We start from the raw sequence: 58708 nt of genomic DNA, 5'->3' as shown, positions 1-58708 counted from the left end.
GGCATATTGCCAGGGCTTTATTGCATCCCCCTTGCCCTCCCAAAGGGCTCATCCCCATCCTCTTCCCACTCAGCTAAGCCCAAGATCACAGTGCTCCTGCAGGGATGGCTGCAGGAAGGATGCTAGGTTGTCTGAAGGGAATGTCACATCACTGGTGACCTCCCTGATGCCTGCTGGCGCCCTGCTGCAGGGCTGGTTTACTTGTAGACCACATCACTCCCCTCCTGGCCCCAGCACCATTCCTCAGTCAAACATATCATGAGGGTGGGTGGGCAGGAGGCCATGGAGAGGCCACGAAGAGCCCTCCTTCTGCCATCAGGAAAATCCTGACATTCCTGATGGATGCTGGGGCTGGACCTTGAAGTGCTAATCAAGAGCTGAAGCCTGGGAAAGCATCAACAAGCAGTAGAATTGCAGCTTTTGATGTTGTGTGGAGTGCTCAGGCTTGAGCAGATAAGAATTCTACTGGTTTTAAAAGCCCTGGAAGATGCACAAATCCTCCAAAGGTTGGTGAAGAAAACATCCAAAGCACCTGTGCATCCTGTTGGTCAGAGAAGTGTATGTTGAGGTGTGAAACACTGGAGGAAGTGGATTAAGAGAGAAGTGAAACAGTTACTGCTCTTCACATGCTGAAAGGAGAAACTAAGGTAGAGAGCAGCTGAGGGAACTGCAACTGAGCAGCACAGAAAATAATGTAACCTGAAGAGCTGAGGGCTGAAAGGCCAGGCAAGAGGAGCACAGGGATAACAGAAGCAGGTAATCGGATATGTGAGCCACAGAAAGGAGCACAGAAACACACTAAACAAGATGTAATAGATTATAAATTGCAAGCTGAAGGGAATTCAGTGAGGTAACTGGGTTGTGAATGCCATGGCTGCAGCCATCCCTCTTGCTTCGGGCACTGGTTTGTTCTAGTTGGCAGCAATCGAGGGATTGCCAGGCATCAGAGAGAGGGTGACTGTGACACTGGTTCACCAGCTCTGGTGAATGCACAGCTGGTCTGATATCATCTGGTAATTTGTTTTGGTAATCTGGTAAAGGAGTGCCCAGACTGACCCTACATCCCCTATGCACTGAGACTGACATAGCCAGATTGATCTTCTTGCTGCCCAGCTTGAAGTATTCCAGAGGGACACAGATAGTGCTTTGCTTGGGGAAGCTTTGTGCCCACCTTCACTTCTCAGGGGTGCATGAAACCCTTGGGCACTCCCTTGCTGATAAATCCATTTCCCTGTACCACAAGGTGCCCACAAAGATACATGACATGGAAAACAAAAGGAGAATGTATGAATGAGCTGTCATGGCATGTTGGACCTACCTGATCCAGGGACCAGACCATTGTCTTCTGCCTTCACCCTTCCAGCTCTATTCTGTTTACTGCCTTGGATGTAGCCCCATTACTGCCACATGCTGCTGGGCTGTTGGGACATTCCTTTCTATTTGATATAAATCACATGTATCAGACAGCCAGCTTGTTACAGACAGGGGTTTATTCTATCCATGTCTTCCAGCATAAATCCACTCCAGGCCTACAAATGATGGCAGAGAGCCAGATGAATGCACAAAACCAACTGGAAGCACTTAAGTTTCAGCATCACTTCCCTGGCACTGTAACCTGCACAAGTGACTCCATCACTCCTGGACCCCAACAGCAAGAGGCAGTGGCTGCAGCCTGGCAGCTTACGAGCACCCAGGAACAAGCAGGGGTTGGAGGCAATCACTGCTAATGCTGCAAAACAGTGTCTGTGTTTAATTAATGAGTCTGATGAGAGTTGTTGAGATGAGCAAAGCGTGGCTTTGCACACTGAACTGATTGCCTCCCGAGGGAGGCACATTGGGAAGCTGGCTGTGGAGATGTACGGCCTGGCTTCGTCTCTACTGCATCTTGGTCATTTATCAGTGACCATTTATCAATTTCTATTTATCAAAGGCAACTGCAAAGCGTTTGCTAAGGGAGCCCAAATGAAGGGTTTGAGATTGACCTGGGAGTCCCATGTTTGGCCCTCACCTCTGGTGGTGTGGATGCAGGAGCAGCAGAGATCTGAAAGCAGCACTCTCTATGATGAGGTTAGGTGATACAAGGGCACAGGTGCAACTGAGGGCAGCTTTGGGATAAGAAGCTTATCTCTGGCTACCCCTACAGAAGGCTGAAGTATTGTTAAGCCAAACAAAATAACTACACAGGGGAGATCACCCCATACTTGAGAGTCAAGATCTCCTTGACCCATGTGCACTCTCCCTTCTCCCTATCAGGATCAGCTGATCAACTTAAAGCAAGAAGGCAAATGACTTCTGAAAAGCCATATGTCAACTCGGACATGCAAACAGGTTTCCACTTGGCTGTCAGCAGGATCCAGCTCTTTGGGCACAGCCGGGTCCCACAGTCAGCCCTGAAAAGCTGAGAAAACACGATCTGTGGTCATTCTGGCAGGGAGGGTCCACTGCTGCTGCTTGCTTTTCAATTTAAGAGTTATGAGTGTTTGCCAGGTGGCAAAATGTTCCCAGTCCTCCCCTGTGTGCAGAACAAATGTACCCATCTTCCTCAAGCTGCCCCACAATGATCAGTCAAAAGAGATGCCCCTACCACAACAGAGGGCAAATTGCTGTAGCTGAAGCCCAGCAGAGCAGTGGTTACCCACCATATCACTGGGAGTGGATTGCACTGATTCTTAGCCACCACCAGGATTTTCCACTGCTTTGACCCCATTATTGCAGGGTTTGGCTGTGTGGTGTGAATGCCACCCGACAATCAGGCTGGCAGCAGACTGCACCCATCCTGCACAGAGATATGGCAGCAGGGAGCAGAGCACAGGGAAGAGGATGCTTCAAATGCAGGAGGCTGCCCTGGCCCAGATGTGCCGGTGGGTAGGAGAACCCTGAAAACTCCTAAGGAAAATGCTGGAGGAGGAGACAAAGTACTGAAGCACGGATGAGAATCAGAGATCAAGTGAAAGGTGTGCCACAGAGGATGATGAATCCAGGAGAAAGCGAGCCAGCACTTCAGTGCAACGGGACAGCTCAGCTCTGTGCTTGTGCAGGCAGCAGCGGGGCTCCAGAGCCCAAGGCCACTGCTTCAGTGTGCGTGCCATCTAGTGAACAAGAGACAGAAGAGCAAACATCACCCGTCCACCCCTTGCAAGCCTAGAAGCCAGGCCCAGGGGAGTGCCAGTGGGTGCTTGTGAGGGCAGGTGGGGTGACAGGGACACATGTCCCTGCTACCCAGCCCCATCCCACCCGGGAGAGCAGCAACAAACAACCCCATCAGCCGGGCAGAGCCCCCAGCCCCTGCAGAGGCACAGCTTGCTCGAGCCCTGGGTAGGTTGGCATTTGGAGAATTAAACCAGTGGTCAGGGCAGCAGAACACACACAACAGGATTTGTATGAACAGGGTGCAGATGACTTCTGGGGGACATGCCTATGGCAGTGCTCACCTCCAGCGGTCCTGCACTGAGGGAGAGCAGATGCAGCTGTAAGAGGAAGGAAGTTAAGTACAAGCCCCAACTCCATGACTCTCCCTGCTTTTTTTTTCTCCCAGTTTCACATTCTCTTCTTGCAGGAAGGCTGAAAAAGCCTTTGGGCAACCCAGAGGAGCTTGGCACCCAAATATCACAGGGCACACAGCACAGGAGGTAATGAGGAGAGCTGAGCGTGCTACAGCTGCAGCAGCACCAGGAACGTTTCAAGGATGTCATCTCCATTTTTTAAAATTAAGACAGATTTTTACCCTTGCTCCATTTCCAGCATTGCACCATTGCAGAATGGTAGGTAATTATTCTGGAATAGACAGTATTTTCAACATATATTTATAAATAAAAATATTCTCATGGTTGAAGCTCCCCTCAGGCACTGCCAAAAGCATGCAGGTGAAGTTAAATACTCCCATGAGATCCTCTGCTTTACTAGGATACCTTGACAGAGGCCATTTTTGACCAGTGCATCCCAGGAGACAGTGCAGTCCTGCTACATGTAAATGAAGGAGATGGCTAATTATGTGTCTTCACCGTACTTCAATTCTTACTATCTCATGGAGCAAGGAGACAGCATCCTCATGCTTTGCTCTTGTCCTTCTCCCACCATTGTGCTGCCCATTTAAAACCCCACCAGCAACAACTTGCCATACCAGCTCCCTCTCCTTTCAGCACCTCATATCTGAGCTCACAGCCCACAATATTAGTTAATCAGGGTGGAGACAGGTAGCAAGGTCACTTCCAGCATGAAACCCAAGGTAGAACTTGGCAGGCTCCAAAGCATACTTCCAACAATGAGGGTAAAACCACACCAGCTCCATGGGCTCATGTCAAAGGTGCAGTGTATCTTTGCTGGGTGTAGGGCATGTGGATTAAAGAAATCATAATTAAATCAGCAGGTAAAAGTTTCTGCACAGAAAACAAAGACCACACATGGTTGGTTACAGAAGTGATGGGAGCTTTTCTAACGAACCTAAGGGAGCAAGCAGAGATCTTCTACCGCACTTACAGGGGAAGATGAAGTTAATCTTGGCCCCATGACACATACCCCAAATCCAAGTGCTCCTCAGCCAAAGACAGAGGGAGGCATCTCTACGCCGTCCGTACCCCACCAGAGCAAGGGAGCTGAGGCATTTGTTCAGTATCTTCTGTTAAAGCAAGGCAGGCTAATTAAAAAGGAAGGAAAAGCCATGCGTAAGTGGTTTGCACCCTTCAGATGACAGGATGCAATACTCCCTCTTCACCAAGCAGGGTCAGCCGAGCACTATTTTAACACACAACGAAGTCATTGAGAGAATAACTGCTTCACCCAAGGTCTACTGGAGTTCAGGTTCACAGCAAAGATGTTATTGACACCGAACTGCAGCAGAAGTGCTTCTGAAGCAGGCAGCTCCCTTTTAAAGAACTGAAAGTTCAGCCTTGCACGGTTCACACGCCAGAACTCGTTCTAGAGATTTCTGTCAGTCAGCAAAACCTAGAAACAAAGCTGGTCTGAGGCCACAGCCGGTGACCAGGCAGGAAATCAGACACTCGCCCAGGTTTCTCAGTCTGTTACTTTATTAGAAGGGTCTTTACATCATAGTGGTGGCCCCACTGGAGGCACTTTAAAAAAATATTAAGAAAACCTTTTTATTCAAAGCCATATGTTTTAAATGGCATCCATCCCCTCTCAGAAATCACCTGGGTTTATTTATTCATGGTTCCTTCTGCAGAGGAAACAACAAAAACATCCTCTTTTTAAAGGGGGGAAAATATAACCACCCTGTAAACATGACAATCAGAAGATGTGCTCCCCTGCCCTCTTCTGGGAGAGACATGATGCTAGGGCCCTGGCACACCCCATGAGGGAACAGAGAGTAGGGATAGGGCAGGAGACAAAACCATTCCCACCCTCTGTGACAATAAAGCAAAACTGTAGCTAGCTCCAGGCTGCAGATAAGGGGGACTGGAGAAACAGACAACTGGTTCACCACATCAGCTCTTTAAAAGTCCCCCCCCCCCCCAGTAGTTCTGTTCCTTATGGCTGCACAACACCCAGAGAGAGCCGACACTCCCTGGGCTGCTGGAGGCAGTCAGATCACATGAAGAACAGGCACAGAGTACTGATTTCTGTGACAACAACCATTTCATAGAACAGCTCCAGCCTGACCTCAACGGGACCACAAACAAAACCACTGGGGCTGCTACAATGCATTCCTAATGCAACTAAAAGGCCTAAAGCGGCACATGTCCTGGGTCAGGAACAATCCTCTGCATTTGTAAATTTTACATCAGTTCCTACTTTATTTATCGAAAAGGCACAGTCAATGTTTCTGGAGATGGCACAGGCAGTCTTTCTAGGAGGACAGGCTAGTTCCTGAAAAGCTGCTATGCAGTCTCATTGCAAAGTGTCCCAGATATTAGATGTCCATGTAGGCTATGCTTATTAATAGACTTTAATGGTGTGGATTCAGAGGAAACTTGGAATGGCCCAAATAGATATAATCTTGGTAGTTTGCAAGAAACTTATAAATATGTGTTATCAACTCTAAATGGGTAGCGAACACATTGCTCAGATAAAGAGGTGTTAAAAGACCTGGGGGCTGACTCCTTCAGCTAGGCACCTAGATAGCACATCACATACCACCTTCTCCTGAAATGCCAGTGTGTATCTAAATCAACATATGAGGCTTGAAAATAACAACTTCATTTTTTCTTTATTTTTTTCCCCCTTTTTAAAGAAAGAAACATTTTTTCTTGCTAGGGAAGCAAACCTAAACCAAAGTTGTCCAAAGATCAACAGAGAGAAAAGCTTAAGTGCTACCACACAACTTTTGGTGGTGTAAAGAAGGTGCTGTCCCAAGAGGTCTCTGTCCCCCCACCCAGGTCTGTGTTCTGGGTCATACCTAAAAGCTCAGCCAAGTACTGCCTTGTGCAGGTGGAGGACAGCAGTTCAACAGAGACACACCACCATGGAGCAGAAAGGACAGAGGGCTGGACCTGCCGCCGCTTTGCCAAGTAACTTTAAGCTGAAAACCAGGGAAATCATCTGAGAAACTGCAGCACATCTTAAAGAGATGAGACAGCAGTGGAGAAGGTGATGCTGAGAGCAAATGAGCCACCATGACCTGTCTTTGCATCTCCTCTTCCTTTGTACACCTTGCTTCAGGACTCATTTATTCCTTCCAAATGATGCTTTGCAGCCCATAACCCTGACTGCAGAGTGGCCAGGCTGGCTGACCCATATGGCCCACACATGCAGAGCACTTTAAGTATCTCAAGCACATGTGTGACAATGGATTCTGGCAATAACAGCCCTTGGCCCCTCACTTGTCCTTACCAGAAGACACATGACTGTGGCCAATACCTCACTGTGTCACTGCAGGACTGAACACCGTTACAAACCTCCCCCTCTGTACATACGCATATACTTCTTTAAGAGACAAAAGCCTGCAGCCAGCTGAACAGTTTAATTATGCCATAGTCCAGCCTCCAATAAGATAGTGTTAGCTAGATGCCAGAGGGACTATGGTGCTAGTAATTATAGCAAATGAAGAAGCAGAAGCGTCTTTGGAAGGATGTCCAGATGGTCCCCGTTCTGCACAGTCTGTACAGGGAGGAAGAGGAAAGAAAAAACCCAAACCTCCCTCCTCAAAGGCAAAAAAATATCCACATCACTGCCTCTCTCTTGAGCAAAAAAAGGGCCACAGTAGATAGAAATAGTTCTAAGGCAGGCGTTGGGGGATCACAAGGCCAAGGTTAGCCTAAGACAATGCCAAAGCTGCACTGCCCCAGACCAGTCCTTACAGAAGAGTGGGAGGAGGAGCAGCCACAGTGGAGAGAGGCTGATAACCCCTGTGCAGAGGTCAGGAGCCATCTCCCATTTCTCCTGTTCAGAGTAGTTATTGCTTCAGTCTGAGCTGACAAACCCAGTGAGCACCAGGCTCACGTGAGAGGTGACGCATCCAGTTAACAGTGCAAATACAGACACAGAAAGGGTCCTGCATGGCTTCCCAGACTGGAGCCACCAAAACTTCCAGTCAGCATCCCCAGTGAGGGACAGAGGCCATGTTTATCCCAGACAGAGTGAGAAGACAGGACGGTGCTCTTGTAAGAAGCTGCTGAGGGGATGGATCTTCCAAGTCCAAGTTGCCCCTCTGCAGCCCAGGAGGACACAGCAAGTACCAGCTGGTGGCCTGCCAGCTGCAGGGTGTTACAAGCTCTCTGCAGAGCTGAATGGGACGAACTTGGCATGTTTAGTTGGGGATGCTGGCGTCTGTCCATTTGCCTCCTCACTCAGCTTGAAGAACATCTCCTGCTCACGCTTCTTCTGGTTCAGCTCATCCTCCAGGGCCTTAAGCAGAAGGGAACACACATAAGAGCCATGTTTGAGATTGTACTGGAGCTACAGACACTGTCCCCTCCAACCAGCCAAGTAGGACACCCTGCTCATGCCAAAGAGGCACTACCTTCTTCCGTGGCCTCAGCTTGTCTCGCCACTCCTTCATGTGCTGGTTGTGGTTCTCATCCAGGGACTTAAGCTTCTGGGTTTCGTGCTCAATCAAGAGGTGACACTTTTCATTCTAAACACAGATCAAAAAGCAAAACACCCATTAAGCATCTAGCAGTTCTAGACTGTAAATCCTGTGGTCAAACAGGACTTGCATCAGTCAAAGGCATTCAGAGCTCTGAGCTCCAGGACACATTTAGGCACGGCCACAAAAACCTCTCAAGGCAGAGCAAAGGGATATCAGTTAGTTCATTGACTGTCCTCTGCTGCCACTTCTTATGACCCACTGCCTGTGCTGGAGCAGACACAGCACACAGGCAGCTCAGAGAAACGGAGCCATGATGGACAGTACCTGCAGCTGCTGGAGCTCGTTCATGTTGCTCTCACACTGGGCCTGCATGTCCTTCATCTGTGTCTCATGCTTCTGCTGCTGGTGCAGCCTCTCCGCTTTTTGCCTCTTCTCTTCCTGCTGAGCAAACTGGAAGAGAGAAAAGCAGGTGCCTGTGTAGGCAGCATTGCTCTCATCTCCAAAGCTGGATAAGAGACTGGCCAGCTTGCGCTGTTACATGGGAAAGAAAGAGCAACCCCAAGGATGCTTCCCAACAGTGAGCATAAGAGAAGCAGTGCTGAACACCACACCTGATGCCACAAAAGAAAAGGCCTCCAAAAATCCCTGCAGTGGGTTAGAAATTCAGGACCAGTTGCCTTTTTCCACCTCCCCTTTGCCAGGAGGCCAGCAAAGTGCTTCACCCCAAGCCAAGCCTCAACTTGGTGCCCTTTGCAAGACCTGACCTGTTTTATCTTCTCCCTCTGCTCAGATGCACTTCCACTGGAGTGGATGTGAAGGCTCTTCTTGTACATGGCCATGCGCGTCTTCCCTTCGCTCCGCTGGATTTTGGGGAGCCGGGCTTTCTCCTGCTGCTGCCGAACTTTCAGCTGCTCAAACATGCGTTGGTTGTATCGCTGCATTTGCTCCCTTTCCTGCAGTGGCAGATGGATGGGTATCAGAGGAGGAGGGATACCTTGGGCCAGCCAGAAAGTGCTGAGGACACCAAAGGGAGCTTGGGATCACATCTGGAATTGCACAGTGGTTGCTGGTGACAGACAAGAGATAAAGGGCAGCTACTGAACATGCTATGAAAGCAGAGAAGGGGCTGGAAGGGAGCAGAAATGATTGAGAGGTGCCAATCTTCACTTGCTGTTCTGAGAATCCATCATCCCACATACTGGACAGTGACAGATTTCCAGAAAAGACCCCAAATTCACAACTGCTTCTTGTACATTAAACGCATGCAGCACAGAATATGTGTCCCAAGCAAGTAGGCTGAGCCGGGAATTATTCTAGTCCCTTTTTACTTATAATGACCAAGCCCCTTAACTCCTAACCCACCCTTACCTACGTACAGCCTAGAAAGGAAACATCGCTTTCTGGGGACACCCAGGCACCCTGCTGACCAGCACTGGCATAGGAAGGTGCTAACTCTTCACCTTCTCATGCTTCCGCAGCAGTTCATGCCTCTGAAGGAAATACTGGTCCTTTAGCTGCTGCTTGATGAGCTGGTGTTTCTCCTGTTGCTGAAACTCTTCGAGATCCCAGATGCACGCCTCTCGGTCTGAGGAAGGGAAAAGGGTCAGGAATCCACCCTGGCCCCTCAGCTTGGTCACACAGAGCATCCTAAGCACAAAGCAATCCCTTATACACAGGAGCAGTGCAGCAGATGTAGGGGGGTGATTGTTCACCTCCTGTTTTCCAAGAGAAATTGGTGGCAAACCATATTGGGGAATCACTTCTTGCAATTATGATGTCTAATTGGTTCATATTTGTAAAGCTCTTTGAAGATTAAAGCACTAAGTATTATTATTGTTAAAACATTTAGACAGGATCTGGCAAGGCTGGTTTATCCAAATCCCATCCTGCCAGCTTGCAACTCTGTCACAGCATCTGCTGCGTGGGAAGGACCAGCGTTGGATAAACCCATCATTACAGCCTTTGCCACCCACCTCTCATGAGCTGCTGCTTTTTGTTCAGGCACTCGCGTTCCTTGTCGCAGATCTCTCTCTTGTTCTGGGCAGTTATATTCTTCATGGCTAACTCCAGGTCCTCCTTCTGCTTGGCCAAAAACTCCTGTTCCTGGAAGAAAACAGCAGTAGCACCATGAGCCCTCCTTCTGCTGCAACTTGACAAGCATTTGGTGGTGTTTTAAAAACTGCTAGTCCCTAAAAGAAGGATGTTTCTGTCTATTGTGCACTTCCCAATCTTGGAGTCATGGCAATCTTCCCTCAGCCTTACCATGGTTTGTTTTTTCTGGGCAAAGTCATCCATCTTCACCTTCATGTTCCCTTTGCGCTGCTGACGTGGCAGCTTCTCAACCTCATTCTTGACCTTTGGGAAGGGAAATGAGATTATCAGCGGGTAACTTTAGGGCAAGGACAACCCCGCCAAATGTTGCTAAACAGCTGGATGTCAGGCAGCACCCAAAGAAAAGCAAGAGCTTCCTGCTAAAACACCAACTGCTTCCCTCTCAAGTTCTGCTATGGGGAAATGCTGAGCCTGGAAGAAAGAGATGCAGGAAACCAGCTTTCCTCCCTCCTCCTACCCCCATTTTTACCTCCTTCTTCATCTGCTTCAGCTGTTCCAGGAATTTGACATGGTCCCGCTCCTGCTCCAGGCGAATGCGCTTGGCCTCCTCTCTCCGGCGCAGCGAGTGATCTTGTTCCATCTTCTCAATCTGCTGCTTCTGCTGCCGTTCGAGGTTCTCCAGTTCAGTGTCATAGAATTTCTTCTTTGCCTGTATGGGAAGGGAACAAAGGTCAACCTCAGCCTCCTCGTCTCTTCCTTCCAAGCAGTCTGTGACTTTTTTGTGGTTTTATTTGTTTTAAAAGAAGATAAAATAAGGGGGTAGGGGCTTTGCATGGATTGAGCCTCTTTACTAAACACAGAGGAAAGAAATTTCCATATAGCACCCCATGCAGCCCACAAGGCAATGCCAGTGCTAGTGTGAGCAGGAAGTGCTTCTGAATTTGTTCTAGTGCTGAAGCACTTAAAGACTTCTGCTTATGTCCTGATTGGCAACATTTCATTGGGACCCATAGCCCTGGGTGAGCATCAGGCAGTGAAGCTCATGCAGAACAGTTCTTTCACTGCAGACAAGGATTTCCAAGGTTGAGGGCACTGTGCTCCAACAGCACCTTTGGGAGCGATCCCTCCCTGTGAGCTGCAGGGATGGAGCACCCAGGTTGCAAATTGCCCCAGGGAACGGGTAAAGAAAGCAGGTTTGGGGCTTTTGCACACTGTGCTATAAGGTGAACAGATCTCACAAACAAGAAGTGACTTGCTGAGATGGGAATTCACAGACGTAGCATGTCAAGACTGTAGAAATACAACAGAGCACATGAATGAGCGATGGCTCCCAGCCTGCTGCGAGAGGCTGGGGTTACCAGGCACACGTGAGGTGAATTAATAAAAGGGTATTTAAAAGATGGCTCGTGAAAGTGTTAAAGGGGCTTAGCTACAGAATTACTTTATTTCAATGGAAGCTGCCCATGCAGGGACTAAATATGTAAGCCCAGTTTATTCAATTTACACTCAGAGGCTTGCCAGATTTCCTGCTGTCGCATGCTGGCCACATTGCTTTCTTAAGGGGTTTCTCTGTGAAATACAACAGCTCTAGAAACTGTTTCTCACAGTAGCTATAACAGATGTACAAGAAAAGATCATTAAAGAGGGAAACTCCAGAACAACCCTTCCCCTGCTACATCCTGCCAGCAGAAGCACTTGGTGCTTCCCAAGCTGAGGGTTGCATATGCTTAATGCCCACAAAAGCCTCTGTCCTCCACAGACACATCCCATGCCTCAAATCCCTGAGGGGTTCCTCAGCAGTCCAGTTCCTCTGGACATGATGCCCTAGGACTGCTGCAACTCAGAGAGCATCACCCTGCACTAGGGTTTGCAAGGCACCTGTAGAGGAAAAGTCAAATGAGCTGATCCCCAGGAGCTTCCTCCTACCACATACCACCATTTCTTGCTCAAAGCGCCTGAGCATCTGCTCCAGCTGCAGCTGGTGTTTGCTGTTGAGCTGGGCCTGGTTCCGGTGTTCCTCCTTCTGAAGGAGACGCAGCTCCCGCAGCTCCTGGCGCCTTTTGAGGGTTAAAATGAAGAAGGAGAGAGAAGCAGAGAGTCAGACAAGGTCAGGGGCATGTGCCTGAGTGGAGATGGCAGAATCAATAACCAGAGCACTTCAGGGGGAATGAGAGCTGAGCAGCCATCCTGTAGCATCCTGCCACTTGCACTCAGCACAGGCAGGAGGTAAATGCCAACTGACTGATGTGCTCTCAGGCTCTGTGACACTGCGAGGAAGCAGGATGCTAATTACAAACTGCTGGCAAACCATCAACTTGCACAGGTAAGGCCTGTTAGCATTCACTGTGTGTGAAACAAGCCCTGTCAAAGCTCCTAAGGTAGTTCTGCAGGTACTGCTCCCCCAGCCAGCACCCAAAACACACATTCTGCCAGCTGGGTTAGTGCACACTGGTCTTCAAAACACAGCTCAGGCCAAGCTGGTGCTGCTCTGGCCTGGCCCTGGTGCTCTGCATCCATTCTTGTTCACACCCAGGTGGCAGGAGAGGCAGATTTCCAGAATTCAGATCTGTCACAACACTGCATCACTCCCCTCATCCAGCAGAAAGCATCCTCTGCTCAGACAGTTGCATTTAAGCCTGACAGGTTTGTGCCTGGTTGAGCTGGAATATACTGATGTACAAAAGGAACAGCAGCAGCTTCCCCATGCAGAATCCCCACCGTGACCTCTGCTGCCATGCATTAGCCTTACACATCAAGTACAACTCTCCCTGGGGGCCCTCCTGGGAAAAGCACTTTGGAACAATTTCTTCTTTCAAAACAAACTCAAGTCCCATTAAATCAGCTGGCACAGTGTGATGTGCTCTCATCTGATCTGGCCTTCAAATCAAAACCTTGCCATGTTCCAAGAAACCAGAAACAAGCCCCCTAAGTGCAAATCAAGATGCCAAGAGAGTTGATTGTGCCCACTAGATAGCACCAGGGGAATAACTGCTCCTCCTAAAAGGTGTTCAGGGACTTGATGCTCTCCAACCAAAGCCTCTGTGTCTCTTCACCCACCTCACAGATGGAGAAGGCATGACTTAAAGAGAGACCTCTTTCCAGGGATGTCACCATAGGTCGGAGTGGACTAGGAGAAAGCAGCTGTGCCTGGAAATTCCCTCTATGCTAGTATGCACGCTCTCTGTGTTTGGGGTTATATGCACTTCTCACACAAGACTGAGTAGCTAATGAGCTTCTGTATAGATCTGACATTAGGGCCTATGAATATGGTTGCCAGAAGGACACACAGTGCTTAGGATGAATTGTATTCTCAGAGGGTCCATCAAAACAGCATGAGGGAACCTAGATTAGGGCATCAAGCAAAACAGTTTGTATTTTAATTAAGAGCCTTTTCATTTCAATGCTGCTACTGATAGTAACCAAGCTAGAAACAGCAGTTTCTCTTCCTGAGAACAGGTCATGGAGGTTTGAAAGCTGTAAGATCCACAAAGGAATCCACTGAAGCAAGGCAGGTTGGATGAAGCCTTGGGTGACATGGTTTAGTGTGAGGTGTCCCTGCCCATGGCAGGGGGGTTGGAACTGGATGATCTTAAGGTCCTTTCCAACCCTAACTATTCTATGATTCTATGATACATTCATGAACATTAAGTGATGCTCAAGGAGTTTACAACTCTGTTGGACTTTCTGTTAATGATTTCTGAGGAGATACAAGAACAAAAGGAAGAGGAGCATCTTGAGAACATTTCTGTGCTTATTTCCATTGAGCCAGATCATCTACAGCCCTGGAGGCACATTCAGTCATCCCCAGAGGACAGAGTGAGCTCTAGCACAAGCTTCTCTCTTGTCAGAGCTTTGCTGCACCTTACCCCCAAACTGCACCCCTCATTTCCTTTCATGAAAACAGAGCTCAGCTTAGTCAGTACATCAAGGCCTCTGCCAGTCAAGGAAAGGCCAAAAGAAGTTATGTCCACACTGGACAGCTGTCCTGCCCAAGTGGGATCAAGACAGAAAATAAGAGGACATTAGGTCGCTCCTGGATTTGTTTGCAGAGAGCATCCTGTCCCTGCTGGTGCCCTGCCCTCCCTGCACCCCAGTGACCCACTTGCCTGAGAAACCTCATCTCTTCATCCTTCTTCTCATCCTCACTGATGATTTTCGAGGTGGTGACGCTCACCTCCACTCCATCCACCACAAACTTGCGGGTGCGCTTCAACGTCTTCTTGTGCATCTGGGAATCCTGAGTTCAGCAGAGGAGGGAAAGAAGAAACTATGCAGCAGAGCTCCCCTGCTTGTTGCATGGGGTGCAGAGCTGGAAGCTTCAGAGCAATTTTGATGCCAGTGTTAATTAGGAACATAAGCAGGGAAACCACATCAAGCAAAAAAAAGCAGCAGATTTGGAGCTGCCCTTCACACCACTCAGCCTTGCTATGATGCCACAGTACAGTGCGATTGCTACCCTGCAGAAACCTGACCTGGAGAAGAGGCAGCTTACCATGTGAAAACCCTTCCTTGCCATGTCCAACTAAAGAAAAACCTGATAAGGAACACTGGGATCCTTCCTTAACTGCAGTGCTGAAAAATCCACACAGCAGAAAGCTTGCAATGGTTCATTTAAAGGCTCCTGCACCATCTGACCCAGAAGTACCCACCATGTCCTTGCAGATGTGAGGCAGGTGAGGTCCTCACATCAGGCTGTGCTTGCAGACAAAGGCAGGGAAACAAGCTAGCCCTGCCCAAAGGCTCAGCACTCACATCCCTCTCATCCTCATTACAATACTCCACTAATCACAACCAGCTCTGAGCCTCTCACCATGACTTCCACAAAGCACAGCCCAGGCCCACTTACATTAGCATTGGCAGGGACAAGTGAAAAGAGCACCCGTCCTCTCCCAGCAATGCCACAGCAGGTCAGCATCTCCCTGCAGGGTCAGAAGCCCAAGCCTGGCTGAAGGACTGTGACCAGGGACTCGGTTTCTTTGGCAAAAAAACCCAAGGATATGAATGACTTGAATCATGCAGCCCTACAGGAAAGCACAATGGTGTGATGAGCAAAGGCTCCCTGAAGTCCTCTTGCTCTTGCAGTGATAGCCATTAGAGATATAGAAGATGTCAGAAGAGCTTCCTGTGAGCCTGCAAGGCCCACAGCAAGCCCCTGGAAAGCTTACTGCAACAGAGGAGTCAGACAAGCTCTGATGGCATGCAGCCTGCCCACTGTGTAACAACAGACCACCATAGCAGTGGCTGAACCAACAGACAAATCGGTGCAAAAAGGTTTGTATGAGACCAGCCTAGGTCACAAAGGCTCTTCCTGCCCCAAATGGAATTAAAACAGCTGGCTAAAACTCCTGCATTGTCCAAATGAGAAAATGCCACTGTTGAGCTGTCTGTACCAACCCCTGTGCCCAATAACACCCTCGCTCACTGCCTGAGCCCAGTGACCTGGGGATGTGGCAGCCCACCTGGTGCTTGGTCTCCGAGTGGTCCCCAGGTTCTTCCCCACTGTTGAACAAGCAACTCCCTGTCTTAGTCATGGAGCTACTCAAATATGGATATTAAAACAGAAATAGTCATTTTCTCCTGGTCTTTTCTGTTGCCCCTTGGGTAGGAGGCCAGCATCCTCCCCTGAACACAAGAAAACGTATTTTCAAACATCCCTGTAATGTAAATTTCTCTCCAGAGAACAATCTGATAAACTGTGGTCATATGGGATGCTGACTTTGAGTGCTCACACTTCACAGTGCACATCCCAGTGCACTTCCTCCAGCTCCCAAGGGTGTCAGCCAAAGCCGTGAACTCCCAGCACACACACAGGTCAGACCTCAGGAAGTCAAGCTAGGTACTCAAAAGGAGTTTCCTCCAGAAACAGGTGTATCTGAGAAAGCTTGGGTTACCTCTTCAAAACCCTATCCATCTCCTTTGGCCTATGTCTGACCATTTTTTCCTGCCAGCTGCAGCCTCCCAGACTCACCTGTAGATTTCCTATTCCTAATCTTCCTAAGAAAAAAAAAAAAGAAAAAAAGACCTGGATACTTTTTACCAAAGGTTTGGGTTTTGTTTTTTTCTGGACTAAACTATAAGCAACTGGAAAAAAGTCTGGTAATAAAAGGGTCACTTTAACTTTGCAGTTTAGCCTGTGATAAATGCATGTAATAGTCAATGTTTACAGTCAGAAATGGTTTAATTCTTTGCTGCTCCTTCTCTTGCTGTAACCTGCCTGGCACCCTGGGCACAGAACCCAGCAGCACCAGGAACATGAGCATGGGCAGAGCAGGGGAGTTTAACCCCATGAAGCTAAGGCTGGGCAAGGAGCCTGGGTAAGGAGGGAGCAGCACAGCCTGGTGGCCCCCATGCACTCACAGCTCATTGTACAAAGCAGAGGCTTTAGCAGAACATCTTTCCCAGAGCCCTCTAGAAGCATCACTTCTCCAGAACAGCTCTACTTAGATGCTTAAATCCTTGAATGCTTGGAGAAAAGCCATTTGCTTTATTCTGAGCAATACCTCTGACTGGGGCAACTCAAACCGTGACCTAACATGACCATCTCTTTGAGACTTACTCCCTGTAAAACCCAAGAATCCCTTTCCCTTTCTAGGGGAGCAGCTGGGGAGAGCAATTACACGTGTGGCATCATATTCATTTTGGCTGGCCTCAAGGAGACCAGGTAACATGGGAAAGGCAGTGATGAGGGATAAACAGCTAAGCAAGAACATCACACTTCCCTCATTAAGGATCCACATTAATTGCAGGCTCCTGCAGGGGATGCTGGCTCTCATGCTCACAGCAGGAGACAGAAGGGGAGGAAATTTTTGCCAAGAATGGTTTTCTCAGCACGTTTCTATGCCGGGAAGCTATCACTCATGCAGGCAATTGGATAAAGATCTTGTGCAACACGTCACTTTGCCCCCTCAAGTCACACATATTTCTTCTTCTGAAGCTCAGCAAATACCATTCCAGTTATTTTGCCTCTTTCTCCAAGCCATGCTGACCTGGCCAGCTCTGGCTCACAAACATTCTCAGCCTCAAGAAAGCTTCAGCAAAAGCCAAGAAGCCTGGGAAGTCTTCATGCAAGTTACTGCTGACACAAACCAGGCCAGATGTATGGCAGGTTGGAAAAACTAAGAGAGGCAGTAGCCCAGATAAGCTTTCTGCTAGGGCTAGGAGAGCAACAGAGTGATGGGCAATGGATAGCTTAGGAAATCACGTTTTGGGTTTCATACTTGTCCTTGCTCCAGCTGTGTATGACTGCACACATCAGCTGTATGGCACAGTTACTTCATGCTTCTCAAGGACCCAAAATAACTATAGAGCATCAGACTTCAGTGGCCTGAGACAGCAGAGGACACATCCACCTGCAGCAGCTCCACAAAGAGCTTCTCCTTCACTTGAGAACACACCACGTGCCCATGGCATAATTTAACCCAGCAGTATGTGCTGTGCCAGCTGGTGCCCAGCTGGGACAGGCATCCCACAGACAAAGAAAACAAACTGTCAAAGGCTTTCCCTAAAGATGGGCTTCCTCCCTCCTTTCTGCCCCTGTTTGTTTGCAGAGCTCCAAGCCTGGACACTCAAACTGCAAGCATCACTTCCAGCCTTCCCAGCTCTCTGGAATGTAGGCGCATAGGTGTTCTTTAGCATCATGCTAAAGCAAGATTCCCAGACCCTCTGTCCTCTATCAGCCTCTGTCCTCGCCTACTTTACCTGTTCCCCACTTTCAAGCACAGGTCACACATGGGGCAAGTCACTTTCTCCTCCTGTAGTCAAAGCTCAACCCCAAGTAGAGCACAGCATGCTGCTTTCTCAGGAAGGAGTTTAAGGGGCTATGGATGAAGTGTGCATGTGCACAGCCTCTCAAGGGAAGGATCTGGATTTCAGATCTGAATTGTAGGACTTGGCTGAAAAGAGAACCTCAGCACTTTTTAACAGGGGGTTGCTGCTCTTCCTTCTTCACACCCTCTGCCCTCCACACCACTCACCTTCAGGGAGATAGAGCCACTCTCCCTGTTGAGGGACAGGTCAGCAGACAGGGAGATGGTGAGGTCCATACTTTCAGAGGCTGAAGTGCTGCCAGAATCTGAATCCCCTTTGGATCGGCTACCAGGGAACGGAGCTGAAGAATCCAAGTTCCCATTGGCAAGCTTCTCCTCCATTAATGTCTCCAGGTGGCTGCTCTCCGGTCGCTCCACGATGCTCTTCCGCTCCTTGCTGCCTGGCCCGGGCTGCTTCTCCCCTTCCATTGAGTTACTGAGCCGGCCAGGCTGCAAGATGATGTCTGGCTTGCCCTGGGTGGCCGAGGTGGCAGAGCTGGCAAGGGCTTTTGTGGAGTGGTTGCTCTCCAGCTTGTCATTGTCACCGTTTATCCTTTCACAGGAGAGTTTATCGCTTTGTCCATCTGAGCTCTCCTTGCCTGTCCCCACAGGCCCGTTCACTGCCTTGGGCAAGGGAGAATCTGGAGGCTTCTCCCCATCAAAACTCAGCTGACTTGCCTCGGAGGGGTCCCGCTTGTGCTTACCAGGGGGCTGGAAAGACAGCAAAGATATCTGGTGTTGGGTTTTGCACCACTGCTCTAACACAACTGCAAGAGCTGCAAGTCCCCACACTTCAGAGCAAAGTCACAGCTAAAGAGTTACTGGGAGGGATTTTTCCCTTTCAGGACACCTGCCCTGGGATATCTTCCTCCAGGTTTGTGGTCCCAAGGACTGTGGGCACTGGCCAGAAGGAAAGAGCAGACTAGGGAAGCTGCAAAACCTGCAACTTATTAAGAAGCATCCTAGGAGCTTGCTCATCAAACACTTTTTCCTGTAGCTAACTCCACCACGGATTAATCACTGGCCTTTGGTACAGAGGGAGAAGGTTGAAGCATGGCCCCCAACAAAGCTGCCCAGGCAGCCACCAAAAAAGAGCCCCTTTGTGGCCAAGAAACTGCTCCCCCCAGCTCCACCTGATGGGGCCCTCTAAATCAGCTTTTTGGAGCCTAGAGAAGCTGCTGGGCTCTTTCCCTCACCACAGACACAAACTTGCCAGCACGATGCTGGGAGCGCTCACCAAGGCAGACTCCAATGAGTCATCTTCTTCCGCTTCATCCCGACTGTCCTCGATCTCTTCCATCACCTCAGCCTTGGCCTCGGCCACCAGCTCACGCAAGGCACGGTTGCTGGTCACCTTGCTGACGAAGGGATGCTGGAAAGCCAAGCACAACGCACATGTGTGAGGTGGCCACAAAGCAGACTTTGTGAGCTTGCAGCCAAGTGAGCACATGGAGACAGCAATGGCAAGGATCACTTCCTGCTTAGAACAATTGCACAGTCCTAAAGATAAAATTCTTGCCAGTGTCACTATGCTTAACCCCCAGATGAATCAACAGATACATGCTGCAGGTATGAGGCAGAACAAGAACAAGCACAATGCCAAGGTTAAACACCAGCTCTGCACACAGATGCTTAAAGCATGGTGCTCTGTGAAGCTGCTTTATATCAGTGTAACCCAAACAAAAGCACCAGCTGCATTTAAACAAGAGATGTCTCCCCTCTCTGCAAGCAGGCTGAACTCCAGGGTGCAGGTCCAAACCCATAGTGCCACCAGCAACGGGAAAAGAGCCACTCAGGGGGGCAAAGAGAGGGAAAGGTTTGATTGAAATGGAGCTCAAATTCCTCAGCACACACAGTGAAGTGTTTGTGTTGAGCTTCAGCAAAAGGCTGGGGAGTCCCTTGGGTTTGCAGGGACTGTTGCATGCTTCCTCCTGCCAACCACAGCCACTGGGGAAAAGCATCTTCCAGACTCTTGCTATTGTTCTGGAAGTGGACAGGAGGAAAGGAGCTGAATTTGAATCTGGGATCACCAGGTATAATCCAAGCTGGCTGCCACAGGGGTATTTTCAGGCAGTGGGAACCATTTTTATTCTGGCTTTTGGACACAGGGACTCTGCAGTTAGCTCCAAATGGAAAAAACATTGTTGTTGTTTTTTGGAGCATTTCCATGGCTGAAAAGTGCTATGAAATTTCTAAACAAAACAAAAACAACCTGAAACCAGCCTGGGGCCCATCAGCATGTTAGTGGGGTGTTTTAGCTCTCCTCAAGGAGAATGAGGCTGCACACACAAAGGACACTCACAAACCAGGGCAGACACAGACAACAGACACAGACCCAGCCCTGGTTCCCATGCTAGTCCCTACCTCCAGCAGCTGGGCAGCACTGGGCCGGGTCTCTGGGTTCTTGTCCAGCGCCTTCTTTAGGAAGTCTCTGAACTCCAGGGACCTTAAAACACAGTTGTTGGTAAGAAGCTCAGAGAGGGAAAGGCCCTGAACACCACAGGGGTCTGCTCCATCCCTGTGCAGCTTCTGTCCCAGTTTGCAACTGGTAAGAATCATCGTTTCACTCCCAGTGTGGGAAACCCTGTGCTTGGCTATTCTGATTATTTGTAGGAGAATCAGCAGTGTGGCCAAGTGAGGGACTAGATTTTGCCTTACCTATGATGGCAATGGACAGAGGGGCTGAGCATGGGCTCTGTGCCCCGGGGCCAAGGCATAGTTAGGAAAGGACACCAGCAGTTATCCTCAAAAGGGAGCCCAGGGGTGGAGCTGCTTGGACAAGGATGCTCCATAACCCATCCCCACAGCTTCCAGTGCAAAAGGATGGCTGCGAAGGACCAGGAACCCCATAGGAGGGCACCCTCAGCCTGCAAAGCACAGCTCTAATATACAGAGCATGTCCCTGATATTCTCTGCTGCCTGTTCCTGCTGGGTTTTGGTGCTGGGATCCTGCCTGCTACCTGGACTGCTGTAACAATGCTTGCGACTCCAGTTCTCCCAGCACTAATTTACTACTGGCTATTATGCAGTGAGTTTTACCATGATTGAAAGAAAAATCTGCTGGTATGTTTTAAAGGGAGAAGAGACTTTCCAGACTCCAGGAAAGAAATTCTAGAGCTCTCGGCCATCTCCAGGTTTAGAGGAAAATCTGCCTTTCATACAAAACCAGGATGCTTTGAAAGCAGCCAGGACATCACCCTCATTTCAGCAGGGCTGTGGGTGAGCAGCAGCTCCCCCCTTGCTGCCTGCACATCATCACAGTGTCAGCACAGTCAAAGCACAGAACTCTGTTTCTGTATTGGTCCTCAAATTAGACAATACTGCTAGAAAAGACTGGGTTTTTCTCCCTTGAAGCACTGTGGAAGTTGGGAAGCACACACTCTGCTGCCCAAAACCCCTCACCATTTGGAAGGGCAGCTGAGCGTGGGGGGGTCAGACTTGGCAATCTTCAGCAGGACTCTCATGGGGTTGAGCTCATGATGGGGTGGCTCAATCTGGGCCATTTCAATCAGCGTGATTCCCAGAGACCAGATGTCTGCCTTGTAGTCATATGGAGTGTCCTTCATGGTCTCACACATCACCACCTCCGGGGCCATCCTGCAAGGGGCAGAGCAAGGAGCAGAGACGGGGAGGGATGACACCACTGACACAATGTGAGGCTTTGCCACAGCAATTAAATGCTTTAAATAATACACAGCATTCCATAAGATCAGCCTTTCCTCCTAGCTCTGGGATTTAGAAGCAGCAGCATCTTTTCTAAGGGGTCCAACTCCCTCCCTCTTCCGCAGACCAACCAAGACAGCCCATAGCAACCCCCAGGCCATTGACATCTGGCATGGATGTTGCTGCAGACAATAAATTAATCCTCGCTGATGCTGTTCCTTCAGCAAGTCGGGTGATTTAGAGATTGTGTTTCTGGAGCGAGGAGCTGTTCCCATGTGCTTGGAGCTGCTTCAAAGCCCACTCCACCCCCAGGGCCAGGGAGCACACACACGCAAGCACACGTGTGTCCTTCACTCCTCCAAGCCTGCAGCATGGTGGCCCCTCGATAGCTCAGGGCACTGCAACACTGGGCAATGCTCCCACACCACTGAGGCTGCTCACAGCTCCCTTCAGCAAGGGAAACCCTTGCACATGTGGACACTGGCCAAGACTCCTTGTTAAAATCCTCCCATCCGTGCTTGGTAAGGCACTATGGTCCATCACATCCCAAAGGCCATTCGCCCCCTGTTTCTGAGCGAGCCTGGTTTTCAGAAGAGTGAGGCTCCTCATGAACACAGGGTTTCTTAGCAAGCAGGTCACTCACCAGTAAGGGGTGCCAATGAAGGAGTCTCGCTTCTGCAAGGTTTTCATGTTTTTGGCAGACACTCCAAAGTCAGCTGCAAAGAGCAGTAACATTAGACGCTGCAGGAAAACTGAAAGACCCTTCTAAATCAGCACACTTGGCTGAAATGCAGGTTTGAAAGCAAATACACATTTAAAGCAAGAACATGATAAAAAGTGATGCTTCCTCTAAACAGAGCATCAGAAATTAGATTTGCTTTTGAACACATAAGCACCAGGGACCTTCCCCCTCCCATGTGCTGTAAGACAGGGGCATAACAAGTCACCCCTACTGTAACTCAAACCCTACACATCTAGAGGGAAGTTGAGCTCTTTTCCACAAGCAAACAAAAGCAGAGCTGTGGCAGATTACTTTCAGGGCTGCTATTTCAGGGCAAAAAGTCTCATTTTACACCAGAAAAACCAAAGTGCTGTTACATTCTTTCTTTTCCCTTCAGCCCCGCTCACAGCAGTCACTGCGTGATGCCTTTCAATGAGTATGTCCCTTCTATAGAGAGCTTCTGAAGCCAACCAGAACCAAATCAAACTGGTAAGACCTGCAAAGGGTACCAAGCCCACTTCAGGCTACTTTGCTCTCCACATTGCTCCTGATGACCTCTGGAGGAGCTGTTATCCATCTGCACCCTGTTCTTAGCAACATTTCTATCTTCCCAGGCTGACTCCTGGTCTCCATCAGCACCCACAGACACATCCCAAGAGCACCCACAGCTACCAGCACCCCTCATCAGAGTACAAAAGGAGATGTGCATCTTTCTGATCAGTCCCTACAGACAAAGCCACCTTCTCATCCTCCAGCAGGTAGTTGGATGTCAGTTTAACTCAAGTTGCTTGGCAAAGCAACCCTTTGGCAAAACTTCCCCTGTCACCACCAGACCTGCTCTGGAGATAAGATGAATTCTTCCAGCTCCCAGCCATGCCAACTGGCACCCTGCACAGGATGCTCAGCAGGCCAAAAAGCATAAAAGTTGAGTTCAAAGAAGGATTAAAATGTTCACAAAGGGAACATCCATGAAGAGCATGACCACAGCTGTGGCTCAGTGAGGCTTAGTACCCAGCCGGGAGCTAAGCACAGCACACAGATCAACAGCTGACTGAGCCTTGCACCTTCTGCCTCAGCTCATCAGCAGCGAAGTAGCTGATGTCCCATAGGCAGGGCAGAAGGCAGAGGGCATCCCTTGATCTGCCCCATGCTTGGGTATAACTGAACACTACCATCCAGCTCCCAGCAGCACATGGCTGTCATTAATGTAGCGTGAAATGGTCCCAAGCAGCTCTCCCATTGAACACTTGCTGTGCTCCTGTGCAGCCCAGCTCACCGAGCTTGATGTCCCCGTCCTGGGTGAGGAGCACGTTGCCTGCCTTCAGGTCACGGTGGATGATCTTCTTGCTGTGGAGGTAATGGAGGGCTTCCAACATCTGGCGGCAAATCACTTGAATCTGAGGTTCAGTCAGGCCCCGGTCCAGCTCTATGGGGAGGAGGGAGCTGTTAAACAGGGCAGGGATTGGAGCAAAGCTCCACACAAGCAGCAGGAAGGCACTTCCTACCCAGTAGACCATTTAAAAACCACTGTCCATGTGTCAAAGTCATGGGAGACCAATGCAAATCAGCTTGTTAAGGTAATCTATTCCCTAAGCCAGCACTCAGCGCAATGCCTGCCTGCCTGAGGCTGCTGGTTTATAGCTCCCTCCGAGGGATGCTTGGCTGAGGCGTCTGGCCCAGGAATAGCGGATAAGGAGCATGAGAGGGGCAGCCAGGCATGCCTGCAACAGGGGTCTGAACTGTAAGTACCCTGCCAATTTGGAAAACTGGTCCCTGCAGACAAGCTGGGTCATGCCCAATGTGGGGATGCTGCTGCTGGGAGGAGGGAGGTGAACTTGGCTGTGGGCAGCAGTAGGGCCAGACACAGGTGTGAAAAATCAGCAGCTTCATATGCAGCTGTGGTGTCATCCCCTAAGGAGCTACCCTTGCCATGGAGATGCAGCATATCTCCCTGTACATATGAGGGGCACGCTACTTCCCAAAGCAACAAGCAATGAGAGTCTTGTTCATATTATCCCTGTCCACTGCTTTGAGCTGGTTTTTCAGGTAGCACCAGACACCAGCCAGCAGTTTGTACCCTGCAGTCTGTCCCTATTTCTGAAGCCACTGGTGTGAGCTCCCTGCTGCGCTCTGCCCAGCTGCCTTCACCACCCAAGACTGCTTTCCAAAGTGACAGCCCTGCAAACCATCAAACTTCCAGATGGTTAGCATCATCTGAGCTTCCCTCCCTCCCTTTGCAGAGCAGATCCCTCCTCCAGCACAGCAGACCAAGCCTCAGACACTCCAGCCGCCCAAACTACACAGCCAGGATGAGGGCTGATGGATGGACCTTAGCAACTGGGACAGATGCTTAACCACAGGCTGGGGGATGCTGGGGCAGCCACTTTGTTCCTCCTCTTCCTAACCAAGATCTCCCTTGCTCTGGGGGAAGCTGCTGCTTTGCACTCTCCCTGGAGCATCTGGCACAAGTGAGGTGCAACAGGTTTTGTACAAAAGATTTCAAAGGCAAGCACCAGTTGCTGGTGGTGATGGGGAGGTGGAATAATGCTGGGAGCATTCTTGGGCTCCTTCTCAGAGCTCCTCCTGCTCCTCATTCAGAGGGTGACAGCACTACAGGCAGGTCACTTGCTCATGGTTTTCTTTCTTCCCCCTTCCCAGGTCCTCCAGAGACTGACTGCCCCAGACACAGCCCCATGGATGCTCAGGGGGATTTTCATGTCCCAAGAGGCAGGGCAGCCCTCCCGAGGTTTTCCAGGGAGAAAGCATCATTTCATCTAGCACTTCGTAACAGGTACTTTTTGATGCAGTGATTTGGGTCTGCTTTAAAGAATTTCCTAAAGGGTGCACTAAGTTTCAGGGCTGAATCAAAAATGACAAATTTTGTCCATACTTTCCCTGGAAATAAAAAGAAAGTGAGGACTTTGGAAATATCAGAGCTGAAAAGGAATAACCCCTGGGGAGAAGCAGCTCTGCCCCAGGGGCTCCAGGCAGGAAGATGTCAGAACACCACGTTCACCGTGTAGATGGGATGTCACTGCCCCTAGGGTCCATAACTGCCCTGGCACAGAGGGGCTGTGGCACCAGCCAGGGCTGCTCTGGGGAACAGTTGCACACTCCCAGTCCCAGGAGCTCTATGTGGAAGGGAGGAGTTAAAAATGGGAAGATTCCTGGAATTTCTGCACACTGCAGTTTATTCGGACACTGTTGCTTCACCAGATGACCGATGCCATATGGAGAAGTCAGCAAGGAGATCCTGGGAGATTCATCACAACAGATTAAACATCTCAGCCCTGCTGCTCTTCCCAGGAAGCTGTGGGAACAAGATCCCAAGACCCAGTGCCTCAGATACATATTTAAAGCCATCTTTCCCCTCCAGCCAGACTCTCCCTTCTCCCTATGCCTTGTGATCTGCTGATGCCAGCAGCATTTAAATCACAAAAGGACATCAAAGTAGCTCAAGAAACACTCCAGGGCTGCCACACCTTCTACACCAGGTATGAAAAATAGACAAGCTCATGGGAGAGAAACAGCTGGAGAAGCTGGGACACCCACATCCACCATCCATCCATCCACAGGTTGAAAGCATGTCAGAAGGCTGGAAATGCCTTCAGGGCATCCCCCAAGCACGGAAAGGAGCCCAGCAGGGCACACTGCACTCACCCAGCATGGTGGCATCCACCGCCCCGCCTGGGCAGAACTCAATCATGATCTGGGGAAACAAAGACAGAGGAATTAAACTCAGGTCCACATCTCTCTGAGCAAAGCTCACTGGGTAGGGAAGAGGAGACAAAAGCATTGGGTTTTTCTTTCCCACATGGCAAAGCTGCTCCTTTGCCCCACACAGGGATGCAGAGGCTTCTGTGCTCCTCAGGGTACATCCTCCCAGGCATCCCCAGCACCAACAATCACCCAAGCCCTGTGGCAGGATCCAGCACATTGCCCCCAGCAGCCGTCTTGGAGGGGCAAGACTGTCCCCATCACTGCAACACCCCCAGCACCATGCCTGGCCCTGTACCTGGACACGCACCCTGAGCAGTCAGCTTCAGCTTCACTTCCTCGCTGTTTACATCTCTTCCCATTGCATTTTGGAGCGAGGGCTGCTCCAGAGAGCAGCCTTGCCAACAGGATGAGATAGCTGTCATAGCTGGGAGCTGACGTGGCCGCGAGAAATCAGGCAGGGTTTTCTTTGGCAAATGAAACATGGGGAGGGCTGGCAAGTCTTAATTTTGTTTTAACTTTGTTTTTTTTCCTGCCCCCATTGCTCCATAGTTCATTGCTCTCCTGATTCTGAGCTATTTGAGGAGAAACTATGTCAATAAAGAGGTTGGGTACATTCGCCAGATTGATGCTGTTTCTCTCCCAGTGACATGCACAGAATCCTGGCAGTCCCGCCTGGTCCCTGCTGTCCCCCCACTGATCCTCTCTACCTTCACCTCTGCAAAAACTCAGCCAGAGCCCAGGTCGGGGCTCGGTACCATCCACAGCTCCCCACTGCCCTCAGGGCAGGCTGCTCAGATGAACAGATTAACATCTCAAGCAGCCAGTGTTACAAGATAGAAGAGATGCTTCACCTCCCCAACAAGCTCTTCTCCTTGTCGAGGTGACACAGGGCCATGTACCAGAGACATGAAATGCCAGAGTTTATTTTGAGGACAGCAACTGAGCAAACCAAAGGCAGTGTTTACCAGCACAGCTCTCTAAGCCCTTCAAGTGGAAGTCATGTGCAGTGCTAAGCACTGGACCAGGAGCCAAGGTTCAAGCTCCCTCTTTCCCATGGTGTAAGCCTACAACTCCAGGCAAAACACATCCCACCCTTTGGATCTGAAGTTCCTACACATGGACAAGAGAAATGCTACTATCAACTGGGACCACATTGCAAGACACAACTGCTTTGTTTTGGTGGAGAAGAGGGAGCACGACCAGGCAGAACTGCTCTACAAGAATTGGCCCAGGAACAAGAGTCAGAAGGGAGACAATGCTGAGAAACCCAGGCAGGTTGGGCAGCATGACAGAGGCACTGTTGGAGGAAGTGGGGAAGAATAAACCCAGAGGCCAGGGCTGGGGAAGCATTTGAAGCAGGCAGATGGAGAGAAGCAACTGGAAGACATTTAAACCATTGGCAAACCAGGACAACAAATCTGTGCTGACTCTGGTTTGCTGAGGCTGCAGAAAGACAGTGCAGATCTATCCCATGAAGTCTGACTGTCACACCTCTGCACTGCTCCAGCCAACAGAAAATCTGCCCTACAAATGATCCTGTCTCATCACTGAATCACAGTACAAGGGATTTTTCCATCTCACATGAGTAAACCTTTCCTGCTCCTGCCGATCCAGGCACCTCAGGAACTCACCTGCTCAAAGAGGATGCCCTCCAGATTCAAGCAACAACCAGTCAGTACAGAAAGCCCAAGGGAAAGCTTGGCTGTGCTACCAGGCTCAGCTCTCCAGCTTAAACAGACCCAAAACCTAACAAAACCCATCTCAAATCATCTGCTAAAGTGGCTTTAGGTGCTTTCAGTGATAATGCTCAGCAAGCAGCTTTACAGGCTCTGCCTGTGTCCCCCAGTTAAAGAAAGTCCCCTGGCACCTCACACAGCCCCTCCTGCACAGCCTCCAGACTGAGAACCGTGATTCTCATTCTGAGGGGTGAGACACACACAGAGCAGCCAGGTGGGGACAGCCACATCCACAGCCTCCCAGGAGCCTCCACGTGTAGATGCTGTGCCAAGGTCTCCTACCAGGGGCATGGCTGGCACAGCCCAATGTGCTCTGGTCAGACACACTGAGATTTGAAATGAGGAAGGGTCCACCACAAGCAGCCTGACTCTGAATCCGTGTGGGGTGAACTTCATCTCAAAGTTTCATTTGGGTTTGCAGTCTAGCAATGAGAAAATTAGGGAAATCAGTCCATCTGAACCAGCATGACTGTGTATGTTTATGCAGGCACAGCAGGCTGCAAGCCAGGCGCTGGGAATATGGGAAACATGGAAAACTTACAAATATGCATTTTCAACAAGGGCAGAGATGCCAAAGAATAATTACGGGTGCGGCCAGATTGTCTGAGCATCCAAAAACCTAATGGGCTGGTTTCAGCCCAGAAAACCTGATTTAAACAAATGCAACTGGCAATCCTGTAGCTCATACACCACAAACACACTTCCTTCCAGGAGCAAGGCCTGCCTGAAAAGCATTTTACCACTGGAGCAGGTAGGAAGGCAGCAGCAGCTCACAGAGCAGAGGCTGTGCAGCGGGCCTGACACCCTGGGGTGGGCAGCCTGCCACTCTGGCTGCGATGAGGAATGAGTTGGGAGGATCCGAGAACAGAGCTGTTGAACAAGAGCCTGTGCATCTGTGCAGTCAGGGCTTAAGACTGTTTCCATGTGCTTTGGTATATGGGCTGACTACTGGTGTCCCCAAACCACAGCAGGAGCAGTAACTGCTCTGGCGAGAGTCAATCTCAGCTCTGCACTCCACCTCTCTACACCTCACTGGGCTGCTGCCCATGTTGTAATCTGCTGTCCCCAGCAATCCCCCTGTGACCTGCAAGACCTGGGACCCAGCACAGGGCTAGCTGAGCCACAGCAGCACTGCAAAACAGAGGTTTCACACACCCAGGCCCAAAAAAGCTCCTGCAGCCTTGGGAACCAATATAGGAAAACCAGGGGTCTCTGCCCCACCGTTGACAGCCTGAAAATGCCTCCTTCAAAGCTAAGCTGGGGTAGCACCTACACCTCATCCTCCTCCTTCTGCTCGGGGTCCAGGCAAGGGGGGGTCTGAGCACGCTGCGGGGTCTGCAACGAGCAGCCTGGAACAGGGCTGGAGCAAACATCCTGTTTATAATGATTTCCTCTGCACAAGAAATCCAGGGACTTCCTTGCCGCAGGCTGCCCAGCTCCTCTGCTGCACTGGGCTGCTGCGGGGGGGACACACAGCAGCAACAGCAGTTCTCCCTCCTGCTGCCATCTCCAAGCTGTCATAACCCCAGGGATCAAGCACTGTCGGCATTCTAGTTTTCACAGTCCCTAGGCAGTTGTAACCGCACCTCGCAGGCACATCCGAATTCACCACTAGCTCCCATCACTGGGCTGTGTGAGCAGCACGACCCTCCACCACTGCCAGGTCCCCATGGTCTCAGCTCCAGCATCACAGCCAAAGAAACCCAGCCAGTATGCCGGGCTCATTCGCAGCTCCATAAGGATGCATGAGCTGCATGCATGGGAACAGATTTGGGCAGCTGGTTTATAGACAGAAAAAGGAATCCACTCCCACTACCTCTCAAAACCTTTGTGCCACAGTTTGGGAACTGATATATATATATTTTTAAATTTTATAAAGATATATTTAATTATATATTTTAATTATATATATATTTTAAAAGGACCCTTTTCTTCTATACCTTTAGTGAAACAGCTGAATAAAGAGGTCTGCAAGCAGAAGCCACATAATCTTTCCCTTTCAAGAAACTTTTGCATGGGTAAAATGAAACACAAGCTTAAATCTGAAAGCAAAAGTCCACTCGAGTTAAAAAGCTTTGCTGGTGACCTTGATTTTTCCCAGTGGCTCAACCTAATCCTGCCTTTAGGCACAGCAGGATCTGGAAGCATTTTGTAGCCAAAGTGGAAGCAGGGAATGCAGAGGGGGCTGGGGCTGTTTTCTGAGCTGCTCAAGTAATAAGTGACTGCCCGGGAGGAGAGGAAGCAGGGTCCAGTGAGCCTAGGGCTGCCCAGAACAAATAGACATACATATGTATGAAACAGCTAAATTAAGGGCTCTTAAAGATACAGGTCTTCACGTTGTACCTGAGGGAGGGAGCACCATGTATTATGAGAAAGCATTAGAGGACCTTGCAGCTCAAGACAGCAGATTGGACACTGTGCCAGGAGAAACCCTCCAGCACCTCAGAGGAGGCAAGGGCTGGAGGGACACCAACCCTGAAAACAAGCTTAGTATGGATTACAGCCCAGGGCAGCTTCTGGGGCTGACAAACCAAAAGCAGCATCTCCTGCCCAGGTACCAAAGGCCTCCCAGGTAGGTCTGAGATCCTGCTCCTCACTCCTGCTGCCCCGGGGAGGACCAGTCCTGTCCCCTGGGTGTGTCTGAACCCTTGGAACTTCCTATACTAAAAAAGGAATAAACAAATAATAATAATAATAAAAACCTTATCTTGAAAGGTATTTTTACCAAGCACTGCGCAGTTGCCAAGGGTGGAACAGCTGATGTCCCTGACCTGAGGTTTGCAATTGAAGCCCAATTAAGAGGAGAGGACCCACCCTCGGCCAGCTCTTACTCATCCAATTGGCATGTCAGAGGGCAGAGGCCCACGAACTGTTCCCTCTGCAGCAGCACTGGAGAAATGCCTCTTCCAGTCCAAAAGGGAGAGGAGGGGAGAAGAGGAAAAGCCATGAGCTGGGAAAGCTGCGGCTGCTCATCTCAGTGCTTGTGACCTTGGGCAGCCAGGCATTTCCCATGAGTGCAGCAGGCTGCCCAGGGAGGCCACCAGGTCCCATAGGATGGAGGAGCCCTTGGCTGGCAGCCCAGTTGCTCCCAAGTCACTGGAAGTGGTGGGTGCCTGCAGGCTTTTCCTGTGGCGGCTGCTGTTGCAGTTGCACACTGAACAGTCCAATTGCTCTGGAGGCATAGTGGTGCTCCAGAGCATCATGCCATTACTACACAGATGCACACCATGCTAAGCACTGTAATCATCCAGCAACCTCCCTTCTCACTGAGCCCTGAGCATCAGGTCCAGCGGGAACAGGAGGCTGCCTGTGTCCCCAGGATCTGCCTGCTGCCAGATCCACCCTCCTTGGCCCAAAACCTGCTTCAAAACTGAAGTACTTCAGCAATTTCCTCTTCTAATCTGCAGCACAGGGTTTCATTTTGCTTCTTCAAGCAGCTGCCTGCTATCGGGGAGAAAACAACCAGTAGCATCCTGCTGCGGTGGCAGCCTCCATCACTTACATACACCCTCATGGCCATGCCACGCTCATGGGGCAGCTTACAAGCATCCTTGTCACCCACAGTGGAAAGCGCCCTGCAGCACAGCCACAAGCTCTCCTGGCTTGTATCAGCACGGAGAGACTGGGGAGATAAGTAAATGTGGTGAAGTAAACTGTGCTCCATTTAGAGTAGCTGGTGAAGAGAAATGCTCTCCAGGTTGCGTCCTTGCCAGCATCACAAGTGCCAGTTCAGTGCAGTCATGGTGGGCTGCAGGAGAAAAAGGGGGGAAGAAACCCCCTTTAGATGAACTTTACAAAGCTGCTTTTTAGGCTACAGCAAGAGAACAGGCCCTGCTTTTCTGTAGGGGATTACCCAAAGGGGGAAGTTCAGGTCCTCCTCCCACCACAGCAGAACTGCGAGGTGAGAAGGCAGCGGAGGCATCACTGTGAGGCAGCACCACCGCTGGTGCAACCACAAGGCATGAACCGCTCCCGGCATTTCAACAAACGGCCACATTGAGTAACAGCTGTTGCCACTGCAGCTGCAGAGCCCTTCCCCTCTCCCTGCCAGCCCCAACAGTGGGACACAGGCAGGTCGGTCCCTACAGCAGAGCCCCGGGGGACAGCTCAACAGCCTCCCTGCACCATGGCCACTAAGGGCAAAGGCTTTGGCCACAAACTCCAGAGTCACCCTTCCATGGTTAGAAACAGACCCAGCACAGCAAACACACAGGCAGGGTCCTGGACACTGATGGCACAAGAGACCTCGCATCCCCTTCCCGGCACCATGGGACGAGCACTGCTGTGTGCTGCCCCAACCACCAGAACACTTCCTCACTTCCTAGTTTCATAGGGGCCAAAGCCTTCCTTCCCAGGTCAGGACCAGGAGTCCTGGAGGCCCCTCATGTATCCCACACTATGGCATCTGTAGCATAGGAAGACTCTCCTGGCATCACATGTAATGGGAGAAGCAGGAGAAGCATAAGGAAGCTGTCTAGACCTTCCAAGGACAGGGTATGGAGGAGTCACAGCAAGGCAGGTCTCTTTTCCCAGCATCTGAATCATACACTGTGGGTGAGACAGGCTCCTTCCCAAGCCCTGCAGGAGCAGCAGGAAGCTGAAAGCCCAGACAGTCTCCAAGGCCTTTGGTCTCAACTTAGAGGCAGCGCAGGTCCAGGAAAGCATCTTACTACAGCCCTGAGTTGTGGTTCTAGAACAGCAGAAAGTTTCCTGCCCTGTTACCTGCAGTGGGCATTCATCAGCTACTGAACACCAGCTTTCCCATCCTGTTCTTCAGTATCCAACTCACCCAGCAGCCTGCTGGTGGCTATCCCTCACTGCTGCTTAGCCCCGTAATACATATGGCATGGAAAATACTGACATAGACAACAACCAGCTCTGTTGTCAAACTCTGCATGTTACTGTAGCACCAAGAGGACTTGGATAAGGTCAGAAGCATCTGTAGCAGGGGCTGAGATTTACAAAAAGTCCATAGTGGGGACAGCCCTGGTCCAGCCATACTGGCTGCAGCAAAGATGAAGTGTTGCACAAAGAACACATATGGTCATTTATCCAAAAGCACACAGGCAAATGATGGATCCAGATCTCAAGCTCTACCCTAAGACCACTCTGTGCCAGAGTCACATAAGCAAAGCCCACTCCCACAGGCAAAGCAGGCACCTGGGATGCAGACAGCAACCTCCATGTGTACCCAGAGATCCCAGAACTGCCTCCACAGCCCAGTTACGGTTTGGACACATGGCAAGACCCCCATGAAAAGCTTGTATCCTGCCCCATTATCTGTCCAAGCTCCCACCTGCACCTAACCCCCAAGCACAGGGTGAAATATCAATAGCTCCATGACTTGTTCCTCCAAGCCCATCATGCCCCTTGGGCTGATGGGTTAAGCCCATCCTCATGCCTCCAACAAAATCTCTGTATGCATTTCTACCTCCCAGGGCTGAGAAAGGGGCTTCAGCTTCTGAGTGACACAAACCCCAGAGGACAGAGCTATTATTCGCTGGTGGGAAGAACACAGGGATATATTTAGGCACAGAAACCACATTTAGCCACGGTCAAGGGGCATGTCCTTTACTCCATCTGCTTGACATCTGAACCCGAGTTCTGGTGGTTAATGGTGAAGCTATGCTGTCCAGCTGGCTGCAAGAGGAGATAGGCAATACCATCAGCCCTCCCAGGAGAAACTCCCCTCTGTCCCCCATAGCATGGAGGCATGCAGGACCACAGGGGCTGGTTTTGGGGAGCACCTCCTTGGAATCAAGTGCTGTGCTGACCAGTGATGTTGTTTGCAAGCATGCTGAGCCCCCCGTTATCTTGGCCAGCCTGCCCTGCTCTGACTGAAGTCCAAGGAGCAAGTTTACATTACGGAGGAGAGGGAGGAGGTGGATCACATTCCTACACCTACGTAACTTGGCACTTTCCCCACCACCCTCCTGCCCAACACTTTTCGCCCATCACATGCAAAAGGGCTGTAAGAAAAGGGAGAACAGATTACACCAGTGTTGCTCATAAGACAAATGATGATTCAAAGCAAGGCTGAGCTGCTCTAGCTATTTGCTGGGGGCTGGCTGAAGATAGGGCAAGACACTACAGCAGTCTGCTATACACTGAGGACACACACAGCCCTTCCCAACCTCACTTCTAGAGCCCCATGAGGCCACCAACACAAGAGGGGCCAGTACCCAAGAACCATCGGCACTTGCAAAAGCCACCAGGTCCATGCTCCCCTCTGCTACAGCAGCCCTCAGCACACACTGGAGAGGCCATAAAACAATACAGAACTCACCAGAAGCCTCTGTGCTGCTACAGCAGAGCACAAATGTCAACAGCTTGCCTGACATGACAAGCATGCTGTAGGTGGAAGCGAAATAATTAGCTCTCTGTACGAGAGTGCTCCAAGCTTGCCAATTTTCCCTGCAGACAAGGGCACCATTCAAAGACTTCAAATATAATGAACTTTTTCTCCCCCCTTTTCTGAACAAAATAACCTACAGAGAAAAAAATATCTGAAATTTAAAAAAGGTCTGTCCCCATAACAAGTGGGGGAAAGAAGATGCAGGGCAGCAAGTGAGGAAAGCCAAGGCTTATGGGGTTTCAGAGCACAAAAGCTTTATCAAGAACAAAGTCAAACGACACTGTATATTCCTGTTTAAATGCAGAGCTCCCTGCTGATCACAGAGAGACTGGGGATGAGGTCTTCACATGAACATCATTCTGAGATGACAAAACATTTCCTTGAACTACCCCCTCAGGTTGGCAGAAATATTCCCATTCCTACCAAAATTTTGGCAGAACAAATCAAAATTCCTTTTAGCTTAACAAAATGGTTTTGACATTGCAAAAAGCATCCTTCCCTTGCTAGAATCACACAGGGCAATCCGCTTCTTTTGACAAAGGCTGATACCTGACCCTTTTGAATTCACCATCCAGACTCACTAACCAGCATCTCACGGGGAAGAGAATTCAAGTACACCCATGGCCAGGGAACATAAACAGCTACGAGCTGCAGAGCAGAGAGGGTCAGCACGGCTGTGACCAGTCAGTGGTGCCTGGATGCTGAGTGGTGCAGGAAGGGTTAATTACAACATGCTCAGGCTTCTTCATGAGCTCTCCTTTCAGTGCTTGGACTCAGCCTCATGCTCTATGGACCAGGACACAGGGACATTGGGAGGAAGGCCAGCAGTCTTGTTTGCTATAGAAACCAGAAAAACACCCAGGCAATGGCTCCCTGCCCGGGCATGGGGCAAAGCCTTTGCTGCTTGGAGGGCTTGGACTGGGATCTCCTTCTCTCACCAAGTTAATCAGCATTTAGAGGCCACTTGGTTCACACGAGCATTTGTTACTGGATGGACAGCAAAACATTGAAAATCCTTTCAAATCTAAATAGCTAAAAGGAACAAGTTGCTTCTCCAGTGGGAAGATTTACTAACCTCAAGTGTCCCAAGCTTGTGCCAGCATCTGAAATACATGATGCATTTCAGAGGGGCAGAGCTCACTGCTGGAGTCTGCTCCAGCTCAGAGCTGGAGTTTGACCCAGGACAAGTTTCCTGATGTCTTTTATTATTAACAGCCAGCAGTTCCAACACAGCCTCAAAGCCTCACCTGCCCACAAGGACAACTCATTGAAGGGGTGGCAAAGGACTTGATAAGTTTTCTACTCATGCCTGGTATCTCCTTAGAAACAACTATTTGTTCTGACCATCCCCAAATTCACAACACAAGTGGATGGATCCAGCACACAAGATGCTATTTAACTGTTTCAGTGAGGGCTTTGAAGTCAGTGGATATCACCCCAAGTCATGAATCTGAGCAAGGCCATCCATTCCTCCCAGATGACAGCTTTCAGGCTATATCTGAAATAAAGAACTTTAAGCCTGCAATCTATTGCGTATTCCAGGACATAGGCTGAAGCTAGGTTTCAAGGCTCTGTGTCTCTTAGATATAGGTAGTTCATAAGTATTCATCTATATGCAAACACCATTCCTCAGCATTTCCCTGGGTAAGCTGGCCAAGTGGGAACATGGCTTATTGCAATACATTTCTAACCAAAGTTTTAAAGTGTTTTGAAAGCTGATTTGCCTATGGGCTTCTTGTCTGCTGCCTTCTTTTCATAAAACTATAGCTTCATGGTTATAACCCCGGACTGGGATTCAGCACATAAGACTTATTCCCAAGTACCATTTACCTGCTGGGTAAACTTTAGGCAAATTCTTGTCTGTACCTCCACTCCCCCTTCTAAAAACCAGGATAATGACACCAGGTCTCTTTTATAAAACATTCCATGGAGTATAGATGACAAGGGTATGTAATCCCAAGGCATTATTATTGCTTCAATAACCTTGTCTTGTAACATTACCCTCTATAAAGGATGGTAGACAAAAGGCTTCTATTCTAGTCTGCATTGTCATGTTATTACCTGTAGAAGAAGTGCTCTTGAACTCGGCTGGGCTATGGTAATTTGCCTGCTGCATAAGTCATTCTTGATGGTTGATCAAAATCACTCCAATTCCACCATTGCTTTAAGGGAAAGCCCCAGTTTTACCCAGAAATAGCAGTTCCAGTGACTTGCCAGGGACCTGAATGCTAAAGCTCACGTTCACAAACCAAAGCAGATGTGTTGGTCTCATGCAACCTACTGCCCAACTTTACAGCAGAGAGGAGGGCAGAAGAAGACTTAGACCTCTGTGCTTATCCTGCAGCTGTCCATGGGTACCAGAGCACAGCCTGGCCAGCAACACAGCACTGTGTGCTCTCGGGGGCTCTCAGGATACAGCCAAACCTGGCATGGATTTAGGTTTCTGCAGCTGAGAGAAAGGAGGAATAGAACAGAAAGGGTTTCTCCTCCAGGACACTGGTTAGATGTTTAACAAAGCTCACTTTGTTTTGATGGGTCTCTCCTTCACTATGCTCAAGCACTACATGCAGCTTGACACTCGGAAACCGCAGAGGACCATTCAAACACTTCAGGGGGACATTTGGTACAAAGCTTCAGGAGCGTGAGGCCAAGCAGGAAGGGCCAGTTTAGACTGCAGCTCTCCTGCCAAGTTAAATTTTAAAGGGACCTGAATAGCCCTTGGATACCTTGGGGACAGATGACTGAGAAGCTTGGAGAGTCCTGGCTTGGAACAGCATTCATGTGAAGGGTCCCCTGTGGGCATCCAGCCCCAGCTCAGGCTGCTCTCCCTGCAACCTTCCTCTGCTAAGGAAAACCTTAGGGAACCTGACTGGGTTATCAGCTTTCTTTATTGTTTGTTTTAAAGAAAAGGTATTTCCAACTTGAGGATTAAAAGCTGCAGATGCTTTACATAGCCCAGCAGTCTAGTGCATGGGATAATGAACATTTCTTTACGATACAGGATTTTCAAGAATGCCCAAATCTCCAGTCAACATCCATATCAAAGGGGTAGCAATCCAAACCATCCCTGGCTGAACAGGTCAGAGCCTGCCCACAGAAAATGCAAAAGGCTTTTTTTTAAGGGAAGTACAAAGACTACCTACACAAAGCTGGTGTCTATCTGCAAGCTCTACGAGTTACATACCCACACAGTGGGCTGGTGAGAAGAAACTCTTAAGCTGATTAAATTAACCATCCCCAAAATGCTCTGGCAAGGCAGGGTTACCTGCATGGTGCAGTGGTTTTTGCTTTGATCTCCAGGAAATGTCTGTTTATTCAAAACCCATTTGCTATAGCAACCACAGTTTATAGAAAAGGAGGGAGGGGGAACAGAATTCCCCTGTGCTTTGCTAGGGAAGTTGTACCACCACTGACAGAGTCTTGTGGTTAAATACCTGGGGCCAACTGACATTACAACTAATTTCCAGAGCAACTTGCAAACCCAAGGAGCATTGACAGGATCCTGCAGGAGAAATCATGGGTTTTCTGTCTGTCCTGGGTTCAGCAGTAGCAGTCATTTTTTCTCCTTCTTAGTAGCTGGTGCAGTGCTGTGGTTTTCACTTTCGGCTTGGGAACAGCGCTGATAACACCAATGTTTTTAGTTACTGCTCAAATGTTTGGTTTGACCAATGACTTTCTGAGTCTCATGCTCTGCCAGGGAGGAGAGGAAGCCAGAAAGAAGCAGAGACAGAACACCTGACCCAAACTAGCCAAAGAGGTATTTGATACCACAGTGTCATGCCCAGGATGTAACTGAGAGTTACCTGGAAGGGCTAGCTCACTACTTGGTCAGGCTGGGTATCAATGGCTGGTATCATATTCTCTTCCCTTGTTATTTCCCTTATCATTACAATTATTGATGGTAGCAGTCATGGTTTGTGTTATACCTTAGTTACTGGGCTGTTCTTATCTCAACCCCTGGGAGTTACATTCTTTCAGTTCTCCGCCCTGTCCCTCTGGAATCTGGGGGATGGCAGGAAGAAAGTGGGTGAGTGAGCAAGAGGGCTGCGTGGCTGACACTGCCCCACTCATCAGTGTGTTGGCTGTCTGATGGAGACGTGCACCATCTCCCCAGAGCAGAGATCTCCCACAGGAAAGCTGGGGCTCATCACTCCAAAGGAGAACCTCATCCCCAGTCATCTTATTGTCTTACTGCTCCTGTGTCTGCAAGACGGGACACTTGGAAGCAGCAGAGATACTCAGAAGCAGGAGATCAAAAGTTCCTCCCTTCCTTTGAGGTCTCAGTCTTTGTGTTGTTTTGGAAGGGGGAAAAAAAACCAAACCAAAACAACCAACAAACCACACAGCCCTCAAGAGGGTCACAACACACAAGATCTGTTGTTTTTCTTTCTCACGTACTAATAATTATCAATGTAAATCCAGCACCACTGATTCCAAGCAACCAAACCCCATACCTTAGACACATTCATCAGTTACAAAATAGCTTTAAAAGGGTTCCTTTTTTACAGCTGCATGTATACTGGGTGAGGAGGGTTTGCCTTTGTGTTTCCACACTTCTTCAGAAAAAGGACTGTAAGATGTGGCCCAGCCACAGGACTCAAACCAGATTCTTTTTTGTTTAATAGCATGAGATTCTCAGCTTTCCTTTGCTGCCCCCATTTCCAGCAGCTGGGATTTATGCAAAACAACATCAAATGCCACAGGGCTTATAATAAAAATCAAATAAAATCATGAAAACTCCTGCCACTGCAGTTTTGCCATCCCTGGGCTGCTTTCAACCAGCACAAGACTGCTTGGCCTCTGCCGTGAGCAAAGAGAATATGAAGGGGGAACAGAATGAGACAGCATCTCTGACGTAAGGGCACAGCATATCTGCAGTGCATTTATATGCTGAGGAAGATCATGCTGGATGCTGTAATCTCACCAGTTATATCCCTGAGAACTCACTGGGTTCCTCCAAACCCTTGCCTGTGGTTCACACTAGGCTTCTGCTCTGCCCTGTGTGAGAGCTGAGGTTCTTCAGTTTGATGCTGACCAGGTATAAAAGCATAAGGAATTTGCTGGTTTGTGCTTTCATTTCAGTGCTACGGATTCCAAAGCAGCTGCTGTGGGTTAAGCAACTTCCCTTTGCACAGAAATGTTTTCTGCTCCATAAACACTGCATGTCACCTTCTGGTTACTGAAGCACAAAGCCAAACCCTGGCACAGTGGAGCTTCAAGGCCCCAACACAGCTCAGGGGGACAAGGACACTTCTGCAGCAGCAGCCACCACTGAAAAACAGGTTTCCTCACATATTTTCCTTGTTAGTTGAAGAGTCAGAGAACAGTCAACAAGGGCTGATTTAGCAACAGCCCTTCCCAGCGCTGAGCCCCTCTGTGCTGTTGGCTCAGACTGCTTGCGGCACAGACCAAGCTGTAAATTACTCAAAGCCAAAGAGCTCCTGCCATCCAGGAGACTGGGCACATCTGGACCCCTTGCCAGCCTGTCTGCATGATCCCACTCCTGCCCCTGTGTCACTTTGAACATTGTCTCTCCACACCAGGCTACAAGGACAAGGAAACCACAGGGAATTGCTGACCAGACACGCACTCACAGCACACACTCAAAGCCTGAGCCACATGAAGCCAAAAGTGCAGCACAGTCCATGCACCCATCAAATGGACCATTTGCAAACGGTCCTGGAAAACACTGGCTAAAGCAACCACACAAAGAAATGGGCATGGGATATGGACAAGACAAGGAAAGATGGTGTTACATTTGGATGTGAATTTTCCCCAGCAGTGCTGGTGACCAAGAAGAGGAAGACTTTGAGGGAAAACCTGCTGAAGACTAGAAGCCTTCTGGAAGTATAACGGCCTGATTTAATTACTTCCCTCAAAGCCAGTAAACCACTGGAGCATTAATGAGAACAGCCTGAGCAATGAAATGCAAATGCCACTCAAATAATTAAATAAAGAGAACGATCCTCCTCCCAAAACAATGGGCAGAGCTGTAACATCTACCCTCACGGAAAAGCCTCATACAGGAGGCTCTTGTTCCAGTCGCTTCAAAGAGGCTGTTTAATTTTAGTAGGTCGGCAAGCGTACGACATTACAAAGCACTCCTTAGACAAAAGCAGAGCTGAGGAGCCCTGCAATCCATTTTCCCTACAGGAAGGAAGGCAAAGCTTCCTTTAGCAGGGAGGAGGTGGAAGGGGAAAGGGGAGGGGGCTGACATTTAGATAGGATGAACAAGGCCAGTGTCGGCCAGGCACAGAGCAGGGAGGTGAAACCAGCAGAACAGAATGGAATACAGACCAGCCCCACCTCTCACCCAGGCTCTGCCTGTGTTTGCCTTTTTAATTTTGTTGAGATTAGTTTTGCTGCATTTGCAACCTGTCCAAACCGTGAGTCCCCTCCTAGGAGGGATGTTTGTCTTTCACTTCCTCAGAAGTGTACATATTTACTTCATTCTTTAACGCATTCAGGGCTCAGCATCACAAATACCTAGTCTCTAGGCAACTTGCAGCCCAGCTTCCTTGAAGCAAGATAATGCATGGGAGGAAGTGCTCAGTGCTGGCTATGGCAGCCCTCCGAGCAGGGTGTCACAAAGGAGCTGGGGCCTTTAGTGATGGATTTTTAAATAAGAAGGGACACCAATGCATGCTGACACTGCAAAAGGCAGTTGCTGAATACGCACGCATTGCCCAATAGAGCAGTACCTCTCCTGCATTGCTTAACCGAGGAATGAACTAGACATGGATTGCATTATTCCTGTGACAGCCCTGAGGCTCAGGCCTTGGCTCCTGCATAACAAGCAGAGACCCACAACTCTGACAGCTCAAGACACAAGTACAGTTCTCAAAAGCTGAGATCTTTTTAACTGTGGTAAGATTGCCCTGGGAGGCCATAAAGGTGCCTGGTTAAAAAGAAAAAGTAACAGAGCTGCTGAACTCACCCTTTGACACTCTCCTGACTGGACAATAGCTGTAACATGGAGAAGAGGACCTGGCCATGAAGATGGTTTTGAAACTGATAGCATGACAGAACGGTTTGGGGTGAAAGGGACCTTAAAGCTCATCCAGCTCCAACCCCTGCCACAGACAGACATGTGCAGCTGTACAGGTCACACACAGCAACAGCCTCTTACCCAGAGCTTGCCATCCCAATAAAAGGCTCCCAGCAGCTTGACGATGTGCCGGTGATCACAGGTCGCCAGTATTTCAATCTCCACCATGTAATCCTCCAGTTCATCTTCACTCTTTGTTTCAATGACTTTGGCAGCTGCTAAAGCACCGGTTTCCTTGTTCTTGGCCTGCAAGAAAAAAGCAGTGTGAGTACTACAAAGGCAAGAAGAGCCAGGAGCACACAGTACTTGAACAAGTCCTTCTCTTCCAGTTCATGCTCAGCTTGACTGGTACCAGCCACAAGCACAGAAACGTGCAAAGGCATTTCTGCTTCCTAAACCTGTCCGTAGCTTCGCAGAGAGGATAAATGCTGTGTCAGAGCCAAAGCATCCTCTTTCCAGCCTTCAGTGCCCACACCACTTCCCGTCATGGGGAGAAAGAAGCTTTTAGATAAGGAGATACATCCTATTGCTTGTAGCATCAGGATCTCCGATAGTATCATAGGTGACAGTTCCAATTATCAGCAGTCCTGAGTACACAGATAATCCAGCCAAATTGAAGACCTGTGTATTTTGATTTCCCAGGACTGCCCAGTATTCCTGATGGTGCATATTAGTGAGCTTTTCAGATCACAGTAAGAAAAATAGCACACATGCTTACTGAGCTTCCCCCTCCATTGCACATTGTCCCTTTAACAGCTTATTCACCAAATAACCAGAAAACCATCAAAACCTCCAAGTCCAGAGGTTGGAAAGCTTTTCCTGACTTTCTCTCCCCATTCCTCACACCACCACAGTTGTGTCCCAGCTTGCTGACCTCCTTCCTCTCAGACACCTCTCCCTAAGCAGCCATCTACCTAGGAAGGGGCTGCTCTGCTTGCAGGGGCCACACACCAGCAATAGGCCAGTAAGTCCAGCCTGGACTGGAAGCATTTCCAGACACGTTTCTTGTCACCCACTCCCCTCTTGTGTCCCATCCCACATGAGGAAAAGGCAACTGACAGAAAAAGGAAGCGTCTGTGGGCAGGGTTGGAGCTGCTCTCATAGAGGACTGTTTCAGCATCATCTGCCCAGCACTGTCCATGAGCTTCTCCCAGAATAGCCAGGGCAGGTTCACATTTCGCAAGTGCAATTTGTACAAATTGGTGCAAGAATCAGAAGTTTCCACAAAACACCAAAAGGGTGTTTGTGAGGCAATCTGTGCTCCGGGATGTGTCACATGCTGGTAGAGGGGGCCAGGCAGGAGCTGTTTACTCAGGAACACCCTGCCATTCCCAGCACCACATTGAATCACCAGATCAAGAGGCAGGATAAATCCCTATACCTCACCCATTCTGCTCCCCACGGATGCAGGCAAGCCCTTATGCCATGACTGCAGTTCATTACCTATTTTCCTCCCATCACACCCACTTTGGACTGCCTCTCCCCCAGGGAAAGAAGTCCCACTGCGGGTGCTGTTAGAGCAGGAGCTGGGCAAGCTCCGGTTGTGAACTTCCTTACTGCTCTGTAGTTTATGTATCTGTGTTTGGAAAACCTACAGAGGAGCTTACAGGATGATTAATTCCTTGTATAAACACTGCAAAGCCCCAGTGAACAGTTTTATGTAGCTTAGGTGATAGCATAACTGTGTACTGAGGAATAGGCTGGGAAGGGGGACAAGGAGTAAGGGGAAAACAACACCACACAGTCAGGAAAGTAAGGGACCCCTGAGTCTCTGCTGGGTTTTGAAGCCTTGCTGCATTCGCGTGAATTGGCATCGACAGCTCTGTCTTTACCACAGGGAACAAATCCATTTCCATCTGGGCTTGCTGCCCAATCTCAAGACAGAAGCTCATGCTGGTTTCTCTTGCTCCTGTGGTTTCTTACCATCTTACCCAGATGCTCAGAGGAGAGCACAGAGCAGGGCAGGGGGAGATGCGGAGCACAGTAAGCATTGGGAAAAGCAGAGTGCTTCCAAATTGGAGCAAGAGGTGCCCCACTCTGTTTGCTCTGCACTTATGGTGTTGGGAGAGGTCCAAGAAGGGGAAGTAAATATTGTGAGAAGAGGTGGGGCTTCCCTTGGAGGTCAGCCATCGCACGCTTCCCATTGGCAGGGTCCTGGCCAGCTCAGCCTTTCCAGGATGCTGGGGCCCTGCAGGCACCTAAAAAAGCCCAGGAGCAGAGCATGCCCCAGGTGCCCACAGCATCGTCACCTACTGAGAGGTCTGAACTGACTTGCTCTCACTCCCAAGCCTTGAGGGAGCCACTGCAGCAGCCACTCTGCCGCCTCTGATCCCCTTCTGGGCTTCCTAGAGGCAAAAGTGGAGGGATGCTGAGCTGGAGGACATGGGTTTGCAAACCAGGCTGCAAGCTATGGGTGAGGGAGTGACTGCAGCCCACACGTTCATTGTGGCAGACTGACTTCATTCATCATTACTAACGGGTGAGCAACCCAGCAACCCCCAGCAATCGCTTCCTGTCTAGGTACAAGCCCATGTACATTCTGCCTGATGTTCAGCCTTTAAAGACGTCCATAAGAGAATTAGCTGCTGCCTTTCTCCATCACATTGCACAGTCACAAATGAGAGTGTTTACCCATCCATTTCCTCATCCATTCTAGCAGGGGACACAGCTTGGGGATGGAAGGGAATCCCATGAGCTGCGTGAGGTAGGTTTTCACCCTAGGGGGAGAGGAGCACTGCACTGTCCCACATCCCCTCAGACCAGAGGGCACAGGGATGTCACACCACTTGGTCACACCAGCAGAAGCGACACCACCAAGGAGAAGTCGCCTCAGGACAACACAAACCCAGGAAGCAAGAACATGAACTGAAACAGCAAGCTCACAGGGGTAGGGGTGCTGCAGGCATGAGCCCTGTACTGTCCCTCTCCTGTGATAATGTCGTAGCTACAACTGAGCACACTCACAGCACTTCCCAGAAGGGACCAAAACCACCATTAGCCCTGCAGGACAGCAGGAGAAGGTGAAATAGGAAGGAGATCCTGGAAGATTAATCTCCTCTGGCATTGCCCACTGTAGTGTGGAGAGGAGACTGGTGGTCCCAGTCCTCTGAGAGGTACAACACTCATACATCTTGGACAGCTCATCCCCTCTCATGTTGTCAGAAGCTGACCTGAGCCCAAACCCAGTCTGTAGTATTTCTACCACACAAGACAGAGGGAGATCCCCACTGTATGGTGTGTGCACTCCTGAACAAAGCTCAGCAAGTCACGTTTGTCACCACAAGAGCTTTGTAAATCCAAGGGGTCTCTGTCCATTTCTCCACCTTCATTTTCCCTCCATCTGTTTGTCCTCCAGCAGTGACACCAGGCTCCAGCCTCCCTGGGAATGGCAGGTGCCTGCCATCAGGCAGACGGCTGCACCACAGCCCCTGACAGCAGCCAGCCAGCTCCCAGAGCTGCTCACAGCAGGCACATTTGTACAGGCAGTGTCACGTTTTGGCCGAGTACACCAGGCAGCCTCTCTGCAGCTCACATCTGGTGATTTCCTGCAGCTTCTCTGCGGGTATTTTCCTGCATACGTTGTATTACGACAGAGATATTCTTCCAGGAAGGTTTGTTGCGATCCCAAATAGGCCAAAGGCAAACGTTGCCAGCCCTCGGAGCTGCTTTCAGACATCCCCGGCATGAGATGATGCTTTAGGGTTTAAGGCCCTTTCTTGATTACTGCCTATCCTTGTGCAACTGATGTGAATCTGCCCAGAGATGTTAGCCCAAAGCAAAACACAGCCTGCTCTCCCCTCAACAAACCAAGCTAGCAATCAGGCAGAAGGAACCAGCATCTCCAAGTCTGTGACCTGCAGGCCTGGATGATGACCTTTACAGCAGGGGGATGCATAGTACCAGGCTGAGAAGAGGCAGCATCTGCTGCTCACTCTCCAAGAGCTGCAGGAGGGAAGGAATTGGTTGCACCATCCTCTCTGCAGCTTCACCTTTACCTGAAAGGGGATCATGCCCTCACCTTGCAGCAAGGGACATGAAAACTTCTCTCATGCTGCTGCTTGGTTTGTCTTTAAATGCCAAAGAAAGGAAGAGACAATGATATGGAGGAAAGAAGAAAACCAAGTACTATCAAGAAAGCACCCTAGCACTACTCACCAACAGTTTGTTAGATGTTTGAAATTGAATCCTGCAAAATACAGGTTGAATTACAAACCTCAAGTCTTCTGTAAATCCCAGCCTAATTACAGGGTCTCCATCCCAGCAAAAGCACAGGTAGAGAATGCAGAGATGGGGAGAGAGCTTCTGTTCTTGGGTAGAACAGAACAAGCAGCTTTAGGGGAATCTGTGGTGTTTCACATTTTTTCCAGTGAAATTCATGGACAGGAGCAAAAGACCCACCAGGATGGTGAGATTCCAAGAACAGAAACTGTTTGATGTCAGTCTATGACCTGCAGCTGGCCACTCAAAAGCACGCATCCAGTTCCATCATCTTTTAGCTCCTCCACTCCTGGGAATTTTAATGGCATGGATAATTTGTCCCTGGAGTGCGATTTAGTACCAAAACGAAACAAACAGAGCAGCCAGCTGCCAGCACAGTGCCCAGGATGTGCTGCTGAGCTACAGTTCGATTCATTACAGCCTTGGCATTTCAAACCTGACAAGTCCTTATGGCCACTTCCAGCCCTTGTGCAAATCAATGCACCGCAGAGACCCCGTGACAGGTCTGTGCAGAAATGGGATTGGAACGTGCATTCCACAACAGAAAACATACCCCATGAAAGTTATCCAGTAAACCACTTCCAGAAAGGAACACCATGAGCCAAGCAGAATACAAAGCAAAGGATCTTGCTGGAGTCCTCTAGAGCAAGATTGGTGCTGGACATGGTGTCACCAAGCACCCTGGGAATACCAAGGGACAGGGGATGAACAGGATTACTCCTAGAAGGCAGAGGCATAGAGAAACTGCTTATGGGTTTAAGTGGTGCCCTTTCAGGTGACAGAAGAGGTTGTTTGGCTTTGCTTGTGACTCAACCTCTGAGCTATTGTGAAACCCAGATTGTGACAAACGCAGGAACTATTTTAAGCCTTTAAAGAACACATTACCGGAAGGCTGGATTGTTCAGTCCTTCCTCATGCAGGACTGCTGCTGAAGGCAACGGCCAGTTTCTAGGTGAGGCAGGGGAAATCCAACATGAACTCTCACTCACTAGTGGAAAGGAGAGAGCTAGCACCGAGAGCACCCGATCACGTCCTCTACATGTGCTTGCCCACAGTATATTCCCAAGCCAAGGGACAATCCTTTTTAAGCCAGTCTGCCATATCATGTCACCATATTTTTGGTGTGAGCTACTCTTCCCATCCTTGTAAGCCTTCACTCTGTGCCAGGAGAGCTGATGCTTCACATATCACTGAGTTACAGAAGGAGTAAAAAGCCTGGTGCTTTCAGTGGATGCTGTGTTTGGGGGGGTGACAGTTCCTACTTCCCCAACCTCCCACATCACATTCCCATTGTGTGCCTTTGTACACGAGCGAGTGCTCGCTTACGTATTTCTCAGGGATTACCTAATGACTAATTGCCATCTGATGCACTTTGTCCAAGCTGTCTGCATCAGTAATCAAGTTCAGAATAGACAGGCTGGAGTCAGTGCTCATATTATTGTCCAGTAATCAGTGGGAGCTGAAACGAGTTCCGTGCCCAACAAGCTCCTTAGAGCCACATCAGTCTGTCACCCTAAGTGAACACCGGTTTGGGGTTCTTTGGAAACGCTGAATTCAGCCCTTGGTGGACTCAGCAGAGCAGTTAGTGATGAGCAAGCACAGCAGCAAGGCTGGCACAGCCCTGGTCTGGCAGCCCTGCTACACACAGCAGCATCAGGTCGGGCTGAACCAGCACTGCTGCTTTGGCAGCTGTGGCAACACTTGTGCAGCGGCAAAGGGGAAGTGAAAGTGGCTTGTGAAACAAGGCAGTGTTAGCTATAAAAAACCATGAGAAATGCCTTCCTCTGGTTTTTATAAGCTAGAGGCAAAGCAGCATCACCAGAGAGCTCAAACTACAGCCAAGGACTTGTTTTCTCTGTAGACACGCCAAAACACGGTGTGTCCAAAGCATGGCACAAACACCTTTTTTTGCCTTAAAAGCTCAGCACTGGCCCAGCAGAAGAGCGTGAGAGACAACAAGCCCAAGCAGCAGTTCGTTAGTCAAGAAAAGCCCCATGCAATTCTTCAGACCTTGCACCCAAACGCAGCAGCAGAGCCCAGAACAACATGAGTCTTTTTTGCTGCTACACCCCACTATAGCCCACCCATAGAAACCAAGTGGACCTCATGGTCCTGGTGTGAGTGAGAAGTGAACAAACACCCATGCCAGGGCTGGAGAGTAAAGATCCACATAGATCCAGTATCTTCAGTATACACAGGTCTAGAACTCAGAAGTACAAAACATCCTTCAAATCACTGGTGCCCTGGAAGTGCATGGTGCTCCAAGGGAAGCCAGTGCTGTGAGTGAAGCACTCCTGCCTGGTCTTCCCTCACTCAACACCACAATATTGAAAGAGAAAATTAAAATGGTGGGGGAAAACCCCATGCAGGCACTTCTGAGCTTCCTAGCAGCTTTCTGCTCCAATTTGGTACATAGGGAGCTAAGGCTTGAGTGGCTACAGTACATGAGAGCCAGGGAACAGGGCTTAGACAGGCAGTGATAATAGTTGTGTCTGTCTGTGTGCCAGCCCTTTCACTTTGTACTAGAAAAGGCCCCAGCAGAGGAATAAAGAACTGATGAGACCTTTGCTATCTCTGCAGCACCAACCTGCCCAGGGAGGACACCCAGCAGCACTCCTGCGCTTGTCAAGAGAGAAATGAAGGGCAGGCAGCAGCTCGACAACAACAGCAAGCACTGAGGTCCACCAACAGCTGGTTTTGCTGGGGCACAACTTCCTGCACTGAAATACCACACAAACATTTTGGTTGGTTGAATGAGAACATGACCCACGGGGACACGAGCACAGGCAGGTGTCAGGGAATTGCACAGGAAGGGAAAATGTCAGGAAGGTTTCCAAGTGTTGGATGGGAAAAGCATTCTGTTTTAAAGAGATGACATTCAGGGGTGGAAGCGAGGTGCTCTTCTATGGCCAGGAGGCAGAAGTCAGTTAATGCAACTCCAGCAGCACTAAGTGGCAATGCTCTGCTCTTCACAATGGTCACCCTTCCAACCCCTCATCCCAGAGACGGCACAGAGACACCGATCCTGAATGTGACTGTACTCGCCTCTCAAACAGGAGCTAAGCAGCTCCATCAGCATGGTGATGCTCAGGCCCAGCTGCTTAAGCAGATGGGCTACGCTGAGCAAGGCAGCAGTTCACTGCACATGTGGTTTGCAGCACCCAGCCCTGGCAAACTACACACCTGCACCAATCCTGCTGCCTTCAAGAGCCAAGTCTGTCAACAAGTACCATTACATCAGTGTTTTAAAATGATGTTTTAAGTGACATTGCTCTTCATAGCCAAATTCCTTTTCTCCCAGGACTTGAGGCTAAGCAAGGTTGGCAGTGCTGGTGGATGGGAGGGTAGCACTGCCACCCAGGACCTGCAGCCAAGCAGTATGGCGGCAAGGATGGGTTTGACCTGAGACTCATGAGGAAAACCCCAGCTCCTCGCACAGCAGCATCCCAAAGGTGAGAAAAAGAATGATTTTTCCAAGGAAACTGCATGTTCGAAGAAAATAAAAATATTAAGAATTATGGGATGTGCTGAGCAGGGATTTTTCTAAGGAACAACGATTGCCACGTGCTAGAGGGTGAAAGGCCCAAAGCCTTCATCTAAGCTTTCTCTTCCATGCTGCTGCCCACAGTTCCCGCTGTCACTGGCATTGCCAAGCTCTGGGCTGTGACACTGAACTCATTAACAAAATATTTAGGCCATGGAGAGCTATCCTCTCCCCTGCCACACACATACAGCCGTGGCTCACAGGGACAAGCTTCATTTGGACTTCAGCATGGACAGAGCATCACATGTTTCAAAGTGAGTTTCAAGTGAACACTGAGCTTAAAGTTCAATCAGGTTTAACACTGTTGGGTCACTGCTCGCCCAGATGAGTGGTGTCTTCCCATTCCTCTTCTCTCCCCAGCTGAAGCGTTGTAAGAAAACCCTTCAGCCATTCTAAGGGACAATGATTTAATCTTTCTTTTTTTCTTTTGCTGCCATAGCTACAATCAACTTAAACTCCACCAACCCCCTTTGTTAGCTTCCTCTCTTTCATTTTTTTTGAGCTAGCTCAGCAGATTAGCATCTCTCAGTGACACCCTTTCCAGGAATTACATGTTAAATCCCCCATGAATCAAACCAACAAGAGCTGAGCCCATGTCACTGGAGCCAACTCATGCAAAGCCAGAACGGTGCAGGCTCAGCTGGTGAGCACAGAGAAGTCTGCAGGTGACAGGGACAATCTTGTGCCTTCAAACAGGCCCATCACTGTGGAAGCCAGGCTTATAGAGCAGCTGTACATTTAAAAATTAGTCTTATTAGCCACATTTCAAAACAGAGCACTCATAGTCTGCAGCATGTACAGCAGCAATACCACCCTCACAGATCAGATAACCCAAGCCGTTATCTTAAGAAGAAATAAGAACAACAACATAAAAGGCACATCTGTGAGACACTGTGACATGGGGCTCAGCGATATCTCTCTGGGAACCAGCACACAGAGCCGTTGGAAGGCAAGTTTGAGTTCCTGCTGCACTGGGGGCTGTGGGCAGCACAGCAGCCCATGCTCCCCACCCTATGAAGAGAAAGCCTTATCAGGGGCCAGCATCCCCATCCGCAGGCTGGGAAGGGGAGATACCATTTCACAAGAGACATGAGCACAGCAAAACAATCCCACTATGAGAGAGGCAGCCAATCCCAAGGCTGAGCCCATGCTCTTGTAAGATCCAGTCCATCCCCAGCTAGTTTGTGAGTTCTCAATGCCCAGAAGAGCCCTGCACATCTGTTCCTGCTGACGGCTGACACAATACCTGCAATAGTAAACGCTGCACCAACTACTGGGTTTTGCAGGACCAAGATAAGATTCAGCAGCTCTGAGCAGCCAGCCCACAGCAGCCTGCACTGCTGGCTTCATGCTGAGCATCTGCATGGCCCCGAGATCAGCAGGGCTTTGCTTCACCAACACAGCTCTCCAGGGTGCCACTATGACTTCTCCCTCCCTGCACACACAGAGAAATGTTAACTTGGAACTGATAGAGCCACCGCCATATATTCTATAGATTGTAATTTAGGTATTTCTGAAGAAAGAGAAATCTGAGTTAGGAACTTGTATTTTTATAGGCTCACAACCCTTGAGGTGCTGCAGCCCTCCCAGGCTAGCACACACAGGTCACAGCTCCCAACTGCTGGCCTGATGAGTGATTTAAGAGCATCGATTTAGTGAGCTTTGCATGAGGTGAGTAACAAAGTGTATTTGGCACAGAGCATGTTGCTATCTATGGGCTGCTATCACTTCCTTATCATACCCCATGGACTTACCCAAACCAAGGCATTAATAGAATGAGAGCTAGAAAGAAAGTTTCTCCCCACCCCCTTCCTACTTTTCAGCTTCATTACCCTCTGCAATGAGTTTCACTGTTTCCTCATACCATCAGGGTCCTCTTTTGCTGAAAAAGGCTTTTGTACAAACCCAGGGAAATCCCAGTAGTTTCTACTGGCTGCAGGTTTCTTACGGTCTGCTGCATGCATTTCAGACTCCACTACAGATCTGGTTATTTTTAATTAATATATATTTAAATTAAGCCTGTCCTACTTTTCTTACACACTGTGTCAAACCAGTTTAAGTTTGCTCAGCTGAGTGCACAGGGAGTCCAAGACACAGCTCCCTGACAGTGTTCTGCAGGGCAATGAAACCATTACCCAGCCCAGCACCCCCTCCTCCTGCTCAAACCTGGTCTCATAATACTGAAACAAGCACATTTTCTCTTCTACCCACATCTAAATTTCTCCCAGGTCATACTCTTCAGCAGACAAATCCCACTCTTTTGCACTGCTCAGCCTCTTCAGAGCGAGCATAACATATGGTACATAGGGCAGGATGTAGGCATAGGTGGATTATATCATCTCCCCGCACTTCCGTGTGTGGGAAAGGGGCAGAAGAGAGACAAGAACTTCATTCAAACATCCTGAAACTCTCACAGCCACACACTCAGAGCTGCTCTAAATGATCGCTTTTGCGTGAAAAGCAAATTGACTTTAAAGTGAGTTCAAGAGAATGATTAAATCTGTTCATTGCATCTTGGCCACCTACGTTCTCCTTGCATACAGTGGGGTGTTTTGTTTGGGTCTTTTCTGGCAGCTGTGCAGAACAAGAAGGCAAGCCACACATTTCACATCGCCATCCTATGTACATCAGCACCCAGCATGGCAGGAAACTATGTCTCTGCAATAATTCTACTGGCTAGTATCTAAAAATAAGGCTTCCTAGTACATGGCATCCAAATGGTTTGGGATTCTTAAACAAACAAACAAAATCTTGCACGAGAACTCTTCAGAACCCAACTATGTCCATTGGCCAACCAGGATGGAGAACAAGTGGAAAAGAGATCAAAGAAGACAGAGGATTAAAACTTTACTAAGAAGAATAAAATAGCCCTTTCTTCATGTTAATCCCCCATCCCCTGATAAAACGATGTTAAAACAACAGAAAAGCAGACAGTTGCCCAAATGTACTACTTGTAGAGGGGGTCAGCTTCTGGTTATAAACATGGAATCTTCACTGCTTTGTTTACTGCAGTTCACATTCTCATTTGGGTCAAAATGGGGATCAAAGGAGATGGAAGTAGTTGGAGGTGAGGAGATGTCATTACCTGTCAGGCTGACATCCTTAACCTACAGTATGTAAAATTACTCTGCTAATTGTGTTATTGTTTTGAGGCTGGAGTTAACAGCAGAGGCATTCGGATATGACAACAAAACTAAACCAGCCACATATAAAGTAGCTTCATTCTGAATGTCATCTACTTCCGAGATGTTGTCCATGTTTAAATTAGACAGGATTTAAACCAGTTATTCCTCTTAAGTTTTCATTTGTCTTGTCATTAACTTCTTTCACAATGGCTATCTCCTTTGTATCATTGGATGAGAAACAAGCAAATATAAGCAAAGAATTATCCAGTAAAAGAGTGAATGTGGCTACACACAAAAGGGTTTCCAATACACAACATCAACTAGACTGGTAACAGAAGTGCTGATTGCTGACAGTTCTACCTTTGGAAAGATGACTACATTAGGGATTTAAAGGTGATTTTTAGGAACTGCATTTTATTATAAGACAGGAACCTTCACTAGAACTTCGACTCAATGGATATTTAGTGCCCATTTTTGTAGAGTTCCTACCAAATACCAATTTATTACAACAGATCCCAGGGTACTGCAGTGAAACACCTCTGCCCTGAGCTGCAACAGACCAGTTTCCTTCCTGGCCTTTTCTTTTGTTACTGGTTATTCCTCAGCTGTGAAAAGGCAATACCTTCTTAAGTGATCTGATGAGACTACCAAAAACCAGCTGCCCAACAGCTAATTCACCACTCATGGCCCAAATTATGCCTGTAACGCGGGTCTCCCAAGGAGCCCGGTTCCCCGACCTGCTCTTTCAGCCAGCCCCTGCCTAGAGGCTCCTCTCTCGCCTGTAGCACAAGAGAGCAGCGATTTCAGAGCCGGTAACAGCACGAACACTGCTGCTTTGGAGCGCAAAGGACAGAGAGTGCTTGGCCTTGAACCCCCACCCTTTAACACAGAGATGAAGCACTCCGAGCAGTGGACACGGCCCCACTCTTGAGGGACTTGGCTCCTCTGCTCTCTGTACGCTTCCCGCCGGCGAGGACCGCAGGAATACACCGAGTGTCAGTCCCGGAGACTCGCGAAGCTCGGAGGCAGCCCGAGACCGCTGACTTCCAACAACTCCGCCAGGCTTGGCAAGGACCACGTCCCCTCACAAAAGCACCGCTCTGAAAGCGAGCGACTGATGGGGGGGAATTAAACCCTCCGCTGCCCCCCAGCCCCGAGCCAAGCGCTGCGCTCCCACCTTGTAGACCTTGCCGAAGGCTCCGTCTCCCAGCTCCCCCAGCACCTCCCACACCTCGCCGGGGTCCAGGTCGCGGCGGACGTGCTCGTACTCCTTGGACCTCCGCTTCTCGAAGGTGGAAAGGCGCAGGATGCGGCGGAAGTTAGCGAAAGCCATGGTGGAGCGGAGCGGGGATGGGGAGCGGGGGGAGCCGCGTCCCGGCCCCCGAGCAGCTCCGAGCCGCTGCGCGCCGGACAAACGAGGAGCGGAACCGCCTCCAACCGCGCACATGGGGCCGGAGCCGCTCCACCTGCGGGCCCGCCTGACCCCGCCCCGCACCGGCCGGCACCGCCCTCGCCCGGCCCGGCCCCGCTTGGCACAGCAGGGCCATGGTGGGGCAGAGTACGGGGATGTGTCCGCAGGTGGAAGCCTTAGCGACAGGGGCACGTTTCCTCCTCCTCCCGGCTCATCTCGTGTGGAAACGGCCCAACACCCGTAGTTTCAAACGCGCTGTAACGGGGATTTGCGGGTGTCAGCACCGCGGGTACCCGTCATGAGGTTGTTTTGGAGGAGATGGGACCCAACCGGTGTCAAGTGTGAAGGTTCTCATCATCCCCTCCCTGGCAAAGCCTCAGCTCCGCTGAAAACCCGGTTTGAAATCGAGTATTCAATGGGGACATCTAGGGGAAATACCCGATGGTGCAGCCGCGCTGCAGAGCGTCGGGCTTGAACCATTAGGGGTTTGGAGGTTGGTGCTCATCTACACCAGGCTCGGAGATGCCAGCCCCGCTCCCACCAGCAAGTGTTTGCTCACATACATGTGCGTGTAATACAGGCGAAACACCACACAGCTCTCGTTCTGAGAACACCCGGCCTCGGTGTTTTCTCATTAGATCCCCAATATATTATACCTGAGAGCACAGGGGCTGAGCGCTGCCTCTCCTTGTCTGTGCTGGGTTTACTGTGGTACAATCAGCTCTCACATTTATACTGGGAGTTTCCCTGATGCTGAAGCTGTAAATGTTACTTGAAACTCCAGTTCCTGGAAATGGGTGGCTGGGTGAGAATTTCAGTTGCCTTTTTTGAGGAAAGTTTAGTGTTCCCTAATTTCTTCCCTTTTCCCCCCTGAGGTGAGAACATAACCCAAGTGTATCCCTGAAACAGAAGGAATCTGAAAATGATTGAGCTCAAACCCAGACTCTGTGGGCTTTGGATCAGATCTGATATGTGGATTTGGAAATACATAAGAACAGAATAGAACAGAATCAGAGCAACTGCTTTCCACATTTTATTCTTGATTTTTTCCCACTGGTTTAGCACCCCTGCTCCTGTGGACAGGCAGTCACGAGTCATTGCATGAGCACGACCGCTCTGTGCCAGCACAGCCTCTGTGTTACCCAAGGGGAAGGAAGTGATGACCTGACTAAAGAGCACTTTCCATGATTATCGCTGCACTGGCTTGGACTCATTCTCAGTTTGAAGAGAAATGGGTGATAAGCATTTTATAGAGACTCATAAAATCAGCTAGGTTGGAAAAGACCTTAAAGATCATCAAATCCAACCTTTATCCCAAGACTGCCAAGTTCATCACTAAACCATGCCACTAAATCCTTATTTGAAGAGCAGTCCAGCTTGCTAACAGCTAACTCGAACATGAAATTGAGCATTTAAAAGCAGCCATCTCTGCATTGTAACTGCTGGACACAATGCACAAGGCATTGTCATGTACTGGAAACTAGAAAACCCCTGCCTAAGAGATAAAGCAAAGTCCTACAGCTGCTGTGCAGCACCTCCTTAGCACAGACCAACACGTCCCTACCTCCTGCCTGTGGCTCTTCAGCCTATTGCCTTGTTTGTGCAAATCCCCATGGTGCTCCAGCTTGAGTGACACCTATTCCCATGGGATTTACTTCACTGGCAGAGATCTGAGGGGAGCAGTATCAGACCAGGCTGCAGGGACTGTCTGTTTGCTATTGAGAATGTTTGATGGAAATGTTGGATCTGGAGATTTGGCTCTTCCTCTGCGCTGGAGAAGATTAAATAGGACTAAAAATAATTGCTGGTGGATCACGAGTTAAAAGTAACACCTCCAAAGGAAAAAATTGTTCTTTTTACAGTGTTTCTGTTGGAAAAGTATTTTTTTTCCTCCGGGGGTGGGGAGGAAGAGAAAACAGACAGAAAATGATGAGACCTTTAACATCACCTTCTATGCAGAAATCACATATATCTCTTTCATAAATCAGGCAATCTTATTAATACTGTCTACTAATTCTGAACAGTATCTCTTGTCTGCCGCTCTGTTTTAATTGCCTGTGCAACCCGTCTGGGAGCAGTGGGCACTGAAAGTAAAATGCATCCTGCTAACTATTGCCCTCAGCTTTGTGCAGACGATGCCCCAGAGCTCACTGTTTTCCAGATTTGCAGTTTTATTGCTTTGTTCATTACATGACCAATCTGAAAAGAACCAGATCAGGATGCTCTTTGACTGGGCTGAAATGTGAGGCAGGGATTTGCTTTCATGAGGTCTATGCTGTGGTGTGCATCCTCCTGTCCTATGAGGTATGTACCTTGCAGGTCCTGGGATCGGTACAGGGATATCTGCACCATCCAACACCCCTGTAAAAGGAATCAGCTCACTGGAGCTGATCTTTTCTCATGGCATGCAAGAAGGACCCTGGGTCTGATGTGGCTGTGATGCTGCTGCATAGAAAAGGAAAGCAGGGGAACAAACTGTCTCCCTGTTAATACCAACCTTGCTTCTCTGGGATAAATACATCCCTGAAGCTGTTGCCAGGTAGGAACCATCTAAACACTCCTCCCAGGTCAAGCTGTCCATCTTAGCAAGGGGTTCTCCTAAAAACAAGTCCACAGCTGTGGCTACGCTGGGGGGAAGAGAGCAGAGCATCTATTTTCACCCACATGTTTCTGCTAGTGTGGTGGTCCAGTGTGCACTGATGCCCTTTTTCATCCTCCCCAGCATCACATACACCTCAGGCTGGGCGATGCTGGGACCCTTTCAGGTACAAGCAGTGAGGAGAGCAGGCTGTGATGGGCTTGTAAAGCCAGGGTTACCCCTAGAGTACAACCATGCTCTTGGACACAACCTGCAGCTCTGCTCTGGACCAGGCACCTGGCTGAGAGCCAGTGCTTGGACACGGGGAGAATGGAGAGGAGCCAGCTGCAGGATGTAGCCCTGCAAGTCATTCTGTACATGGGAGGGATGGGAAGGGACCTCTCAAAGCAGCCCTGGAGCTGGGCTGGCTGTCAGTAGGTCCCCCCAGCACAGCCTGAACCCAGCCAGCAACAGCCACGTGCTCCCGCATGGCTCAGCCTCAGGAAGCACCAGGATTTTGGTATTTCCTGCAGGCGCGACTAGCAGGAGGTCACCTTTATCCTTTGGATGCAAGCACCAGTTGGTATTCCATGTATTTTTGCCAAGCAGGAAGTCATTGCTTGTCATCTGTTTCTAAACATTTCTGCCTCAAAAGAGAACCATCTTGAACAGCAGCTCATCCACCAGAGCTGCCCTTCAGCTGCTGGAGGTAGATGGGGATAAAGGGATGGATTTTAACTAGCTTGAAGCCAGAATGTTTCTCTTCAATATCCAGAAAGAAGAATTTAAAATATTTGAGGACTCTGATATTTCTGGAAATGGGGTAAAATTAGAGAAATTGCAGTGAAAATAGAAACCATGAAAATGCCCCTAAATTCAAAGTTAATCTTTAGGATTAATTTTGCACTGCAGCCTGTTTTCACTGAAACCAGAGTCTTCTTCCTGTTGCCTTCAGGAGCAGGTCTTTATAAGTTATCACACGGTCTGAACTGAAACCGTTTTAACAGTCAGATAGCAACAGGAAGAAATGATTCTTTGGGGTAAACCAGGCATCTTCCTCTGTGTGAGGAGACTGGTAGAGAATCAGTCATTAATAGACTGTAGACATATCTGCCACAGCTTCACACCATCCTCATGACTTCAGCATGCTCCAGCAGCACATTTAGTAAGACAGCCATCAGTAACCAAGGGAGATCCCTTCTCTTTCTTCTCCTTTCTGCTGGTAGGGTCTGGGGTTATTGTTTTTACTGACAATTCTTCTCCATGTTCCACCACCAGCATCCTCTTCACATTCTCTTCAATTCTTTGTTTCAGGCGATTGCATCTCTCCCGTAAGCCCTGCAGGGCTCACAGCCTGCTTCCTGTGTGGTTCAGCAGCACAGCAAGGTATCAAAGCCTCCATCCTGAGCACAATTCTCTGGTGCCCTCAGAGCAGTTTCCTGGAATAAGCTGTTTCAGCCCCAGGTTGTGTTGATCCCATCCTTTCATCTCCAGGCTGCCTGATTAAAGGCCAGTGTTTTGCAGGAGCAGAATGGCTGTGACAGCTCCCACTCCCCCATCCACACCAAACTCCAGCTGTTCCGAATCACTTCAACAACTGCAAGTCATTACAAATGGCAGAGGAACAACCATATGCCAGGGAGGAGCTCCATCGGCCTGTAACATGCTCGGGATCAGCTGGAGGCAATACTTGGAACCAATTTCACCAGTCAGTTTGGAAACCAGAACAAGTCAAGGCAACAAGAGTCTGCACTTAAGGGTCTTTCTCTGATTTATATTGTGCAAGGCTGCCTTGCTGAACTAAGGATCTACCTCCTCTCCAAAAGCAGCAACTGCACTATGGGGAATTCAAGATGTTTGCAGTCTTCTGCCTTGACAAACAACAAGAGGAAGGGGATCACAAAGAGCCTCCCAGCAGGACAAGCTCCTAACAGGCAAACAGGAGGCCTTTAGCCAGCAGGGGAAAACACAGCCTCACTTCTCTGTCCCCCTGCGCTCAGTTGACAACCACCAGCCAGAGATGCACTGCATTTGTAGGAGGTGAGTACATTTCAGTGCTGCAGGGAAGCACTGCCTGTTCTGTTTCCTCCATTGCACATCACCACTCTTCTGCCCAGGGGAGCACCAGAGACTGGCATCCAGTGAGGAGGAAGGACTGATAAAACTTGAACTTCAGCCTTGTGCCTCAAAGCTCTCCCCAGGACTAAGGCTGATGGAGCCTTATCTTGCCCCATGTACTGCAGTAGATGTTGTCTTGGTACTTTACACACCACCTCTTCCTGTCCCTGTGTTACACACTGCTTTGGTGAGAGCCCTTCTCCCTGGTGCTGCCATTTGGCCACACTCAGACACACAAAACAAGGCTGGTTTGGAGTGGGGCAGAATGGGCTCTGAGGCTGGAGCCACTCACACTGGCAGCTTTCTGCTCCCATGCTCTGGGCTCAGGCAGCTCCCAGCATCCGTGCTGGTGAGGAACAGCCGAACGACAGGAAATGCTCTTTGCTTTGTTAACAAAACCACCTAATTAAGTCCATGTGGATGGAAAGCAAGAGGCAGTTTAGTTTCTCGTGTTAAATATTGACTGTTTACCCTTTGGGCATGGCCATCCAGTGAATTTATTTCCCCCTCTCACCTTACACACAGGGCATCACACACTGAGCCTCCAAACTCACTGTCATTAGAGAGCTTCTCTAATGAAGCAGCAGGGCTGTAGCATAAGGGACTAATTAGAATAGACAATTCCAGTCT

The 58708-nt window shown here is 49.4% G+C and overlaps 1 protein-coding gene across 2 annotated transcripts; it reads right to left on the bottom strand.

The window, feature by feature from the left end:
* Positions 1 to 5468: 5468 nt before the first annotated feature.
* Positions 5469 to 53388, bottom strand: STK10 (serine/threonine kinase 10). Of its 2 annotated transcripts, none has more exons than XM_005142666.3 (19): positions 53149 to 53388; positions 41166 to 41330; positions 25886 to 25934; positions 23502 to 23651; positions 22148 to 22220; positions 21244 to 21438; positions 20206 to 20287; positions 19079 to 19213; positions 18010 to 18552; positions 14143 to 14273; positions 11970 to 12093; positions 10566 to 10745; positions 10247 to 10339; positions 9958 to 10087; positions 9445 to 9569; positions 8749 to 8937; positions 8309 to 8434; positions 7916 to 8029; positions 5469 to 7800 (listed from the first exon to the last, which is right to left on the bottom strand). In XM_005142666.3, exons 1-19 carry the CDS (start codon positions 53302 to 53304, stop codon positions 7660 to 7662), a joined length of 2901 nt encoding a protein of 966 aa, XP_005142723.2. In that variant the 5' UTR covers positions 53305 to 53388; the 3' UTR covers positions 5469 to 7659. The 2 variants fall into 2 exon arrangements, with proteins under 2 accessions (XP_005142723.2, XP_033922970.1); XM_034067079.1 differs by having other exon boundaries at positions 11973 to 12093.
* Positions 53389 to 58708: the final 5320 nt, after the last annotated feature.

This window comes from Melopsittacus undulatus, chromosome 10 (assembly GCF_012275295.1).
Source record: "Melopsittacus undulatus isolate bMelUnd1 chromosome 10, bMelUnd1.mat.Z, whole genome shotgun sequence".
Classification (NCBI taxonomy): Eukaryota; Metazoa; Chordata; class Aves; order Psittaciformes; family Psittaculidae; genus Melopsittacus; species Melopsittacus undulatus.
The sequence above is the reverse complement of the archived record's forward strand: the minus strand, read 5'-3'. Positions and strand labels throughout refer to the sequence as shown.

Excerpts from the sequence above, each read along its gene's own strand:
- STK10 (XM_005142666.3), bottom strand. The coding sequence starts at position 53,304 with ATGGCTTTCGCTAACTTCCGCCGCATCCTGCGCCTTTCCACCTTCGAG. Across the intron at positions 25,935-41,165 it reads ATTGGGATGGCAAGCTCTGG|ATCATGATTGAGTTCTGCCC; the intron begins GTAAGAGGCTGT and ends TTGTTTCCCCAG. Across the intron at positions 9,570-9,957 it reads AAAGCAGCAGCTCATGAGAG|ACCGAGAGGCGTGCATCTGG; the intron begins GTGGGTGGCAAA and ends TCCCTTCCTCAG.